The sequence below is a fragment of the Musca vetustissima genome, unplaced genomic scaffold (genome assembly GCF_032173495.1).
Source record: "Musca vetustissima isolate MV318-11 ecotype Yass unplaced genomic scaffold, APGP_CSIRO_Mvet_v1 utg561, whole genome shotgun sequence".
NCBI classification, from domain to species: domain Eukaryota; kingdom Metazoa; phylum Arthropoda; class Insecta; order Diptera; family Muscidae; genus Musca; species Musca vetustissima.
The window spans coordinates 142,270-214,358 of record NW_026886958.1 but is presented as its reverse complement, the minus strand read 5'-3'; the positions used below and the strand labels follow the sequence as shown (position 1 = coordinate 214,358).

Below are 72,089 nucleotides of genomic sequence, written 5' to 3'. Positions count from 1 at the left end.
TCTGATTTTTAGCTGGCCTATGTGAGACGCCCTGAACTTCAAAATAGTCCGTTTGACCACGCATTGCATTTATTTGGTCTATGAATGGCACATGGCCCTGATCTTCAGTTCGTCTACTAAAGAGTTCATGGTCTTAACCCTTTATGGCCCAATGTTGCCCACAAGCAACAACATGTTTTAGAGTTTATATTTAATATGCAGCTATTAGATTTCAAGACCGGATTATGGACGACACATATCAAAAGAAAAATCTAAAAAAAATCAAGTTTTTGGTAAAGTTATGAGCTTTTAAATATAGAGAAAAAGTGCAAATATGTGTACAGTAATAATTTGTGTCTACAGTTAATTTTTATAAATCGCTTCGTATTCGAATTGCACGAATTCTGTCATCAGAATTATTTTTGATTCTGATAAAAAAGAATATAGAGAATAATTTAAAACGATTTTCCCGTCGATTTTGCATTTGTTTTTCTTGATATTGGATTATTATTTTTCAGAAAGAATGTACTTTACCTCCCGAATGCAAGGATGTAGGGATGCCAAATTATGTGCATATCCTATTTAAGGTAGTTGCATTGAATCTGTGAACAGAAAATTGTTCTAGGATTACGGGAAAAAAATCGGGGCACAAAGGATTAAAGGCTGCCTGCAACCCATCTTTAAAGACTCCCTTCCGCTCGCCTATAAATACTTGCTGTCCAAAATACTCCAGACACAATAGTCCAACGGATTGTTATCTGGAGATTTTGGAGTCTGAAAACTCCGTTCAGTTCAGATTCTCTATAAATACACCCTTCAGCTCGTCAGGGAATCTCTGTTCCCTTCAACTCAGCCCAGCAGCCCATAGAGACCCAGTTTAGGCCATATATAGATTCTACATTCACCAATCTCTGTTCCCTTCAACTCAGCCCAGCAGCCCATAGAGACCCAGTTTAGGCCATATATAGATTCTTAATTCACCAAGCCTGTAGCATGTCTATAGATGCTGCTTTTCGATCGTCTATAGGGATTCCCTTCAGCTTAAAAATTAAAAAAAATATTATAAAATTATTAAAAATTATACTCGCAGGATGATGTTTATAGTAACAGTAGCATCAGGACCGAGTGAAATGAAACAAGTGAAAAAGCTTTAAGTTCGGCCGGGTCGAACTTTGGATACCCTCCAGCATAGATATATCCTGACAGGTACTTGAAACGAAATATAGGGAAAGTACCAAAAAGTGAACTCATACCGACATTTCTACAAACCATGATACAAACTTCAGAAATTTTTATGGACGGTAAAAATGAGCCTCAACGAAATATTGGTTCTAGACTCCATGTTTCTTTGGACCAAATTTGTTACAGAACATTTGATTTCATTCAATTTTTGCCCATCTTATTATTTCTTCCAAACTTAGTTCAAGTTCGAAGATGGGGAATATCGGTCCACTCCATCTGGTACCTCCTACAGAGGGGTTAGGCCTACAGAGGGGTTATAGGCCATATATAGTTCATTATCGAACCTTACGTTCTAGTTTTTTTTTATCTCGATATCGGATATGTGGAGATTTGGTACCTATTAAGAACACAAAAAAATTCAATTACAGCCAATTCGGTGGAAAAATACGATCAAAATCCCCAAATTACTAAAAATTCGGAGGTACCGTTATATGGGGGCTACCAGAAAAAGTGGACCTATATTTATAATTTTTTGTGGAAACATTTAGTACCCAATAAGAATCCAATGTACCAAATTTCAGCGTATTCGGTTGAAAACCGCGCTTAAAAACCCCTAAATACTGAAAATGGAGGGGTACCGTTATATGGGAGCTATGCCTAAACCTGGACCGATATATCCCATCTTCGAACTTGGCCTGCCTGCAGACAAAAGACAAACCTATGCAAAATTTCAGCAACCTATCTCAAATCCTTCAGAAGATAGCGTGATTACAACAGACGGACAGAAAGATAGACGGACGGACATGGCTAAATCGTCTTAGAATTTCACCCCGATCAAGAATATATATACTTTATAGGGTCGGAAATGAGTATTTCGATGAGATACAAACGGAATGACAAAATTAATATACCCTCCATACTATGGTGGAGGGTATAAAAAAGGGGGTTATATGGGGACTATCCCTAAAAGGGGGCGAATATTAATAATTTTTGGGAGGGAGGTTTGTTACCATATACGACTACAAAAAACCAAAATACAAAGAATTTGGTGGAAAAACGCGTCAAGAACCCCAAGATACCGAAAAATGGTGGTACCCTTATATGGGGTCTACCCGAAAAATGGACATATATTTATAATTTATAGTGGAGAGATTTGCTACCCAATAAGAACTACGAAGTACAATTTTTGCCCATCTTATTATTTCTTCCAAACTTAGTTCATGTTCGAAGATGGGGAATATCGGTCCACTCCATCTGGTACTTCTTACAGGGGGTTAGGCCTACAGAGGGATTATAGGCCATATATAGTTCCTTATCGAATCTTACGTTCTAGTGTTTTATCTCGATATCGGATATGTGGAGATTTGGTACCTATTAAGAACTCCAAAAAATTCAATTACAGTCAATTCGGTCGAAAAATACGATCAGAACCCCCAAAATACCGAAAATTTGGGGGTGCCGTTATATGGGAACTACTTATACTTATAATTTTTAGTGGAGTAATTTGGTACCCAATAAGAACCCAATGTACAAAATTTCAGCGAATTCAAGTATAAAACGCGCCCAAAAACCCCAAAATACCGAAAATTTGGGATACCCTTATATAGGGGCTATCTGAAAAAATTTACCTAAATTTATAATTTTTAGTAGGGAGATTTGCTACCCAATAAGAACTCAAAGTACTAAATTTCAGCGAATTCAGTTGAAAACGCGCTGAAGAACCTCAAACTACCGAAAATTGGAGGGATGCGTTACAAACGGAAAACCAAAACTAATGTACCCTCCATACTATGGAGGAGGGTATAAAAATGGGGGTACCCATAAATGGGGGCTACCGGAAAAAAGTGAACCCTCCATACTATGGTGGAGGGTATAAAAAGGGGGTTATATGGGGATTACCACTAAAAGGGGCCGAATTTTGGTAGGGATTAAGGATTAATTTTATTAAATGGTCATTGACCCCGGATTAAGGGTCATTGACCCCGGATTAAGGGCCATTGACCCCAGATTAAGGCTTAATCCAGATAAGGGTCATTGACACCAGATTAAGGTTTAATCTGGATAAAGAGTCATTTATCCCGAATTAAGGCTTAATCCGGATTAATGGTCATTGACCCCGGATTAAGGGGCATCGACCCCGGATTGAGGCTTAATCCGGATTAAGGGTCATTGAACCCTGATTAAGGTTTAATATGAATTAAGGGTTATTGATCCCGGATTAAAGTTTAAAGCGGATTAAGGGTCATTTATTCCAGATTAAGGCTTAATCCGAATTAAAGGTCATTGATCCCAGATAAAGGCTTAATCCGGATTAAGGGTCATTGGCCCCGGGATTAAGGCTTAATCCGGATTAAGGGTCATTGACCCCAGATTAAGAGACACTGATCCCTGATTAAGGCCAAACCCGAATTTACTAAGCCGGGGTCATTGAGGCTTAATCCGGATTAAGCCTCAATCCGGGGCCGGTGACCCTTAATCCGGGGTCAATGACCTTTAATCCGGATTAAGCCTTTATCCGGGATCAATTTAATTTAATATTTTAATACGGATTAAGGGTCATAGACCCCGCATCAAGGACCCCGCATTAATGGTCATAGACCCCAGATTAAGGGTCATAGACATCGGATTAAGGCTTAATCTGGATGAAGGGTTATTGACCCCAGATTAAGGCTTAATCTGGATTAATGGTCAATGACCCCGGATTAAGGATCATTGAACCCTGATTATGGCTTAATATGCATTAAGGGTCATTTACCCCGGATTAAGGTTTAATTCGGATTAACATTTATTTATCTCGGATTAAGAGTTATTGATCCCGGATTAAGGCTTAATCCGGATTCATTTATCACGGATTAAGAGTCATTTATCCCGGATTAAGGCTTAATCCGGATTAAGTGTCATTGACCCCGGATTAAGCCTTAATCCGGATTAATGGTCATTGACCCCGGATTAAAGGTAACTGACCACGGATTAGAGTTTAATCCGGATTAGGGGCATTGACCCCGGATTAAGGATCATTGAACCCTGATTAAGGCTTAATACGGATTAAGGTAATTGACCCCGGTCATTTATCCCGGATTAAGAGGCATTTATCCTTTATCCCGGATTAAGGCTTAATATGGATTAAGAGCCATTGACCCCAGATTAAGGGCCACTGACTCCTATTAAGGCCTAATCCGAATTTACGGCCATATTTAAGTACACACTACTCCTAAATGGTTCAACTGCGAATCGGAACAGTTCGATGTGATTCTCAGCGAACATTGCTGGAGTGAAATGCATTTTTCCCACATCGTAATAAATTAAATCGAAAATGCCGTATAAAATCTTAATATATAAATGAGCTTAGTGATAAGTGAGTGAGTGAAGCTAGAAGATTGAAATTATGAGTGTAGGTTGTTGTTGGTGTGTAGGCGTGGGTTTCGGAAATATGAACTTTAACGGTACGAAAAGTATAGGAAAATAGTGCACCAAAGACCAAAATTTAAGCCGATTGGTTTTATATAGGGACTATGCCCAAAAGCGGGCCGATATAGTCATTCTCGAACAATGGACGAATGATTACAACAGATGGATGGCTTAATATGGATTAAGGGTCATTGACCCCGGATTAAGGTTTACTCCGGATTAAGATTCATTTATTTTATCATTGATCCCGGATTAAGGCTTAATCCGGATTAAGAGTCATTGACCCCAGATTAAGGCTTAATCCGGATTAAGAGTCATTGACCCCAGATTAAGGCTTAATTCGGATTATGGCATACTCCGGATTAAGAGTCATTGACCCCGAATTAAGGTTTAATCCGGATTGAGGGTCATTGACCCCGGATAAAGCCTTAATCCGGATTAGTGGTCATTGAACCGTGATTAGGGCTTAATATGGATTAAGGTTCATTGACCCCGGATTAAGGTTTAATCCGGATTAAGAGTCGTTTATCCCGGATTAAAGAGTCATTTATGGACGGTGGAGGGTATAAAAAAGGGGATTATATGGGGACTACCCCTAAAAAGGGGTGAATATTATAATTATTGGTGGGGAGATTTGTTACGATATACGACTACAAAATACCAGCGAATTCGGTTAAAAAACGCGCTCTAGAACCTCAAAATATCGAAAATTGGGGGTACCCTTATATGGGGACTACCCGAAAAATCAACCTATATTTATAATTTTTTGTGGAGAGATTTGCTACCCAATAATAACTGAAATTACTAAATTACAGCCAATTCGGTGAAAAAATCCGGTCAAAACCCCCCAAAAACTGGAAATTGGGAGGTACCCTTATATGGGGGCTACCAGAAAAAGTGGACCTATATTTATAATTTTTAGTGGGGAAATTTGGCACCCAATAAGAACCCAATGTACCAAATTTCAGCAAATTCGGTTGAAAACCGCGCTCATGAACCCTAAAATACCGAAAATTGGGGGGTATCCTTATATGGGAGCTATGCCTAAACGTGGACCGATAAAGCCCATCTTCGAACTTGACCTGCCTGCAGACGCTAGAGTGATTACAACAGACAAACAGACAGACGGACATGGCTTTACGCTGATCAAGAATATGTATACTTTATAGGGTCGGAAATGATTATTTCGATGCGTTACAAACGGAAAAACAAAATTAATATACCCTCGATACTATGGTGAAGGGTATAAAAATAAAGAGAATTCATTGTAACCTTATTCCTAAAAATGTATAAATAAAATTTCTGAGGTAAAGAACAAAGAAAGAACCTCAGGTAATAATCATTTTTATATCGCATTATTTCGGTGGGATTCATGAAAATTATAAGAGGATTAAAAACCCTGATTACCTTGATTAATAACTTTAATCCATCCAATGAAAATAAAATTCAAAAGGGGTTCTGACAGGCTTACTTTTTTAGACAATATTAAAATTGAAAGCTATGAGGGTCATGAGGATAACCCACATATAATTTGTAACAAACCTTAATGGGTGTAAAATAGTAAATCATAGGTCTCCACATCGGTGTTTATTTCCCTTTACAGAAGCAAGCATTTTCACATTTATAAACCAAAACTAATTTCAAAATATCCCAGAAGATTCTGGAACAAAAATATATTGTTTTTATTACTTCTATCAAACATTAAGCGCTTTGAGATTTGTGTGAGAAATTTTGTAACACAATTTGATAAAAATATGTATTTCTTTATTCAATTTCAAAATATTGTTCTTACACCGAAAATTCTGATAAGAGCACCACTTCAAAATTTTGTTTCCCTACATTTTTAAAATACATTTTCTATAATAATCATTTTCTTAGACATTTTCACACGCCCAACGATTTTGAATGCCCCTTTTTAAGGCTTCATTAAATTTTTATTTCAAAAATTTTCCATATTTTCAGAATTTTATTTCGATGTTGTTGTGTTTATTTTTATATTTGTATCTAAAACCCATCAACAAATTGAATTATGAGCTTTGTTCTGGGAATGTTGTTGCTGCTGTTGTTGTAACCCCCATATTTATTTACATAGGGGCTCGTTAAATTCTTTAGATTTTTTAGGGGGTGGTTTCAGACCCTCCACACCACCTCTACATCATTATCGCATTGTCGTCAATAAATGAGTCATGTTGCAGTCAGTCAGTCTGTGTGTCTGTCATTCGGTTAGTCGTCTTCATCAGAATCGTCTTTGCCATTCACGTTTGTTTGCCTCAATCATTGTCACTTCACAGTTGTTGTTGTTGTTGTTGTTGGGTTTTTTATTTTCATTTCTTCTTCTAAACGAATTTAATTCACTTTAAAGATCACGTGATTGAATAGCACACAGTGTGAGCGTTTATTTTATTATCACTTGTATTTGCTGTTGTTGCTTCTGATGTTGTTGTTGCTGTTGTGGTTGTAATGCTTTTGATATTACAAAATTAAAAATATATAATGTATGTAAAATAAAATAGTACAGTGGGCTCGAGTTAAAATATCTAACCTTATAATTCACTCGTCTACAGCGACCATATTCACTTCGACAATGAAGATGACTGGTACTTTAAATAGTAAATGAACGATTTTCAAGCCTTACATTTTTTATAGGGCCTCCCGGGCCTTCAGCTTGACTACAGAAATTCTTAGGCTTCAGATCATTCATTTATGATTTCTTCAGTTCCTTCCTGAAGAATCCTATCACTTCGCATATTAAGACTACCTTACAGTATTCCAATTAAAATTTTTGCAGCACACCTACAAATTTCCTCAGGTTTGTCTATAGAGACTCCCTCAAAGTTGTCTTCAGCTCACCTACAATTATTATCTCATCTATAAATGCCTCTTCATCTCGTTCTGAAATTCTTCCTCACCCTTCCGCTCGTCTATAGATACGCCGTCCAGCTCGTTTATAGAGAAAGACTCCCTTCAGCTCGTCGTCTATGAAAAACTCCCTTCAGCTCGTCGTCTATGAAATACTCCCTTCAGCTCGTCTATAGATACGCCGTCCAGCTCGTTTATAGAGAAAGACTCCCTTCGTCTATGAAAGAATCCCTTCAGCTCCTCTATAAGAGACTCCTTTCAGCTCCTCTATAAGAGACTCCCTGCAGCTCGTCTATGAAAGACTCCCTTCAGTTCGTCTATGAGAGACTCCCTTCAGCTCGTCTATGAAAGACTCCCTTCAGCTAGTCGTCTATGAAAGACTCCCTACAGCTCGTCTATGAAAGACTCGGTTCAGTTCGTCTATGAGAGACTCCCTTCAGCTCGTCTATGAAAGACTCCGTTCAGCTCGTCGTCTATGAACGACTCCTTTCAGCTCGACGTCTATGAAAGACTCCCTTCAGTTCGTCGTCTATGAAAGACTCCCGTTAGCTCGTCTATGAAAGACTCTCGTTACCTCGTCTATGAAAGACTCCCTTCAGCTCGTCTAGGAAGGACTCCCTTCAGCTCGTCGTTCATGAAAGACTCCCTTCAGCTCGTCGTCTATGAAAGACTCCCTTCAGATCGTCGCCTATGAAAGACTCCCTTCAGCTCGTTGCCTATGAAAGACTCCTTTCAACTCGTCGTCTATGAAAGACCCCCTTCAGCTCATCGTCTATGAAAGACTCCCTTCAGCTCGTAGTCTATGAAAGACTCTCTTCAGCTCGTAGTCTATGAAAGACTCCCTTCAGCTCGTCTATGAAAGACTCCCTTCAGCTCGTCTATGAGAGACTCCCTTCAGCTCGTCTATGAAAGACTCCCTTCAGCTCGTCGTCTGTGAAAGACTCCCTTCAGCTAGTCTATGAAAGACTCCCTTCAGCTCGTCGTCCCTTCAGCTCGTCTATGAAAGACTCCCTTCAGCTCGTCTATGAAAGACTCCCTTCAGCTCGTCTATGAAAGACTGCCTGCTTCAGCTCGTCTATGAAAGACTGCCTGCTTCAGCTCGTCTATGAAAGACTGCCTGCTTCAGCTCGTCTATGAAAGACTGCCTGCTTCAGCTCGTCTATGAAAGACTGCCTGCTTCAGCTCGTCTATGAAAGACTCCCTGCTTCAGCTCGTCTATGAAAGACTCCCTGCTTCAGCTCGTCTATGAAAGACTCCCTGCTTCAGCTCGTCTATGAAAGACTCCCTGCTTCAGCTCGTCTATGAAAGACTCCCTGCTTCAGCTCGTCTATGAAAGACTCCCTGCTTCAGCTCGTCTTTGAAAGACTCGCTTCAGCTCGTCTGTGAAAGACTCCCTTCAGCTCGTCGTCCTTGTAAGACTCCCTTCAGTTCGTCTATAAAGACTCCGTTCAGCTCGTCTATGAAAGACTCCGTTCAGCTCGTCTATATGGACTACCTATAACTAGCTTCTTTTCCTCGTTTTTTCGCCTAAGGTCGTTCCACTGTATTACATTGCGGAAAACTAGATTTCTTGATTTAATTCACCAATACCACGATACAGCCCTGTATAATAAGATGAATTACAAAACTAAAATAACCACGCTGGTCATGATGATGTTCCTCCTCATCTTCATCACGATGATGACGGTGATAACTTTTTGCGGTTTAAAACACTTTTATAGAATGAATCAGTTTGCAGCGGTTTCCAGCGATTCGATTATATCGATTAACTGGTTGTTCAGGAATACAATTTGATACGATCTGGGAAATGTCATGTTTAGATTAAATTACAAACATATGTACATACAGACATACGTATGTCTATATGTATGTATGCTTTATTATTTATTTGCAATTTTCATTAGCATTTATTATCAAAAGGTGTAGAAAATATTATTTTTCAATACAGATTCAGAATTGTTTGTATTACTAATTGTAGAATAATTCGAATTTATTTCAACAACTGTTAATTGCTTATCATCTTCTATGAGCTGTCATGAAAATTAAAAAGAAAAGAAAATGGAAATTTGTGGAAAATTTTCAAATATGTATGTATATTGTTTATCTGTATGGAAACGTTTGTCGATGTCTTATAATTGAAATATTCTCACGTTTCGCGGGTGAAATGCTTTCACATCATATGTCATAATAATAATTATAATAGTGTTTTGGAATTTGCTAACAAATAAATAAGGCGCCAATATTAGTTGTGGGAACAAACAAAAGGCATGTTCTGCAAATTATAAACATATACAGAAACGTTATACATACATATATAATATTCAAAAAAATATTCATTAAATAATATCAACCTTATTATGAAATAGCCTTATTTTAACCCATGCCTTTAATTCGCCTGTAAGATACTTCATAGGCTTATAGAGACTTCCTGGACCAATCATAAGACCCACCAAATCTTCTTCAAAGTTAGTCTTCATCTCGTCTATCTGAAGATAGACGTCTATAAAATCTTCCTGGTTGTCAGCTGGTTTTCGTTTACAGAAAAAAATTCCTTAAAAAATTCACCCTTAATAGAATTTCTTTAAAAATATTCTTTAAAAAGGACGAACTTTGTTGTCTATTTGATAAAATTAAATACTTAATTACACAATTTCTAGTGTAACGTACTGGAAATTAAGGTGGACCTTTGTATATGGAACCTTTTTTTTGGCAAGTTTATTTTATTCACAAGGAATCCGCAATGCTAAACTACAGCCAACTTCAAACCAGTGAGCAGAACAGTATAGTCGGACGGTGCCGATCATATGATACCCTACACAACTACCACGAACATCTAACATTCTACATTTGAGCCTGGGCAATATTTGCACCCTCTTGACCGACTAGAGGACAACAAAAATTACTAATATTCAGTGCAGTACTTCTAAATATTTGTCGAGATTCCCTTCACCGTGGGTTGTGTTGTGCTGTTCGGCTTTCAACTGTGGCCTATAGATCGACTCTAAAAAACACCACCGAAAATTATAGGCGTTGTCCTTTACCATACCTGGATCCTCATCGAAAATTTCCAAGCTATCAGCGCTATGTTTCCGCCCTCTAGTGTAGTTATGGGTTACTAAATAATATCTGAATACGTAAGCACCTGTAAATATTTCAGTGTAACTCCCACATCGGAGTGCATACGACAATAAAATTAGTATATTTGGGTTAGTTTAGACTTACGTTTGTTTACCCAATCAAATAAAATCAAAATAACGCGAGTTTCAATTAATATAAAAAACTTATATTTAAATTAACTTTGACAAAATATGAAATAAGAAAATTATCGAGATGAGTTGTGTAGGTGTGAACTGCATCGCTGCCGACAGGAAAGAGGGCGAGAAAATTCCCGTTTTTATGCAAATGCAAAAATGCATGTGCTTGCGCAATACCGGTTATCTGTCTTGGGTAATCTGTATTTGGTAGCTGAAGGTTGCCACATCACTCCCCTCGGTGGAAAAGGCTACCGGAATCTTACCGGGAGCTTTATTCGCCTTCCACTTGATGTAGCTTTGGTCGCAGGTTGAACGGTCGGTGTGGTTGATGGCTCAGATGAATGTGTGGTATAGGCAGGACAATCTTGAAACGGCGAATCTGCACTGCAAGTGATGTCTTCTGGTAAATTTGGAATGCTAGGCACGAGATCATTTGGTGATGGATGAATTGTTGTCTGCTCATGTGAGCTTGCAGATTCTGTTGCAGGAAGAAAACATGGCTTTAAACGATCGATGCTAATATTGGTTTTTCGACCACGTACAAGTAATGTGAAATATTTGGGAAAACGTTTTAAAACAATATACGGGCCATCGTAAGGATGAGTCAGAGAAGGAACAAAACAAAAACGTGGGTAGTTGACCGGAGATCTTTTGAAACAAATGTTGTCTTTGTAGAGTGGTGTGATGTCTGAGTGGGTTGAATGCTTTTCATCGAATTTTGAAATTCCACTACAAAGTCGCTAGATTTTCTTGAAGAGTTGTTTTTGAGGAAGAATTCTCCTGGGACACTTAAGGTAGTACCGTACACTAGCTCTGCCGGTGATGCTTTGATGTCAGCTTTATACACAACACGGAGGCCAAGTAAGATTGTTGGAAGGTGATACATCCACTTTGATGAATCATGGCATAGAATGGCAGATTTAAATGTCCTGTGCCATCTTTCTATTAAGCCGTTTGCCTGAGGGTGATATGGTGTAGTTCGTAAATGAGTAGTTCCAATCGTTTGCATTAGTTCAGCGAAAACCGCGGACTCGAATTGTCGGCCTCTGTCGGTAGTTATTCGATGTGGAACTCCAAATCGTGAAATCCAATGGGTTACCAGTCCTTTTGCTACGGATTCGGCAGACATGTCGGGTAATGGAACGGCTTCAGGCCAACGCGTGAATCTGTCGATTATGGTGAGACAATATCGCTGCCCTTCACATAGTGGAAAGGGGCCAACGATGTCAACATTTATGTGTGAAAAACGCTCAGTAGGTGGCTCGTACATGTCTGGTGTTGATCTCGTGTGACGCTGCGTTTTTGATCGCTGGCATGGAATACATGTTTTGACAAAGCTCGCAATTTCTTTTTTCATCCCAGTCCAAACAAACCTCGAAGTAACTAATAAGGTTGTAGCACGAATTCCAGGATGAGCTAAGTTGTGTAATGAATTAAGTATCTGTTTCCGAAAACTTTTTGGGACGTATGGTCGAACTCGAGAAGTTGAAGTATCGCACGCAATTTGTTCATCACATCCTTGATTTTTTATTAAATCATGCAGTTCATTGTCCTCTCTTTGCGCTGCTGCTAACTCCTTCAAATTGACGATTGCTTGATTTTGGTTGTTATGTATGGTATTTATGCGAGACAGGGCATCAGCAGTCGAATTATCCCGTCCAGGCGTATGTCTAAAATCAGTTGTAAACTGGCTAATAAAATCGAGCTGGCGCAACCTACGGGGAGATGCTTTTTCCATCTTCTGCTTGTAGGCGAATATTAGTGGGCGATGATCGGTAACTACGTAGCAAGGGCGTCCTTCAATTGCGTAGCGAAAGTGACAAACAGCCTGGTAGATGGCAGCTAACTCTCGGTCGTATGTTGAATATTTCTGCTGCGTCTCCGTTAGCTTTTTGGAATAAAACGCTAATGGTTGCATGTTGCCATTAACCTTTTGGTGCAATGCTGCTCCAACGGCTGTGTCTGATGCGTCAACGTAGACTGCTAATTCTGCGCCGGGTACGGGATGAGCAAGTAGCGTTGCGTTACATAATTCGGTTTTGCAGTGCTCAAACGCTTTTTCGGTGGCGGGAGACCATACCAGTGGTGTTGTGTCATTTTTTTGTTACCCGATATCATGCCTTGTAAAACTCCTTGATAAGCGATGGTATGCGGCAAAAACTTTCTGTAAAAGTTGATCATTCCCATGAACCTTTTAAGCTCTTGCGCTGTCATCGGCTTTGGGTATTCTTTTATTACAACGACTTTTTCGGGGGATGGTCGAATTCCATCTGGAGTAACAAGGTGGCCAAGAAATGTAATCTCTGACTTTCCGAATTCACATTTTTTTAGATTAATGGCGAGTCGATTTTCCCGAAGACACTGAAATACCAAGCGAAGATCGTGACGATGCTGCTCTAAGGTGGCGGAGAAAACAAATATGTCGTCGACATACGGGAACACACAATCGATGCCTCTAAACACTTCATTGATTAGTCTTTGAAAGGTCTGTGCGGCGTTTCGCAGGCCGAATGTCATGCAGTTGAACTCGTACAATCCAAATGGAGTACTAATGGCTGTTTTCGGAACATCATCCGGATGAATAGGAATTTGATGATATGCTTTTTGCAAATCGATTTTTGAAAAAAACTTGTTGCCTTTTAAATTATTTTGGAAGTCAGTCAAATACGGTAGAGGATACCTGTCGGGCAAAGTTTGAGCATTCAGAGCGCGGTAGTCTCCACACGGTCTCCACGACCCATCTTTTTTTTTAACCATATGTAATGGGCTGCTCCAATTACTTTTAGACGGTTGACAAATTCCTGCTTCGGTGAGAAAATTGAACTCTTTTTTTGCTGCTTCAAGTATTTCAACGGACAATCTGCGAGGACGACAAAAAGTGGGCTGGCCAGTCGTTTCAATTCGATGAAAAATGGTGGATTTTGTTTTGGTACCGTAAGTCGAGAGTTTCGTGATATCGCTGAATTCGTGCAAGAGATCTGCAAACGGGTTGTTTGTGCAAAACAGTTTAACACAGGCGATTTTTGAGGTCGATGGTAGCTGTAGCTGGGAGTTGTGACCGGTGATGTTGTCTATGAGACGATTACGGCGCAAATCGATCAACAAATCGTGATATTTGATGAAGTCTGATCCTATTATTGGCGTCGTCACATCGGCAATGACAAATGACCAATAAAACTTTCGCTTTAAACCAAGGTCTAACTTTAAGCGCGTTTCACCAATAACTTTAATCGGGGAGCCGTTGGCAGCATACAATGTGACAGCCGTTGGGGACATGTTAGATGATTTAGAAGAAAGAGGAAGCACAGATACGTCAGCACCACTGTCAACTAAAAAAATTTTTTGGGACCATCTGTCGGTAACTTGTAGGCGAAAAATATGGCATTTAGTGGGGGATTTTTCGCTGGAATCCACCACTGGCCTAAAAAGTCAATCTGAAGGGTGCGCTGTGACAGCGTGCGCTTGCCGCTGCTTATGCTTGCACGGGCTGCGGCATCTCCTTGCATTACGTCCGTATTTTTTATGATACCAGCACTCGTCTAAATTTGAGGTTTCGCCGTCGGGTGAAGCTTGTCGATGCTGGGAACGGTGACGAGCAGTGTTATGTGTTCGAGATCGTGAACGTGACCGCATGGTAAATTGCTGGAACTTTCTACTTAAATCCATTATAGCTGTGCGTAGCTCGCTTATGTCACTGGCGTGGTCTTTGGACACTTTACATACCTGTGATGGTGACACGGCATCTACAATTGAGTCAGCTATTTTGGTAAATTCCGTTGCTGCACCATTTGACGCTGCTACCACAGGTTGCGCAAAAGTTGGCAATCTTTTGATCCAAAGTCCTTTGAGTGCTGTTTCTCCTATCGAGTTGCCGGCTACTCTTTTCATTTCGAAAAAAAGCTCGGAAGGTTTTTTGTCGCCTAATGGCATTTCAGACAGGAGTCGGTTGAGTCGTCTCTGTTCGCTGTCGGCAAGATGGTCAATAATTTTCCGCTTGATGTATTCGAATCGGTCGGATGCTGGCATAGATGTGATAACCTCGACCAACTGCGCTATAATTTCAGGTTTAAGTGCGGCAAGCACGGTGGCGGCCTTTTGTTTGTCAGAGGTTATGCCAGAAGCACTGAACCAAAATTCCATTGAAACGAACCAGGCTTCGACATTCGTGTAACACATTTCTGGGAATGGCAAACGGGCATAAATGGCGGATACATTACTGGCGTTGCTTCTTGGCATTTGGCCTTGATCATCGTCATCGGTCTGCATAGCCACGGTGGATGCCGTTGATAAATTGTTGGTTGTCATTTCTTTTTTGTGTTGTCTCGGGGTCACCAATTTGGGTTAGTTTAGACTTACGTTTGTTTACCCAATCAAATAAAATCAAAATAACGCGAGTTTCAATTAATATAAAAAACTTATATTTAAATTAACTTTGACAAAATATGAAATAAGAAAATTATCGAGATGAGTTGTGTAGGTGTGAACTGCATCGCTGCCGACAGGAAAGAGGGCGAGAAAATTCCCGTTTTTATGCAAATGCAAAAATGCATGTGCTTGCGCAATACCGGTTATCTGTCTTGGGTAATCTGTATTTGGTAGCTGAAGGTTGCCACATATAATTTTAAAGGTCAACCATTTCATCCCCTAAATATTAACCGATCTTTACCAAAAAAATGGGGGACTTTTTTGGCCAGAACCCATCCGACATGCAAAATTTCGTGAAGATTGGTCCATAACTGTGGCCTTTATCGTGTTTACAAATTATAATGGACAGGCGGATAGACCGGCGGACACACATGTCTAGTTCGACTCAGCTCGTCGAGATATGACGGTATACTTAAAGGCGTGTCTAGGACCAATATTTCGCGGCGTTACAAACTCTTGGGACTGCACAAAGCTATAATACATTGACAACATTGTTGTGTGGGGTATTAAACCAAAAATTAGGTCGATCCTTCTTTATATGAGGGTTATGGGAAAACATGAGCCTACATCGAAAATTGTCTACATATATGTTTTTTTTTTACCATACATTAAATTGAGTGACGTACGGGATGTTATATACCAAGTAACGGCTCTGATTGGCTTTAACATGACAATGCCTAGGCTTATCTTGGTCTCTCTCTTCTACTCCATTGTGGACACTGACCTACCCGCGGTGTCAACTGGGGTAGCTACTTTCATCAACCGTTGAAATAGTGAGCTGATATGTGCCGCGAGTTCACCTTTAAGAACTATAAAAAATGGGTTGAGTCGTCGGGTTACCTTCCCACATTCGGAAAACGAAAAATAAAAATACCTCGTCCCCGCGGTGTCAACTTGGTTAGCTACTTTCATCAACCGTTGAAATAGTGAGCTGATATGTGCCGCGAGTTCTCCTTTAAGAACTATAAAAACTGGGTTGAGTCGTCAGGTTACTTTCCCACATTCGGAAAACGAAAAAGAAAAATTCCTCGTCTGGCACAAGGTCAGCAGTTAAAATCGGAAAGGATCATTCAGAGCCCTTCGATACATAACGTGGATTAAGGCAAGGTGACAGTCTTAACAGTCGAACATTGCGGTACCGTCATAAACAAAACTAATAACATCAGCTTTGAAATCCGGAGAAGAATAGTGTTGGCCAATAGATGCTACTACCACGCCTCTTCTCGCCAGACCAAACTCACACTCTACAAGAAGCTGATATCACCCGTGCTGTTTTATGGATCTGAAGCATGTGTACTTACGCAAACAGATGAGACAGCTCTTAGAGTGTTTGAGAGAAAAATTCTCCGGAAGATCTATGGGCCAATCTGGGTCGACGATGAATATCGCCGTCGAATGAACCATATATTCTCGAACATAGACATAGTCAGACGTATCGTGCTACAGCGACTACGTTGGCCAGGTCATGTTGTGAGAATGAATGATAATGCCCCAGCGCTTTCAAATTTGGTGAGCTGCGCCCAAGACCGACGCGCCTGGAAATATTTTTTAAGCTCGGCTTATGGTAAAAACTTTCTGTCACAAGCCGGCTAAATAAAGTAATTGAGAATAACCCAGAATTCCAAATTAAAGACATTTCGTTGAGGAAATTCGTCTCAAATATGAGAAATACCGAAAATCAGATGGAAATCGTAATATGGGGTCTATATCCAAATATGAGCCTATATCAAAATAGTTCTGCAAACATGTTTCTTACCCTCAAAAAAGTCAGGAATGTCAAATTAAAGACGCTTCAGAAATAATGTCTTAAAAATACGGAATATGTGCGAAGTCTTTATATGTGGATTGTGCCAAAATTGGGACCTACATCGGGAATTTGTTCCCAAGATTTTTCACCATATAGGAAAAAATTAGGCGGAAATATTTTTTTTCTGTTTTTCAGCCTAATTGGTTGCAAATTGATATTTCGGATTTTTATACCCTACACAACTGTTGTCAGGGTATTAATGGCATACATTGGAACCTTTTGCCGTCTAACCTACATCATGAGGATTTATTTGACATACATACAATGGAATTGGCAATTTGGAATACTATTATAGCTTTGTGTAGCCCCAAGAGTTTATAGCCGCGCGAAATAGCCCCACCTTTAAGTATTCCGATCGTCAAATCTCGACAAGCTGAGTCGATCTAGACATGTGTGTTTATTTTGTATCTGTTTTTCACTGTAGAGACCGCAATTATAGGGGGTCTGACCAAAGATTAAGCATGACTCTTTTGATGAAGATCGGTAAATATTTAGCGGGTCAAATACACCCTAACTTTTGTGTGAAAAATTACAAAATTTGTGTTCTATGGCGTATATATTTACCGCTGATGGACATAGACCCGCGAAGTTTATAATATATCCTAGAGGAGTTGTTGACCTTTAAATTGATAACAATTATATTTTCGTATGTACTCGGATGTGGGAGTTACACTTAAATATTTACTGGTGCTTACGTATTCAGATATTATTTAGTAAGTCATTACCACACTAGAGGTTGGAAATATAGCACTGAGGTTTCAGGTTGTGGTCAAGGACAACGCCTATAATTTCTTGTGATGAGCAATTTATAAGCTTTGGGGATGAAGTGAACCGAAAAATTAATTTTTTTTTTTGTGTTTTTCGATTCGATCTATAGGCTACAATTATAAACCGAACATCACAACACAACCCACTGTGAAGGGAATCTGGACAAGTAATAAGAAGGACTGTACTGAATATTAGTAATATTCGGAAAATATGTCAGTGAAAATAAGTGGTGATATTGTCTCTATCGGGCAATAGGGTGCAAATATCACGAAATATTGCCCAGGCTCGGAATAAACATCTGCAGAAAGTTAGAGTGTCATAATACTTGCGTAGGGTATCGTACGCTCGGCCCCGTCCGACTATACTGCTTCGTTCACTGGGTTATACCAAAAACCAGTAAGGAAAGCAGTAAAGTCGGACTGGGCCGACTATATGATACCCTTCACCACTTTGGGTATATTTTACATATGAATCCTAACAGACGACGCGTTTTGTTATCAATCTATATCTGAACCGATTTCAGGGAAACTTGCCAGAGACAAATGTATATAACATCAGTACGTTGTGTCAATCGGCCTAGCTACGGATCTTTTCACGAAGCTTAGCAACATCATTCTAGACTTAATTCAGTACCCTTTACCAAAATGCACCAATTACCTTTAATCGGATGAAAAAACACATGGGAGCTATATCTAAACCTGAACTGATTTTCACGAAACTTGGCAGACATCATTCTCGATCTTATTCATAAGCTAGCTAAGCGAAGCTATATATGGGAGCTATATCTAAATCATCATTCTATACTTAATTTAGTACGCTGTGCCAAATTTCGTGCAAATCGAAAGATATATAGGTACTTTGGTACACAATTAATCTTAAATCGGACGAAGATATATATGGGAGCTATATCTAAATCTAAACCGATTTTCATGCACACATCATTCTCGACCTTATTCATTACGCTGTGTCAAATTTCGTGCAAGTCAAAATACTTCCAAGGACTTTAGTGGACTATTTACCTAAAATCGGGCGAAGTTATATATTATATCGCATATCATTCTAGACTGTTTAGTCAAATTTCGTGCAAATCGAAAGATATATAGGTACTTTGGGGCACCATTTACCTCAAATCGGATGAAGATATACATGGGAGCTATATCTAAATCTAAACCGATTCAATAGGATTCGTCCTTGGGCCAAACAAATGAGCTGTGCCAAATTTCATTCAATTCGGATCATAAATGCGACCTGTACTTTGTTTACAATTTAACATGGACAGGCGTACGGACAGACGGACGGACATGCATAAATCGACTTAGAAAGTGATTCTATGCATATTCTCAAAAGGAACCATGGGTCTATCTCGATTAGTTTTGCCTGTTACAAACATATGCACAAAGAAGGGTGAAGGGTATAATAATCAACATTGAAAAACTTTTTTCGCTACAACGATATTTTCAGAATTTTGGGCACGCTTTTCAATCAAATTGGCTGTATCTTTTTATTTTCAATTCTCAATTGGGAGAAAATCTTCTAATCTCCAAAGTAGCAATATTTACTACATTTCTCCGTTGCCCCATATAACGATACCTTCTATAATTCTATAATTTTCAACCGAATAAGCTCCAATAGAATATTTTATATTGCATTTTGATGGTCCTAGGCTAATTTTCCAATCGAAGTGACTATATTTTAGCATTACACAATGGCTGTAAGTTGGTTTTCGTCGATCTTTGTGAGTGAACAATTTCATTTTTAACATAAGGCAATTTTTTTACATAGCGTAGGTTACGCGTAATTTTTTGTATCTTCAAAGTCCTAGCCCAAATGTCCCAACCTAAGTAAATGTAGTTTGGTATTTCGTTTTCTATTGGCAGCAGTTTACAATGGCACCCTATAAAAGTTTGGTCGATTTTAGGTATTTTAAATGTTCTCCTCTTGGTAAAGGGGTTATAAAAAGTTCGACCCAGCCGAACGTCTAGATGTCCGAACTTAACGACGTTTTTACTGTTTGATTTTAGGGGTACTCCTCTGTGGGGATTAATGCCCTAAAGGTTGGGTGGTGGCTGCTACCTTTAGGATTAACTGGTTTAACAGATTAATATCAGGAAACAGCCTAGTTGGGTGCTGACAACTACCTCAGGACAGCCAGTTACAAATCCACACTTAAATATTGTTTAGAAGGTGTAGAGGATTGTTATTATTACATAAAATAAATACGCAATAGTTTATATTTATTTTATTTTTGGGTAGTAAATGGCATTTATCACTCTCTTCATAAATGGTATAAATAATCCCTTATTGATTTACAATTCCCCTCGCAACTTAACTACTTTTTACTGCAATAATTTCTGTTTTTTTCATGAAGGTCAATGACACTGTGTACTTGAATAAAAACAAAAAAAATTAAGTAAATATATATCTACATTGTCATCGTTATATGCAAGTGTTTCTTTTTTACAGAATTATACAATGCACTCACGTTCCCATCATAAATGAATATTTTTTTTATTCATTGTGCCTTCCATTTGAAACTTGCAATCGGAATACTCTTATGATAACGCTCGCCGAAAAAAAGAGTTGTTGTGTAAAAAATGTAGTTTGCGGACGAACAAGCTGTAAAAACTGGAAATCATACACCTTTACACTGTGTCATAGCAAAACGTTTGAAGTATCACATACTTTGATAAGATTCAGTGTTGAAGTGTTTTTCTTGTTGTGGTTGTAATTTTACTTAATGATTCCGCGAATCCGAATCGAATTGTGGCGCGAATAATTTGTCATGATAACACTGCGCTATAAATTGTGACACAGGTGTCACTTTCCTACGGGGATTTTGTTTGTCATTGTTACACCCAAATCAACTGGGTGGAAGGGGTATTACATGAAAATATTTTCAACATTTCGAAATTTTGGTCCTAAAACAAGCTGATGACCCATTAAATACACTCTTTGGCCGGTCACAAAAGTCAAAGATATGTGAAAGCTCTTCTTGTGTTCGTTTTTCGAATTAATTCGAATAATGGACTGAAGCCTCCGGTTTTTTCTTGTATACGAAAAAATACCTCATTAACTGAGGCTTCTGATTTTCTTCCATAAAAAATGGTCCATTTCATGGATCATGTCTGGCCTGTGATTTTTTCCTATACGAAAACATGCCTCATGATCTTAGGTCTCCTATATTTTTCTATACGAAAAAAATTCCTCATGACCTTAGACCTCCGATTTTTTCCATGCAAAGAAATGCCCAATGAACTGAGACATCAAATTTTTCTCCATACGAAAAAAATGCCTCGGGAACTGAGGCCATCGATTTTTTTTCTATACGAAAAAAAATGCCTCAGGAACTGAGGCCATCGATTTTTTTTCTATACGAAAAAAAAATGCCTCATGAACTGAGGCCATCGATTTTTTTTCTATACGAAAAAAAATGCCTCAGGAACTGAGGCCATCGATTTTTTTTCTATACGAAAAAAAATGCCTCAGGAACTGAGGCCATCGATTTTTTTTCTATACGAAAAAAAATGCCTCAGGAACTGAGGCCATCGATTTTTTTTCTATACGAAAAAAAATGCCTCAGGAACTGAGGCCATCGATTTTTTTTTCTATACGAAAAAAATGCCTGAGGAACTGAGGCCATCGATTTTTTTTCTATACGAAAAAAAATGCCTGAGGAACTGAGGCCATCGATTTTTTTTCTATACGAAAAAAATGCCTGAGGAACTGAGGCCATCGATTTTTTTTCTATACGAAAAAAAATGCCTCAGGAACTGAGGCCATCGATTTTTTTTCTATACGAACCGAATGCCTCAAATATATTTCTATACGAAAAAATACCTTATGAACTGAGTCCTCCAATTTATTTGTATAAAAAATGTCAGATTTTTTTTTTCTCTGCGAAAAATGTCTCATGAACTGAGACCTACTTTTTTATCCATACGAAAATGCCTCAGAAACTGAGGCCATCGATTTTTTTCTATACGAAAAAAATGCCTCAGAAACTGAGGCCATCGATTTTTTTCTATACGAAAAAAATGCCTCAGAAACTGAGGCCATCGATTTTTTTCTATACGAAAAAAAATGCCTCAGGAACTGAGGCCATCGATTTTTTTTCTATACGAAAAAAATGCCTCAGGAACTGAGGCCATCGATTTTTTTTTCTATACGAAAAAAATGCCTCAGGAACTGAGGCCATCGATTTTTTTCTATACGAAAAAAATGCCTCAGGAACTGAGGCCATCGATTTTTTTCTATACGAAAAAAATGCCTCAGGAACTGAGGCCATCGATTTTTTTCTATACGAAAAAAATGCCTCAGGAACTGAGGCCATCGATTTTTTTTTCTATACGAAAAAAATGCCTCAGGAACTGAGGCCATCGATTTTTTTTTCTATACGAAAAAAAAATGCCTCAGGAACTGAGGCCATCGATTTTTTTTCTATACGAAAAAAAATGCCTCAGGAACTGAGGCCATCGATTTTTTTTTCTATACGAAAAAAAATGCCTCAGGAACTGAGGCCATCGATTTTTTTTTCTATACGAAAAAAAATGCCTCAGGAACTGAGGCCATCGATTTTTTTTTTTCCAAAAAAAAAAAATTCCTCAGGAACTGAGGCCATCGATTTTTTTTCTATACGAAAAAAAAATGCCTCAGGAACTGAGGCCATCGATTTTTTTTCTATACGAAAAAAATGCCTCAGGAACTGAGGCCATCGATTTTTTTTTCTATACGAAAAAAATGCCTCAGGAACTGAGGCCATCGATTTTTTTTCTATACGAAAAAAAATGCCTCAGGAACTGAGGCCATCGATTTATTTCTATACGAAAAAAATGCCTCAGGAACTGAGGCCATCGATTTATTTCTATACAAAAAAAAAAAATGCCTCAGGAACTGAGGCCATCGATTTATTTCTATACGAAAAAAATGCCTCAGGAACTGAGGCCATCGATTTATTTCTATACGAAAAAAATGCCTCAGGAACTGAGGCCATCGATTTTTTTCTATACGAAAAAAATTTTTCTATACAAAAAAATGTCAGATTTTTTTTCTCTGCGAAAAAATGTCTCATGAACTGAGACCTCCTTTTTTTATCCATAGGAAAAAAATGACTAAGGAACTGAGTCCTCCGATTTTTACTACATAAACGGAGACCTCAGACTTTTCTCTATACGACAAAAATCCTCATTAACTGCGACCTCCGATTTTTCTTTTTCTGTACGGCAACAACCCTCATGAACTGAAGCTCCGATTTTCTTCTATACGAAAAACATGTCAGAGGCCTTCGATTTTTTCTATACGAAAAAGGCTCTTGAATTTAATCTGTTATTTTTAATGTCTTTGACACAATTTGACACCGAAGTGCCTGCAATTTGACAATTGGGGTCTTTGTAGGTTAAAAACAGTGAGTGGAGCAGTATAGTCGGACGGGACTGACCATACGATACCCTACACAACTACCACGGAATTCTAACTTTCTGCGAATGTTTATTCCGAGCCGGGGCAATATTTCGTGATATTTGCGCCCTCTTGCCGGATTAGAGGTCAACAGCACCTCTTCCTTACACTGACATATTTTCCGAATATTAATAATATTCAGTACAGTCCTTCTATTTGCTTGTTTAGATTTCTTTCACCGTGGGTTGTATGGTTTATAATTGTGACCTATAGATCGAATCGAAAAAATACAAATAAATAAGTTTTCGGCCCACTTCATCCCAAAATTATTATCTGATCATCACAAAAAATTTAGGCGTTGGCCTTGACCATAACTGGAACCTCATGGAAAATTTCAAAGCGATCAGCGCTATATTTGTACCCTCTAGTGTGGTAATATACGCCATAGAATACAAATTTTGTATTTTTTCACACCAAAGTCAGGTTCCTTTTGATCTGCTAAATATGTCCTGATCCCCTTTCTCCATGTAAAATTTCACGATGTTCGGGCAATAATTGCGGCCTCTGGAGCGACCAGAAAAATCGACAAAAAATTAGTATTTGGTCCATTTCATCCCCTAAATAATAACCAATCTTTAACGGAACCCATCCTACATGCAAAAATTCGTGAAGATTAGTCCATAACTGGGCCCTGCATAGTGTTCACAAATTATAAGGGACAGACCGACGGACGGACGGGCACACATGTCTAGAATGACTCAGCTAGTCGAGATATGACGATCGATATACTTAAAGGTGGATCTAGGACCAATATTTCGCGGTGTTATAAACTCTTGGGGCTGCACAAAGCTGTAATACCCTGACAACATAGCTGTATAGGGCATAAAAATGCCTTTGTGGGAATTTTTTTTTTTACAGATCCATGTTTTGACATATCACATTTTTAAAGGTCCCGTCCGACATTCGGCATTTTGCAGATATCATCTGCATTTTCCAACCAAAGTTGATGAACTTTTGTATTCCAGTATTCCTGGCGAATTAAATAAGTTGAAGGCAGTATTTATGGACGAATTGGAGGTAGTCTTAATATGCGATTTCGAGGGATTCTCAATGCATGAGGTGGAGGTTGTTTGTGTAGACAAGCTGAAAGAAGTCTATATAGACGTGCTGAAGGAAGTCTATATAGACGTTATGAAGGACCTACAGATCCATGTTTTGACATATCACATTTTTAAAGGACCTGTCCGATATTCGGTATTTAGCCGATTTAACCTGCATTTTCCAAACGAAGTGGCTGACATTCTTAGTGAATAAAATAAGTTGAAGACAGTATTTAAGGATGAACTGAAGGTAGTCCTAATAGGCGATTTCGAGGGATTCTCAATGCATGAGCTAGAGGGAGTTTCTGTAGGCGAGCTGAAGGATGTCTATATAGACGTGCTGATAGGAGCCTTAATAGACGAGCTGAGGGGTCTAGGGAAGTTCAACAGTGTTCATAGACAAGCTTAAGGACCGAGATGCAGGGTTGTGCTGAAGTACCAGGAAGCTAATATAGTGATTATCTGAAGGCAGTGTTTATAGTCGAACTTATTTACGGCCCTTCAGACATGTAATATCGTAAGTATTTTATTGATGAGCCGAAGGGAGTCATTATAAACTCCAAAAAGGACTGATCCTTAAAAAAAACAAATAAAAAAGTGTCAGTCGGTGTTGGCGACAGATATATCTGGGGGAATATATGTTTTGCGGAGGTTTCGAATTTAATGTTGATAAAATCTGTATTCAATTCGCTTTAAATTAAATTTATACATATTGCCAATTTGTGAGGGAGGTACCTTGACGACTTGTGAGAAGGTACCAGAAGAAGTGAACCAATGGGTCTGATCTTCGGAAGGATTGGACCAATGGGTCCCATATTCCTACTTGATCTAGGCTTGGTAAAGAGAATAGAATTGCCTTTTTATTGAAATACTGAAGGGTTTGAAAGTCCTATTCTATAGACTGATGGGTAAGGCCATATATAGCATCTTCTGGGCATTCGCATCTTTCATGGAGAAGAAGAACATCGTCTTTACATGTAGCTGGCAGAAAAAAACTGTAGAGCTTCTTTGTGGAGGGTTAAAAATTTTATTCTACATAAATACAACCTGACCCGACAATAAAAGCTACCTTCAATAACTATCCGATTTGATTTGTTGTGCAAAGTTTTATTCAAATCGGATAGTTATTGAAGGTAGCTTTTATTGTCGAGTCAGGTTGTATTTATATAGTATAAAATTGTTTACCCTCCACAAAGAAGGTCTTCAGTTTTTTTACTGCCGACTACATGTAAAGACGATCTTCATCTTCTCCATGAAAGAGACGAATTCCCAGGAAGATTATATAGATGGCGTTACAAATCAGTCTTTAGATTAGGCCCTTCAATTTTGCATTACAAACCCTTAGTTCTTTAATAAATAGGCAATGCCATACAAAAGGCATTCAGCTCTTCTATAAGGAAGAAATAACTTCAGTTATTATATAGGAAAGATCTGCTGCTCATCTACAAAGATAAAGACCTTCAGCAATTGCGAAAAATAGGAGAGACAGAGAACATCCTTGGTGCGCAACGGTTGACTTATATTAACGTTGTTAATAACTGATACTACTGTACACCCGTACATCGCTCTTATTATTCGAACTTTTCCTAAAAATATCCATCTAAAAAAATTTCAAAAACATTTTCTTAAAAAAACTCAAATCAAAATCTACCATGAAAAAGGTTTAATAAATAATTCAATAAATTACCCTACCTTACCCCCTTGTCTTCTTGTTTAAAAATTTCCTTGAACAAACATACGCTTACTAAAAAATGTTCTTGAAAAAATCCACGCTTAATTAAAAAATATTCTTGAAAAAATCCACGCCTCTGGATTATACTGGAAAACGGTTCTATATAAAATCCACACTTCAGGGTGATTCTTGAAATGTTTTTCTTTTAAAATATCGCGCTTCTATAGAATCATTGTAAAATTACATTTTAAAAATCCACCCGGGGTCCATAACTGTAAGCGGTTCTTGAAAAATTTATATATATAAAAGAGCTTAGTGTTAAGTGAGTGAGTGACTGACTGACAGATCATCGCCCAGACGAAACGGCTGAAGCTAGAATCTTGAAATTTTGAGTGTGGATTGTTGTTGGTGTGTAGGCTTGAGATAAGGCTGGGTTTTTGGAAATTCGAACTAGAAGGGTACGAAATGTACCAAATACCCTTTGTATTAGGCGAACGCGAAGTGCTAGAATTCTGAAATTTGGAATGTGGGTCACTGGTGGAAAGTTAGAAAGCTGTACAAAAGGGTTTTTGGAAATTCGACCTATAAGTGTACTAAAAGTACTAAATTTAGTTCTAATTGTATATATATTGAACATATATAGCTAAAATATTGAAATTTTATATGGAATACAGTTTGGAAAGTGGTGTTGATGTATTGTAATGGTTTAAGATTTTCGTACTCATGTTTTTAAAAAGTACTAAATGGTACTAAATTTGGTACTATTTGCATTTAGTTGAGTGTATATAGATGGAATCCTGAAAATCGGAATTAGGACTACCGTTGGAATAGCTTTAAAAAATCGTACTTTTGTGTTCGAAAAGTACTTAACGGTACTAAATTTGGTGCAAGTTGGATTTCGATTCACAGATACCGCTGGAGACTTGAAATTGGGAACTAAAATGACTGTTGCAGTGTAGAATTGAGTTAGTTTTAGAAATTCGTACTTATGGGTACGAAAAGTACTAAATGGTACCAAATATAGTACAATTTGGATTTTGCTTAAACGGATGAGCTTAAACCCTGAAATTTGGAATTCTGATTACTGTTGAAGATTGAGCTATAGAGATAGAGACATCTTTGGAAATTCGTATATGTGTGTACGAAAAGTACTAAACGGCACTAGATATGGTACAATTTGAATTTGGGTGAACGGAGAGAGCTGGAAACCTAAAATTTGGAATAATGGTTGCTTTTGGAATATAGAATTAAGATATGGAAGCATAGTACTTATGTGTACTAAATGGTACATTGGCACATGGTATATTGGGTACAACTTTATTAAATGTGAATGGATAGAGTTAGACTCCAGAATTTTGGAATTAAAATTACTTTTGGTGTGTAGGATTGACGTAGTTTAGGAAATTCTTAATTATAGAAACAAAAAAGTACTAAATGGTACCAATGGATAGGGTTGAGATCCTAAAATTTTGAATTAATATTACTGTTGAAGTGCAGGATTGAAATATGTCGGTAATTTTGAAAATTTGTCATTTGGTGTACTAAATGGTACTAAATTTGGTACAGTTTCGATCAAAGTGAATGGATAGAGATGGAAAATTTAAATTTGGAATGCAAATCATAGGATTAAGGTACTATTGGAATTTCGTACTTTTGGATACGAGAAGCACTAAATGGTACTCAATAGGGTACAATTCGTTTTGTGTGAGCGGTAATCCTAAAATTTGGAATCAAAATTAAGGGTGGAGTGTAGGATTGAGATATGGAGGAAGTTTTGAAAATGAATGATTATATGTACTAAATAGTACTAAGTTTAGTACAATTTGGATTTAAATGAAAGGATAGAGATAGAAATAGAAAGCTTATATTTGAAAATAAAATTACTGTTAGAGTACAGGATTGAAAATTCAAACTTTAAGTACGAAAAGTACTAAATGGTACTAAATATGCTACAATTTGGTTTTATGTGAACGGATAGGACTGGGATCCTGAAATTTGTGATTAAAATTACTGTTGGAGTGTGGAATTGAGGAAGTTGTATAAAATCGTACTTACTTCTACGAAAAGTAATAAATGGTACTAAATTTGGTTGTTGGTGAACGGTTAGAGCTGGAATCATTAAATGTGGACTAAAGGTTATTATTGGAGAACATACCTGGGATAGTTTGGAAATTCTTACTTATGGGTACGAAAAGCACAAAATTTGGTACAATTTGGACTTAGGTGAACGGGTAGAATTCGAATCCCGAAAGTTGCAACTTAGGTTACTGAGGGAGTGTAGATTTTATATAGTTTGGAATATGGGTACGAAAAGTACAGAATGGTACGAAATCTGGTACAATTTGGTTTTTGATGAACAGACAGAGCTGGAATTCTTAAATTTTGACTTACGATTACTATTTGAAATCAGGATTGAGGTATGTTTGGAAATTCGTACTTATGATTACGAAAAGTACTAAATTTGGACTTTGGTGGAATTAAGATTACAGTTGGAGAGTAAGATTGATGTAGTTTTAGAAATTCTTACTTATGAGTATGATCGTAATAAATTTGGAACAATTTGGATTTGGTTGGATCCTGAGATTTGGAATTTAGATTACTGTTGAAGTGCAGTATTTAGCTATGGAGACAACTTTGGAAACTCGAATTGATGTGTACGAATAGTAAATAGAATAGCAAATGCACTAAATTTCGATTTCGGCAACGGAGAGAGCTGGAAACCTAAAGTTTATAATGTGGGTCACTTACGGAGAAGTACCAAAGGGTTTTTATATAAACTGGTACTAAATTTAGTGGTGGTATGGAGGTAGTCTTGAAAATGTGTAATTATGTGTTCGAAAAGTACTAAATGGAAGTAAATGCGGAACCTGTACGTATTTGCTAAAATATATAATTGGAATTCTGATCTATTTATACCCTTCACCACACTGTGGCACAGAAACTATGTCTTTGTGCATATGTTTGCAACAGGCAAAAGGAAACTAGATGGACCCATGGTTCCTTTTGAGAATATGCATAGAATCATATTCTACGTCGATTTATGCATGCCCGTCTGTCCGCCTTTCTGTCCATGTTAAATTTTAAACAAAGTACAGGTCGCATTTATCATCCGAATAGGGTGAAAATTGGCATACGTCACTTATTTGGCCCAAGGACGAACCCTATTGAAATTGGGAAAAATCGGTTCAGATTTAGATATAGTTCCCATATATATTTTAAGCCGATTTTAGATAAATAGTGCACCAAACTCCCTATATATCCTTCGATTTACACGAAGTTAGGTACAGCGAGCTGAATTAAGTCTAGAACGATGTGTGTTAAATTTCTTAAAAATAGGTTCAGATTTAAATATAGCTCCCATATATAACTTCGTCTGATTAAATGTAAATGGTGTACCAAAGTCCCTATATATCTTTCGACTTGCACGAAATTTTGCGGGGTACTTTACTACTTTCCTTACAGGTTTTAATCTCTTTTATGGAAGAAAGAGAGATTTCGGAAAATAGTGCTTATGTGTTTGAAGAGTACTAAATCGCAAACAATATACCACAAATTTACAGTATTCACGATTCCATATGAAATATTTTTTGTATTCCCTTTCCGCATACGAAGTAGCGGGCACTTTGCTAGTATACAATAAAATATCCTGGCCTTTTGCGATCCTTAAAAAATATTCTTTAAAAATCCCCGCGAAGACAATTAACGTTGTATTCTATAAAAGTTCTTCCATAGCTCTCCAAGGAAGTGAAATATAGTTTTCCAAATACCAAAATACTGGAACCCATTAATTCAACATCTTATGGAAACTCCCATATAAACTATTGAACTTTTTACAATAACAATAACAATACAAAAGAAAAAAAATCAAATCAAATGAAGTATAGAAAATTAACCTACATTCATAATCACTTTACACAGCCTGCACCCTGACAAGTAAGGCAGTATTACAGAAAAGACTTATGGGCTTAGGGCTAGCTGGCAAATTGAAATATCATGTGAGTTACATACCGCTACGCTATTGATATTAGCACGAATCGCTCGTTCAGACTTATCTGCTGCTGATAAGGCAGCAGGTATGAACGAACGAATGGCAGCGCAACAAAATTTTCTAAAGAAGGCATATCAGGCGAGCTGCTCGGCGCTCAAGGTATTCTCCGATAATGTGACAAATAAAATGACACTTGAATATTTCAAGAAAATAAAAAAAAATAACAATTCATTCAATCCACACGGCAAATGTCTTATCAGCAGCAACAGCAAATCGCCCACTATTTAAATAAAAATGAAGAATGAAAAAGAAGAAGAAAGAAACAACTGAGTAAAGACAAATTGAAGAGCTGTAATAAAATAACAATAACACTCAAAAAAGAAAAACAAATAACAGCAACAAGCAAAAATTACGAAATGCACCTGTTGAGCAATAAATTTGTTACGCTACAGTACGACACAAACGAATATGGAATAGTTATGGCCAACAAGTGATTGTAATGTACTTACAAAGTGGAGGTCCATATCAGGCAATGGCGAATACATACATTTTGGGAAATATTTTTGTTTATGGGCTTAATAACCCTCCAGAAATATTTTTTTTAACCTCGACTTCTGTTAGGCCTTAGTAGGTTTAAATAATTCAAAAAAGTTTATGGTCCTAAAAACTTTTAAAATAAGGTACGCTTATGGTTCGGAAATGATTTTAAAAATCCCTTCAAAATTAGTGTTTATAGAGTTGAAAAGTGTATACTAAAAAAAAAACTAATTTTTTTGTTTAATTGTTCTAGAAAAATATTTCTTATATGTAAACCAATGAAAATAGTAATCGAAGTTAGGTCCGGCTGATTTTTTATACCTTCCATCATGATGTGAACATTCAATTTAGCTAAAATCTATCGAGATTTTTAAAATGGGGATATGTAATGGTATTTTGGTGCCAAAATAAAGATTTATCCTTTCGTGGTTTCAAAAGTGATCGACTTAATCAAGTTCGTCTGTCCGTCTGTTGTAATCACTATAGACTTCCCAATGATTAAGATACTTTTATAATGTTTCGTATAGCTTTTGGTATAGCTCCCAACAACACCAAAATAGCGAATATTGGGAATTTTGCTGTAATTTGTTATTTCGGATTCCGAATGTATAGTAAATTTGTATACTAAAAGTTAAAATTAAAAAGTAAAAAAAGTTAAAAAGTTATATTCAGGATTTTTTTGCTGATTTTTCATCGGAATTGGCTGTAATTTGGTATTTTGATTTGTCCATGCATAGTCAACCTAAAAAGATCCGATCGATTTTAGGCGTTTTCTTAATGTACACCTCATGATGGAGGATATAAAAAGTTCGGCCGGTTGAACTTAATGAGTTTTTATACCCTCCACTTCCGTTTGTAACTCATCTAAATATTCATTTCTGACACTATAAAGTATATATATATTCTTGAGCAGGTAAGACGATCTAGCCATGTCCGTCTGTCCGTCCGTTCGTCTATTGTAATCACGCTTCTGAAGGAATTGAGATAGATCGCCAAAATTCAGAACATAGAGTGTTTTTTTGTCTGCAGGCAGGTCAAGTTCGCAGATGAGCTATATTGGCTTACGTTTAGGCATATCCCCCATATAACGGTACCCCAATTTTCTGTATTTTGGTGTTCTAGCGCGCGTTTTCAACCGAATTCGCTGACATTGCGTTCTTATTAGGTACCAAATGTTCCCACTAAAAATTGGTTCATTTTTCTGGAACCCATATAATGGAACGGAATGGTATTTTTCGGCTCTTAAACGCATTTTTCAATCAAATGCGTTTAAATTTGGTACATTGGGTTCTTATTGGGTACCAAATCTTTCCACCAAAATTATAAATATAGGTCCACTTTTTCCGGTAAAAAATGGCAAACGGACTATCCGATTTTAACGAACATTTGTACAACCTATTATCTTTACCAAGCCTAGAACAATTGGGAAGATGGCACCCATTGGTCAACTCCTTTTGGTACCTCCCCCACGAAGGGTCAAAATTGTTAATATTTATGAATCCAATATCAGGCGAATGGAATGTCCGATTTCCACAAACCTATTATCTTTGGTTCACTCCTTCTGGTATTACCCACACAAATGGTCAACATCCTCCACAAACCATAGGGTGAGGGTATATATCTGTCGACAACAACGACTGACACTTTTTTACTTGTTTATATTAAAATAGTTAACTGATTTGTACCGCGTTTTGGCTTGTCTCCGTATTGCCGCATTCCACCATAGTATTGAATTTAGCCATCTGTTGTAATCATGCTACTTTCGGAGGATATCGAGATAAAAATCTAAAACGTCAGGTTGTAGAATAACATATATCGGCCCGCATTTAGGCCTAGACCCTAATAAAAATACCTACATGTTTAATAATTAGGGTGAAGGAAGATATTGTGATACAAACTTTGTCCTGTAAAATGCAGTATTTCGTGGATTTATACACATTTTCCACCCCAAAAATGCGTTTTGCGGTTTTGAAATTTTATGAAAAATCATCATTTAAAATTGTCGTTATATGTCCACATTTTGATATGTTCCCTATATTTTCATTTCACGTCAGTTTTAGTCCTATTTTCCAAACGAAACGGCTGTAGTTTTCGCAGATGATTAATATAGGTCCATGTTTCTAGTAATTGATATTAAAAAAAAAAAAACATTATTTAAAAACCATTATCTGATACATTTTCAAAAATTATATATTTTTTATAAATCCACACTGGGAAATATTTCGGGGTAAAAATACTAAACAATATCAGAATATGTATACTCCTTTAAGGGGACCCCCCATTCTCGGTGTCAAATTTTTTTTTTGATATAATTCGAATCTACACTAATTCTAGAATGTCTCTACAAAATTTCAAGTGAAAATCTCAAGAACTCTTGAAGATATAGCCGATTTATTGTGTCAGCATCAAGTGACGGCTGAAGGGCTTCTCAAACTTTAAACGCGTTTTTCTCTTTTGCGAATGGCGGGCACGATAACTCAAAAACTAATAACCCAATCAATTTCAAATTTTTACACGTTTCTCTGTGAGTGTATAGCTGTCGTATGAACTAGGATAAAGTCAATCGGTGAAGATCTTCCTTATTTTTTAACATGGTTTTTGGTAAAAAATCGGCGATTTTCCCAAAATATTTTTTCAAAGATCCGCCATTTTGTTAATTTTAGAGCGAAGTCAATAATCCTAGTTCATACGAGAGCCAGACATGTACTCTTTCTAACACCGTTGTACTCTTTCTAACACCGGATTCCGATGTTCCAGTGAGGAGTTATCATGCCCGCCATCAAAAATAAGGACTTTTCTTTAATTACAAAAAACAACAACAAAACAATAACAAAAATTTGTTGTAAATTATTTGTCTTCTCTTTTAAATCTTCAATTATATATGTGCAAAGTTACAAACCTTAACAAGCATTGGTATTGATTTACCAGCCGATTGAAAATCTTGAAAAAAATAAATCGATTATGGGGGGGGGGGGGGTGTTCCCTTAAGAAAAGTCCCACATCTGAGAACATACAACGATATATTGGTATCAATTTAAAGGCCAACCACTCCTCTTGGGTATAGTATCCTTCAGGAGTAAATATATACCAAGGAATACAAATATTGTAATTGTTCACACGAAAGTCTGGGTCCATTTGGCTCGATAAATATTAACCAATCTTCGACAAAAAAAAAAACATTCTTATTCTTTGGCCACATTCACTTCCTCTTGGAAAATTTCGTGGTGTTCGGTCATAATTGTAGCCAGAAATTAAGGCAAAAATATATTTTTTGGTCCATTTCATCCCCTAAATATAAATTGAAAATAATAGGGATCTTCGTTAAATTCGGTAAATTTTACAGTTTTCTTTTGACAAAGGCGAAAATGCAAGCCAAGCGGCTAAAATTGTGAATGGTGTTTATGGTTCCGATACTGTTACATCGCCCAGGAGCTAAAAATCGTCCATAACCATTTACACAAAAATAATAATAATAATGGGTTTCTTTTCCCCCAACCTAATACATTTACAAACCAGTGAGCGGAGCAGTATAGTCGGACGGGGCCGACCATATGATACCCTACACAACTTCCATGAACATCAAACTTTCTGTGGTACCACATTCTTACTAACATTTTTGCCCACTAATAAAATATTGATTAGTCATGTGTTTGTTAAAAAACACATGCGTCATTGTATACGATAGTTATATTATAATCTAAATCTCAAAACTAATTTAAAACTACAAAAATTTAAAACAAATATTTGAAGAATGACGTATTTTTCATTATAACCTTAAAAATAATTTCACAAAAATATGTTTTTGTTGATAAAAGCAAATAATCGAAATTTATGACATTTTGTTGTTAATTATATCTAGAAAAGAATATAATTATGTATGTATGCAGGCGTACAAATACAAACATATTCCATGTTTATGTGTGTACTAACATTGTTCCGACCGCAAATGTTTTTTTTTATTTTTTTTAGGAGAATACACTTTTTAGAAAACTAATATTCAAACATTTTATCCGAGGAGCGAATATCGATTCGGACCATTACCTTGTAGCAGCCAAGGTACGCACCCGTCTTAATGTAGCAGCAAAGGTGCGATCTAAGACAACACGGAAACTCGACGTTGAAAAGCTGCAAACACAACAGGTAGCCGAGGCCTACTCCGCTCAACTTACCCAACTGCTTGAAGAAAGCACTTCTTGTCCCGATAATAGAATAGAAGCACAATGGCAAAGAATTGCCCACTCCCTACAAACTGCAGCAAAGGCAACATTTGGGTACAAAAACCACCACCAAGAAACCCATGGTACGATCAGGAGTATCGTAATGCTACTGATGTGAAAAACGCAGCGTATAGGGCAATCCTGCAGACAGTAGCAACACGTAACGTGATGGAGAATTATAGGGGGAAATGAGAGAGGAGAAACATGTTTTCAGAAAAAAGAACAAGAAAAACGTGAGCGTAAGCAAATCGAGATGTACAGGAGTCAGAATGAAGTCCCAAAATTTTACCAACGAGTAAAACACCAAACCGAAGGCTTTGGTGCAGGCACATCCTCCTATATAGATGAAGAAGGATACCTGGTGACAGATACAGACATCGTGTTAAGGATCTGGAAGAAGCATTTGAAAAGCTTCTAGTATCAAATGGTGGCGTTGAAGAAGATACCCTAGAACCAATAAGAGATGATGGTATAGAGTGTATACCACCACCTAGCCAAGATGAGGTCATAAAAGCAATTAATCGGCTCAAGAACAACAAAGCAGCAGGAGCCGATGGGTTACCAGCCGAACTATTCAAGACTGGTGGCCAAATGCTGGTCAGGAGCATGCACCAGCTGATTAGTACAATTTGGCTACATGAATGTATGCCCAACGATTGGAACATCAGCATCCTGTGTCCCATGCCCAAAAAGGAGACAAGACGATATGTGCCAACTATAGAGGAATATGTCTCCTTCCCATCGCATATAAAGTGCTATCCAGTGTGCTGTGTGAATGATTGAAGCCAATGGTCAATGACATCATCGGACCATATCAATGCGGCTTCAGACCTGGCAAATCCACCATTGACCAGATCTTCACTCTGCGCCAAATCCTGGAAAAGACCCACGAAAAACACATCGACACATACCACCTATTTGTCGACTATAAAGCCGCACTCGACAGCCCTATCCGTTCAGAGGTGTTTAAAGCCATGTCTAGGTTCGGCATTCCTGCAAAATTAACACGGCTATGCAGGATAACTTTAAGTGGCACAAAGTCAGCAGTTAAAATAGGAAAGGACCGCTCGGAGCCCTTCAATACCGAACGAGGATTCAGACAAGGTGACAGTTTGTCGTGTGATCTTTTTAACATCCTGCTGGAAAAGGTCATACGAGACGCAAAGGTGAACAGAAATGGCACTCTGTACATCAAACAACACATGTTACTCGCCTACGCCGATGACATCGATATAATTTGTCTAACATTGCGAGCGGTAACAGCCACCTTTGAACAAATTGAAAAGGAGTCTGCCAAACTGGGTCTGGCAGTAAACGGCGAGAAGACCAAGCTGATGGTATCAACGCGCGTAGACTCGGACCAACTGTGGAACTTGAGAACTACAGCTTCGAGGTAGATAAAGATTTTATATACCTTGGTACCGCCATAAATAAAACGAATGACATCAGTTTTGAAATTCGGAGAAGGATTGTGATGGCCAACAGATGCTACTATGGTCTAAGTAAGCAGTTTAGAAACAAGGCCACCTCCTGCCAGACGAAACTCACACTTTACAAGACGCTGATACTACCCGTGCTTTTATATGGGTACTTGCGCAAGCAGATGAGGCAGAGAGAGAAAAATTCTCCGAAAGATCTATGGGCCGATCTGCGTCGAGGGTGAATATCAGCGTCGAATGAACCACGAGCTTTACCATTTATACACGGACATCGACATAGTCAGTCGTATTGAGCTGCAGCGACTACGGTGTCTAGGCCATGTTGTGCGGATGAATGAGAATGCCCCAGCTCAAAAGGCATATACAAACGAGCCTACTGATGGTTCCCGTAGAAGGGGAAGGCCACGAATTAGATGGAACGACTAAGTAGAAAACAACGTCTTGGAACGTGGTCTTCTAAATTGGTGGATTTGCGCACAAGACCGACGAGCTTGGAAATCTATTTTTAAGCTTGGCTTATGGAACAAGCCAGCTAAGTATGTAAATAACGTTCAAATACCTAAGATAATACAAAGTAACACGTTTTTGGTTCCGTTCGCCATAATATTTAATACAATTTTTTTTTACTATAATATAACTCCAATTAGTTCTATCATAACATCAACAAAACAACAGCTATATTTCATAATACCTATTGTTCTACTGCTACTGTTTAGAACACAACTGTTCAAATATGTATGACATTCGTGCATGCAAATATTTATCATTTTTAACTAAAATAAGAAAAAAAATAAAACTTGTTTTTGTTGGGTAATAATACGTAACATTCAGCGGCGTCAGTTAACAATAAAAAATAAAAACAGTTAAGTGGTATTAAAAAGCGGAGCACTCATACACTCACTCACCCTCCAAAACCTTGACATTGAAGAAGTTTCTTTGTTTGCAAATTTTGCGGATTCCTTGATAAAATGACGTCTCATTTTTTTCATACAATCAGACAAAATCGGACACGTGCCCACAAAAAAGTTGTTATTGATAACAATTGAGACGAAAAAATGTTTGTTGTTGTTAATTTTTTTTTAATTTACTGATAATAAGTTGGACAGTTTTTTGGGAATTTTTCCGATTTTGAACAATTAAAAACGTAGTAATAATCGGCAGAGACAAACTTTTAGATCCAGTAAAAACCGACAATATATACATATATATATATATATATATAATTTCTGTTCTAAATTTTAGTAAGAACATTTGTTCCACAAGCCGAGCTTAAAAGAGATTTCAGTGCACATCGGTCTGGTGCGCAGCTCTTGATGTGTTCCGAGATGTGGTCTTCCACTTGATATTTCCACCGAATTCGTGGCATTTACCTTCTGCGTGAACCATCACATGGCTCGCTTTCATATGCATTTTGATTCCCACAACATGGCCTATCCACCGTAGTCTCTGCAGCTCGATACGACTGACTATGTCGATGTCAGCGTATAGATGGTAAAGCTCGTGGTTCATTCGATGCCGATATTCAGCGTCGACGCACATCGGCCCATAGATCTTTCAGTGAAATTTTCTCTCAAACACTCCAAGAGCTGCCTCATCTGCTTGCGCAAGTACCCATGCTTCAGATCCATATACCAGCACGGGTAATATCGGCGTCCTGTGAAGTGTGAGTTTGGTCTGGCGAGAGGTGGCCTTGCTTTTGAGGTGCTTACTCAGGCCATAGTAATATCTATTGGACAATACTATTCTTCTCCGGATTTCAAAACTGATGTCATTCGTTTTATTAATGGCGGTTCCAAGGTATATACAATCGTTGACTACTTCGAAGCTGTAGTTCACAAGTTCAAGTCTTACTCCAAGTCTACTGGATGTCTTGCGCGTTGATATTATCAAGTTTTCTCGCCGTTTACTGCCAGACTTCTGCCACGTTGCCACTTTGGTAGACTTCTTCTCAATTTGTGCAAAAGTGAATGTTACCGCTCGTTCGATTCATTATACCGATGTCATAGATTTAAGCGAGTTGCATGTGTTGTTTGGTGTATAAAGTCCCATTTCTGTTCACATTTGCATCTCGTATGACCTATTCCAGCAGGATGTTAAACAGGTCACACGACAAACTGTCACAATGTCTGAATCCTCGGTTCGATATTAAAGGGCTTCGATAGGTCCTCTCAGACTGTAACTGATTATTTTGTGCCAGTTAAAGTTATTCTGCATAGACGTATTAATTTTGCAGGAATGCCGAACTCAGACATGACTTTAAACACCTCTGAACGGATAGGGCTGCCGAATGTGGCTTTATAGGTGGAATATGTCGATGTTTAATAGGTGGAATATGCCGATGTGGATTAGGTGGAATATGTCGATGTGTTTTTTGTGGGTCTTTTCCTGGATTTGGCGCAGAGTGAAAATCTGGTCAAGGGCGGATTTGTCAGGCTGAAGCCGCATTGGTATGGTCCAATAATGACATTGACCATTGGCTTCTGTCGTTCACACAATACGCTGGATAACACATTATATGCGATGGGAAGGAGGCTTATTACTCTATAGTTGGCACATATCGTCTTGTCTCCTTGTGCACTGGATACTGAGTTTCCAATCATTTGACATGCATTCCTCTAGCCAAATTGTACCAATCAGCTGGTTCATGCTCCTTACCAGCATCTAACCACCAGTCTAGAATAGTTCGGCTGGCAGTTCCATCGACAACTGTCGCTTTATTATTCTTCAGCCGATTAAATGTTATTCTGATCTCATTTTGGCTAGGTGGTATACAATCTATACCGTCATCTCTTATTGGTTCAGGGGTATCTTCCTCGCCGCCACTATTTTATACCAGAAGCTTTGCAAAATGCTCCTTCCAGATCCTTAACACGATGTCTGCATCTGTCACCAGGTTTCCATTGTCATCTCTACAGGAGATTGTGCCTGCACCAAAGCCTTCGGTTAGGTGTTTTACTCGTTGGTAAAATTTCCGGACTTCGTTCTGACTTCTGTGCATCTCGATTTGATCCCGTTTACGCTTTTCTTATTCCTTCTTTTTTTCTGAAAATACGTTTCTCGTCTCTCTCCTTTCTCCCGATAATTCTCTCTCGCATTACGCGTTGCTATTGTCTGCAGAGTTGTTGTTTTTGTATATGTTGCCCTATAGGCTGCATTTTTCGTATAAGTAGCATTACGACACTCCTGATCGTACGACGGGTTGCTTGATGGTAGTCTTTGGTACCCAAGTATTGCCTTTGCTGCAGTTTGTAGGGTCCGGGCAATTATTTGCCATTATGCTTCTATAGTATTATCGGGACGAGGAGTACTTTCGTCAAGCAGGTGGTTAAGTTGAGCGGAGTAGGCTTTTCCTACCTGGTGTGTTTGCAGCTTTTCGACGTCGAGTTTCCGTGTTGTGTTAGATCGCATCTTTGCTACTACATTAAGACGTGTGCGAACCTTGGCTGCTACAAGTTAATGGTTCGAACAGATATTCGCTCCTCGGATCGATCGAACGTCTAAAACACTGGATGAATGCCTTCCGTCTATCACAATCTGATCGATTTGATTTCTCGTTGTTTGATCGGGACAATTCCAGGTGGCCTTGTGTATATTGAGATTATTGAATCTGGTGCTGCTAACTACAATGTTTTTTGCTGACGCGAAGTCAATCAACATCATGCCGTAGTCGGAAGTTTCTTTGTGAAGACTAAATTTTCCGACGGTGGGACCTCTTCCAATTTTTGCATAAAAAACTCCTAGCAGAATTTTAATGTCATATGTTCATTGTTGTCTTACGTCGGAGCATGGACGCAAATAAGACTGATGTAGGAGAACATCGCTTTTATACAGATTTTAGCAATTCACTCATCTATTGGAGTGAATCTGGAAACGAGATTTTTTATTCTCCTGTTAACCATAAATCCGCAGCCAAATTCATGTCTCGTTTCATTGAATAACATTTCATATTTATTTAGCCTTAAATATAAAATGTTATTCTGATAAATATATTCATCGATGAATATTTCACGGCATTGCAAACAGAATGAGAAATATTATATGTTCTCCCCCTTATGCTGCAGGGTATTATGATCCACTTTTATGTCTCACATATCCCATCATCTTATTTTTTAATAGTCTAGTGCCAAAAATCGCATTCTAAAACCACTAAATATCCAAATAGCATAATTCTACCCCGCACAAGTCATTAAAATAATAATTATCCCCACACAAAAATTTTAATTGTTTTTTAAATACATCTTCCCCTTCAAAAATTAAATTGAATATTTTGAAACAAAATTTCAAATATTTCTTTCGTTTCTCCCAATTCTATTTCAATTGACAGCGAAACAATTTTGTTTTTTTTCGATTCTTTTTGTTAAATGTTGACCAAAACATTTCCGCAATGCACGTTTTCTTATTATTTAGTAGCTGTTTTTTAATTCTGTGGTGTCAATATCCCCCTCAGTCCTCTCACAGACTTCCGTGTTTAGAGTCATTTGTTTAGATTGCCGCCTGTCATAGCAGCAGTCGCATGCCGATTACAAAATGACCGGCCAATTTGCAACGAACACTAACCAACCGACGAACAACAATAACATGCTGTACACGATCTATAATTAGTTTTTGAACTGCAATTGATTGTAAATATGATAAAAAGATACAGTACTTAAATATGTATGTACATATGCACTTGAAGGGGAACAATAAGAGGATGCACTATTTAGAACAGTGTTCTGATAAGATCCGTCACGAGATTTTGTTATGAAATAGCTAGCATGTAAATATGAGGCCTACAATCGCCTTGAAGGTGATATGAATATAATCGTAGCTTTAAAAATTAGCTTTATTGTGGAAAAAAAAATAAGAAAAGAAATGTTGGGCGCCATTTTACGTGCATTAAAAAAAATATTCTGTAAAAAATCCACGCCTTGGAGATGCCTTAGCTTAGAAAAATATTCTTTGAAAAATCCACGCCTTGGAGATGCCTTAGCTTAGAAAAATATTCTTTGAAAAATCCACGCCTTGGAGATGCCTTAGCTTAGAAAAATATTATTTGAAAAATCCACGCCTTGGAGATGCCTTAGCTTAGAAAAATATTATTTGAAAAATCCACGCCTTGGAGATGCCTTAGCTTAGAAAAATATTCTTTAAAAAATCCACGCCTTGGAGATGCCTTAGCTTAGAAAAATATTCTTTAAAAAATCCACGCCTTGGAGATGCCTTAGCTTAGAAAAATATTCTTTAAAAAATCCACGCCTTGGAGATGCCTTAGCTTAGAAAAATATTCTTTAAAAAATCCACGCCTTGGAGATGCCTTAGCTTAGAAAAATATTCTTTAAAAAATCCACGCCTTGGAGATGCCTTAGCTTAGAAAAATATTCTTTAACAATCCTCGAAACTTTACTGGCGGGATAACACATTGTCCAACCAACTCAATCGATAGAGCATGAAACGTTGGGCGCCATTTTCGCCACTTCATAAATTGTTTTATGATCAAATTTCCTATATCCTGAACAAGAACGTACATAGTCTATATTGGGTCTAGAACAAAAATAAGTAAAAACGTCATTATGTTCGGCCGTGATGAACTTTTAATTCCATTCACCATAAGGTAAGCATTCAAAAAAAAAAAAAAAAAAAAAACTAAAATTGATCGGAACTTTTAAATGAGGTGTACGGAAAATGTTTGTGAAGAAGTTGTTCACACAACAAGATCCCGAGATGCCAAATTACAGCCACTTCGTAATGCCAATATATAGTCACTACGGTTTGAAAATTCAACTCGGACATATAAGTATAATTATTGGTGGGAAGAGTTATCAGCCACGGTTAAAATAAATATTTTGAATCTTGTATGTAGACCACACCGAATCGTGGACTGATATTTGTTATTTAAATCAAAATATTTTCCATAAAGCATATATATTCCTGATCGGAATAAAATTGTGTACCGATTTGGCAATGTCCGTCTGTCTTTTTCTCTCATATTGGGCGCCATTGAAAATATATCAAAATTTATCAATATTGGACCACGTTTCGCGTTCCATTAAAAATTACTATTCATATTGGGCCACTTTATACGATAGCCCCCATACAATATTGCCTCCGACATTTCGGTACTTTTTGGGAGATTGGGCACGTCTTTCAACCGAATTGGCTGAGTTCTCTTTGATTACTCAAATCTTTAAAACCATCAAAAATTATAAACATTGAGCCTTCAATATTCGATATTTTGTGAATTTTGGGCATTGGGACAGAGGGTATGTCTTGCGGTTTAAACCTCATGTTTCTGTATATGATTTACAAATATCCGTCCGTCTGTCTTATATAACTGTCGAAATGTCTTGGGAACCGACTAACCGATTTCAACCAAACTTTGCATAACATATTATCAATACCAAGCCTAGATCAAGTCCGAAGATGGGACCCAATGGTCCACTCCTTCTGCTACCACCCCCAGAAATGGTCAAAATTTTCAATATTTTTAATGGAACGGAATGTCCGATTTAAAATAAACTTTGCACGATCCTTTATCTGTACAAAGCCTAGAAAATGGGACCGATTGGCCCACCTCTTTTGGTATCTCCCCCGCAAATGGTCAAAATTTTCAATATATATAAATTCAATATTAGGCGAAAAGATTTGTCCGATTTGTACCAAACTTTGCACAACATTTTATCTTTACAAGGCCTAGATCAAGTTTGAAGGTGAGGCGCGTCGGTACTCTCATTCCTGCACCTACCCCATAAATGGTGAAAATGTTCAATATTTATAAATTCAATACTAGACAAAAGGAATGTCCGATTTGAACCAAAGTTGGCACAACCTATTATCTTTAACAACCCTAGATATAGTCCGAATTTGGGACTCATTGACCTTATCCTTATTCCCAACAAAGGGTCTATATTTGATAAGCTTTTAAATTTAATTTGAAGCGAATTGAGTAACCTATCAACCCGTGTTTAATATCGAAGGCTTTCGCAAACCATAGACTGAGGATATAGGAAAACTCTGAAACGAGTAAAATATCAAACCGAAGCCTTTAGTGCAGGCACATCCTCCGGTAGAGATAAAGATGGAAACCTGGTGACCGATACTGATAGTGACCGACATGACCAATAAGAAATGATGGTATAGATTGTATACCACCTCACCAGGATGAGATCAGAGTAGCAATTAATGGGCTGAAGAACAATAAAGCAGCAGGTGCCGATGGATTTCCAGCCGAAGGCTTTCGCCGAAGGCTTTCGCAAACCATAGACTGAGGATATAGGAAAACTCTGAAACGAGTAAAATATCAAACCGAAGCCTTTAGTGCAGGCACATCCTCCGGTAGAGATAAAGATGGAAACCTGGTGACCGATACTGATAGTGACCGACATGACCAATAAGAAATGATGGTATAGATTGTATACCACCTCACCAGGATGAGATCAGAGTAGCAATTAATGGGCTGAAGAACAATAAAGCAGCAGGTGCCGATGGATTTCCAGCCGAACTATTCAAGACCGGTGGTCAGATACAGGTAAGGAGCATGCACCAGCTGATTATTACAATGCATCCCAGGGGAATGCATCCCAATGATTGGAACCTCTACATCCCGTGTCCCGGGCACAATAATAGTCGCATTCCCATTGCATATAAAGTGCTATCCAGTGTGCTGTGTGAACGACTGAACGGTCGCAGTCCTGGCAAATCCACCATTGACCATATTACCAAAATCCTGGAAAAGATCCACAAACAACACATCGACGCATTCCCTATTCGTCGACTATAAAGCCACATTCAACAGTCCTATCCGTTTAGAGGTGGCCATGCCTGTGTTCGCCATTCTTGCAAAATTAATACGACTATGCAGAAAAACTTTAAGTGGCACAAAGTCAGCAGTTAAAGTCGGAAAGGACTTTCCGGAGCCTTTCAATACCGAACAAGGATTCAGACAAGGAGAGAGAGCTTGTCGTATGACCTGTTTAACATCCTGCTGGAAAAGGACATACGATATGCAAATGTGAAGAGAAATGACACTCTGTACACCAAACAGCATATGTTACTCGACTATGCCGACGACATCGACATAATGGGTCGAACAATGCGAGCGGTAACAGCCACCTTTGAACGAATTGAGAAAGAGTCTACCAAAGTGGGAGTTGGTGGTAAATGGCGAGAAGACCAAGCTGATGGTATCAATGCGCATGACGTCTAGTAAACTCGGACCAACTGTGGAACTACAGCTTTATATACGTCGGTACCGCCATAAACAAAACTAGTAAAATCAGCATTGGAATCCGGAAGATAATAGTGCTGGCCAACAGATGCTACTAAGTAAGCAACTCAAAAGCAAGGCCACCCCTCGCCAGAACAAACTTACACTCTAAAAGACGCTGATATTACCCGTGCTGTTGTATGGATCTGACGCATCATTACTTGCACAAACAGATGAGGCCGCTCTTGGAGTGTTTGAGAGAAAAATTTTCCGGAAGATCTATGGGCCGATCTGTGTAGGGATAAGTAAATCGACTTTCGACTAATCGATTAATCGACTTTTTGTATTGAAAAGTCTAAAAGACGAAGTCGACTTTTGATCGATGAGCAAATCGTAAAGTCGACGTTCTAAAGTCAAAAATCGATTTTGAACAGTTTTGACAAAATCGAAAGATCGAAAAATCCACTTTTTTGTCAAAGGCAAAAATCAAAACGTCTAAAAATCGACTTTTTGGTCAGAGGCAAAAATCGAAGAGTCTAAAAGTCGACTTTTGCACTCGACTACGTATCCCTATATCTGTGTTGCCAGTGAATATCGCCGTCAAATGAACCATGAGCTATACCATATATTCTCGGACATTGACATAGTCAGACGAATCCAGCTGCAGCGACTACGTTGACTAGGTCATGTTGTGAGAATGGTATACAAAAGGGAGCCAAGTGATAGTTTACGCAAAAGGAGAATGCCGCGAATCCGATGGAAAGGCATAGAACATGGTCTTTCAAATTGAATGAGATGCGCACAAAACATACGCTCTTGCAAATCCTTTTTAAGCTCGGCTTATGGAACAATCATTCTGTCACAAGCCAGCTAAGCAAGTAAGTACAAAGGTTTCGGGGTAGGCCCCATACAATGGTAGCCCTCGTTTTTCGCTTTTTTTGAAGATCTTGCTTATATTTGTCAACCGAATTGGCTCAAATTTTATATTTTAGTTTTTTTTTGCTACTTTCAAAATTTGGACATTTGGCCACATGTTCCAATTAAATTGTGTGGAATTTGGGATTTTAGTTTTTAATTGTCAGCCACTCCTCTGGAGAACATATTCCACGACATTAATATGATCATTGGTTAATTAAAGGTACCTAACCTAACTTTCAAAATTTCTGTAGGGGAAAAATAGAACAAAATCCAAAATTTGAAGATAACAACACCATTAATCATCATTTTCAAAATTAATGGTTTTCGAATTTTTAAATACTGTGGCATGAATAATTTCTCAGACACGCACTCACACACACATACACACACTGGCGTCATAAATTAGAAAGATGGGCAATAAAATAGACACAACAATCACAACAAGTGTAATAGAATACGACGATGGCACGCATCTTTTCATCAATAAGATCTCGGGGAGACATCCATTCATCCATTTCTAGACACTTCCAAGTCTCGACAATTGTTTGTTCTTGTTATTTATGTGTTGTAACCATTATTATCTCATACTCACACACAGTTTGAGTGGCAATTTCCATTCGGAGAATATTTTTCCGGGTTATACCGCAGATATCCATCCATCCATATTTAGAACGAAAAAACAACATTGGCGCTATGTATCGTGTGTTATGACGTACCTGGCCAAGATCATTTAGGTATTTATTTGGGCTCTTAGTTTACAAATTAGATATTCAAATGAATGCTGAAAAATATTTGTTGGTTGTTGTTGTCAACCACCAGAAAAATTTTGTTTTGGCCGGGCCCCAAAAAAACACCAAAACACAAAACAAAAACATAATTTAAAATTGTTGTTGTCGTGTTTTTGTTTTTTTTTTTCTCTTGAATTGTTTTTTATTTGTTTTATTAATATGTTTCTATTTTTTTCTACTTTTCATTAAAAAGAAAAAACAACAACACTCTCCCCCTGGCCATGTAACGAACGATGACAACAAATAGCCAAGATTTGTTGACTGGCTGGCTGACTGACGATAGACTGTTGCTACGTGCCGTTTGTCTCGAGTTTCGTGGGGAAGTCTATTCACGCACAGTCCGATTACCTCCGTGCGTCTGTCAGTTGCCTCTTCCGCCTGTGTGTTCCCTCATACGCACATGAGTTGTTTTCAATTTATTCTTGTAGTTGTAGTTGTTGTTATAGTCCGATTTATACGTTTATGAAATGTTGACCTTGTTGTTGTTTACATTTTACAGTTTTTATTATTTTTGTTTTATTTTTTTTTTCGATCGGATCGTTTGGGTCGCCTCTGTTATGTTTTCTTTTGGCCATCACTCTGAATTCTTTAAGAAAAAAAAACAAATTGGAAGAAAAATCGGAATTACGTGACACCTCCCCACAATGTGGTAAATTCTTTATCTTCCTGCTGTTAATGTTTTGGTAAATAACTCTAATGAAGCCATTATTATGATAACTGGTATGGTTACTGAATGGAATCACGTGGATTTTCTGTTCGGGAAAAAGAGCAGATGTGTCAATTTTCGAAGAAAGTTGGGATTATTACAAGGCAATTGATTTTCCAAGGAATTGTAAAGCTAGGCTAGGAATGATAACATGAAAAATAAATAATTCAATATTTTTTTAAGATTTTATTTTCTAAAGAATATTGACCCAGTTTTGAATAATATAGATATTTGGTCTATTCCCGTAATAACTGATTTGTTGTTTGTTCAATATTATAAAAGAAAATTGCTATCGTATTAAAAAAGTTACATTCTTGTAGGTTCTGAAACCGATATATTATTAGTTCTAATATTTAATTTTTGGTGAATCCACTTTACTTTTTTATTATTTTTTTTTTTTAATAAATAAGTCAGTAAAAATCTGACAATCTAATTATTAACGGCAAAAAAAAGAGAAAAGACAATGTAAATGTTGTTTTATTTAATAAAATATTCTACAGTTCCATTATTTTTCCAATATTTATTTATTATTTATTCTGGAGCCGATATATTATTATTTCTAATATTTAATTTTTAGTGAATCCACTTAAATTTTTTTAATAAATAAGAAAAATAAATATGACTATAATCTAAATATTGGCGGCATCGAAAATACAATGTAAACGTTGTTTTATCTAATAAAAATTCAGCAGTTCAATTACTTTTTTCAATATTATTTTAAATTAATATATTTTCAATTTGCCACACATTGTTTCAGTTAAACGCCAATTTCCGTTTCATTAGATATGTATGCAAAAGCTCATAGCTATGAAACCCACACATTTGTTAGTAAACACTATTCACCACTAGATGGCGCACATCGTAAACACTGCCCTTACTTCAAATGAAGCACCATCGCCTCGTCTTCAGTCGGCTCGTAAGAAGTTCGAATTTTAAGGCGTCAATTGCAGGGTGCGGAGAATGATTAAAATACACTTTTTCTCACGAATGCTCACGGCGAGGATTCGAATGTTTTTCAATTTATCACGAACGATAAAACTTCACTGCAAGCGTCATCGATTCATTCATTCGCGAGCATTGTTTATTTGAAAATCTCAAAAAAGAATCATTGGCGAATGCTCGCAAGCGCAGAAATAAACAAAAGGGTCATAACAATATTTATGATGGGTTATTTTCTTCTTATTTGGAAAAGTTTTGTGACGCTGTTTACAAAAATGATTTTTGTTTTGCTTGCATATCTGTTATTACTCGTTAGATGGGACCATAATTATTACTTTTTCTTTTTCCAATCGCCAAAGCCCAATAAAATACAACAGGTAACAAGAGAAAATGGACACATCACGTGTCTATGTAAATTTGATTATTTTTTTTTTTTACTTCAAACATTAAGATATTGATAAAATAAGTAATTCAAAGTAGAATATGGATGAAAAATAAATAAAAATGACTTCAAGCAAATAAAAAAATGTTATATAAAAAAGACATTACATTTAAGTTTTCTTAAATTCCTTATGAGATATCAATCAATTTTTCTTTCCTTCTTGTCATAGTGTAAATTAAATTGATTTTCATACAATCACCATTCCAACACAACACTTTAAACCTTTTAATGTTGCCTAATAGGTTTCCTTTTGGCCCAAAGGCATATCGAAATATTTGTGTCTTTATTAAATGAAACAAGCATTTTTTTATTACTTGTATTAGAACAAAAAATAAAAATACCGACGGAATGTTATTCTCTTTACATGTATCACAATAAACTAAACACAATGTGCATTAGCGAACATTTGCGATCATTCTTTGCCATTGGCGAATGAACGTCAGAAATGATTTCAACCAAATGAACGCAAACAAAAAATTGTATTTCTTATCATTTGCGAGCGAATTTTTGTGCAACCCTGCTTGAAAGGCTTCTATCACCTAAAAAAGGCATTTTAATTTTCTATCGCCCAAAAAAGGCATTTTAAGGCCTTTAAAGGCTCCTATCGCCTAAAGAAGGCATTTTAGTTTTATGTGATCTAAAAATGCATTTTAAGGCCTTTAAAGGCTTCTATCACCTAAAAAGGCATATTAAGGGCTTTAAAGGCTTCTATCGCCTAAAAAAGCCATTTTTGTTTTCTGAGGTCTAAAAAGGCATTTTAAGCCCTTTAAAGGCTTCTATCGCCTAAAAAGGCATTTTAAGGCCTTTAAAGGCTTCTATCGCCTAAAAAAGGCATTTTAATTTTCGGTGGTCTAAAAAGGCATTTTAAGGCCTTTAAAGGCTTCTATCGCCTAGAAAAGGCATTTTAAGGCCTTTAAGGGCTTCTCTCGCCTAAAAAAGATATTTTAAGGCCTTTATAGGTTCCTATCGCCTAAACAAGGCATTTTAATTTTCTATCGCCTAAAAAAGGCATATCAAGACCTTTAAATGCTTCTATCGCCTAAAATAGGCATTTTAAGCCATTTAAAGGCTTCTATCGCCTAAAAAAGGCATTTTGATTTTCCATCGCCTAAAAAAGGCTTTTTAAGGTCTTTAAAGGCTTCTATCGCCTAAAAAAGGCATTTTAATTTTCCATCGCCTAAAAAAAGCTTTTTAAGGTCTTTAAAGGCTTCTATCACCTAAAAAAGACATTTTTAGGCCTTTAAAGGCTTCTATCGCCTAAAAAAGGCATTTTAATTTTCCATAGCCTAAAAAAGTCATTTTAAGGTCTTTAAAAGCTTCTAACGCCTAAAAAGGTATTTTAAGGCCTTTAAAGGCTTCTTTCGCCTAAAAAATGCATTTAAGGCCTTTATTTTCATAGCAAAAACCATCCACACATTAATATCGACCATAAACTAAATTTGAGTACCATTTAGTACCAAATTTCATGATTCGAGCTCTAAAGGCTCACCCAAATCCAAATTTTCCATTTAGCACACATTATCCTCTTCAACCATCCAACAAAACTTTATGCATACCCCGATCCTACATCACCACAAATTTCAGGATTCCAACTCTATCGGTTCACCCACAATTTAAATTTAACCAAATTTAGTACACAGTAGTACGAATTTCCAAAACTTCCTACATATCCCAATCCTACACCCCGACAGTGATTCCAAATCGAAGTTTCAGGATTCCAACTCCATAGGTTCACCCACAATTTAAATTGTACCAAATTTAGTGCACAGTAGTACCAATAACAAAACATCCTATTTACCCCAATCCTACATCCCACAGTGATTCTAAATCCTAGTTTCAGGATTCTAACTCACAATTCAAATTCTAAAAAATTAAGTACACAGAAGTACTTATTTCCAAAACCTACTTCCTTCCCCAAATCTACACTCCAACTTTCAATATTCCAACTCCTTTGGTTCACCCACAATTTAAATTGTACCAAATTTAGTACACAGTAGTGCGAATTTCCAAAACTTCCTACATACCCCAATCCTACACCCCGATAGTGATTCTAAGTCCTAGTTTCAGGATTCTAACTCTATCGGTTCAACCACAATTCAAATTGTACCAAATTTAGTACACAATAGTACTTATTTCCAAAACCTCCTTCCTATCCCAAACCTACATTCCTACAGTCATCCTAAATCCAAGTTGAGGATTCCAACTCTATTGGTGCACCCGCAATTCAAATTGTACCAAATTTAGTACATAGTTGTACCAATTTCCAAAACTTTCTACATACCCCAATCCTACACAGCCACAGTCATCCTAAATCCAAATTTCAAGATTCCACCTTTTTCGGTTGACCCACAATTCAGATTGTAGCAAATATAGTACACAGTAGAACGAATTTCCAAAACTTCCTACTTAACCCAAAGCAACACTCCCACAGTGATTCTAAATCCAAGTTTCAGGATTCCAACGCAATTCAAATTCCAACTCCATAGGTTCACCCTCAATTTAAATTGTACCAAATTTAGTACACATTAGTACGAATTTCTAAAACTTCCTACATATTTCAAGTGATCCTGACTCCAATTTTAATGATTCTAGCTCTATTGGTTCACCTAAAATTCAAATTGTACCAAATTTAGTATCCATAAGTATTAATTTGTTAAACTGAATCCTGACCCTAATCCTACATCCCTACAATGATCCTTACTCCAAATGTCATTGTTCCAACTCTATCGGTTCACCCAAATCCAAATTGTAGGAATGATAGTACGATTTAGTACTTTTCGTACACTTAAGTAAAAAATTTAGTACTTTTCGTACCGTACTAGTACGAATTTCCAAAAACCGAGCCTTATCTGTCACCTTTGGAGTGTCCTCACCCAAAACTTCAATATTCTAGCTTCAGCCGTTTAGTATGGGCGATGATGAATCGTTAAATCAGTCAGTCAATCACTTTACTCATTTATTAGTATAGATTTTTTTGAGTTTTCGTTATTGTTTACTTTTTGGTGCCGGTGTTGCCTTATTTCCGATTTATTTTGCGAATGCGTTAGCGTTAGTGATACAGAGTACCAAATTGTACACTTAACGCATTTATTTATTTATTAATTTATTTTTCAAATTCATGATGCCTAGTCTTTCGACCTTAAGGCGGTAAACTACATTAAAATGTTAAGTAAAACAGTATAATAACAATTATAGTAAATTAAGTTTTAAGGGGGGTGGGGGTGTTGATAAATTACTCAAAGTAGCATTACTATGTACAATAAAACATTAAAATTATAAATGTAAATTAATGTAAAAAATACTAACAGTATAAAATTCATTCTGACAAATTCAATTAATATTGCTCAAAAAGGGATGTAAAACTGTTCAAATAATATTATAATATAAATATATATAAAATTAAAAACCATTATTTAAAAGGGAGGGATTGAAACTACTCAAACTTCTTAAATATTAACATTAATTGGGCAATATAAAATTTAATGTGAGGGGTCGGAACTACTAGGCTCACTTAACATATTTATAGTTAATTGAAAATATAAACAATTTAGAGATCGGAATTACTCAAAAATTTTAAAAATATTGATCGTAAATTGATAAATAAGGTGGCATATTTTTACATATATAGGAAACATTAAGAATTATTTTATACAAAATATTCTAAAAGTTTCATTCGGAAAGCGTATAATGAAAAATTAAAAGATCTTAAAGGCAATGGCAAACCATTGTACCGCCGGGCAACTCTGACGAGAAATGATCGTTCCAAAAAGGGTGTTAACATTGGAATGTGTATCTGTGGATTCCTTAGAGATCTGGAAAACCGAAATTCATTTACTAAAAACAACTGATCTTGCTTATTATAACATTTATAAAAAAGCAGCATGAACCGAAGTCTAATGAAATCAGCAAAAGTACTGCCGAGGAAGTCTATGACAAATGGGGTAACATGTTGTCAAAACTTTAATGAGTATATATACCTCATCACTCTATTAAAAGCGATCTGCAGCTTCCTGATAACATAACCAAATGTCCCTGAAAAAACTTCAATGCAGTATAATATTAGTGGCATAATTAACATTTTCACAATGCATTTCCTCATTTCAACAACAAGACAAAGCTCAGAACTATAAAGCTTCCTCAACATGTAATTTATCTTAGAAACCAACAAGTTAACATGACACTCAAACAACAATACCCTGTCCAGTACAACACCAAGACATCTAATGCTCTCCACAAATTCAATTTCAATGTTACCGAACTTGACTATTACTTCAACCCCACCACGGGGACCAAACTTTAATACTTTCGTTTTATACGGATTTACCGAATAAATTGTCGAGTGACATCCAATTATTCATTGTAGAGATAGCAAACGACACAGCACTTTGCATAACATCAGGGAATGCACCATCGCACTTAAACAGTAATTGAATATCATCAGCAAATGAAAAGGGCTGACAATTGTTGGAAATGACCAAATCAAAAAAATCATTTATAAACATTATAAATAGTAGTGGACCAAGCACTGACCCCTGAGGAACACCACTAGTAACAGTTAAAAGATTAGATTGTTTGCCACTAGCGACCACATATTGAAATCTTTCCTCTAGGTAGTATTTTATTAACAAACATGCTGTTTTAGAAAATCCGAAGTGACTACACAACTTAACAATCAACAATTCATGATCAAACCTATCAAAAGATTTTTCTAAATCAATTGAAAGAAGCATACAATATTCCTCGTTGCTGACAACTTGTCGAATGCTATCTGTAAGACCTACCAGGAGCGAAGTCGTATTTCTTTCACGCCTAAACCCATATTGGGCATCATGTAGCAAAAGGGGATATGATATATGCTCCATGATCTGCCTTTTCATTTTGGAAAGAATTGGTATAATTGATATTGGCCTGAAATCATTTTGCCTATTTTCCACTGGGATGGAAAACAAGAGGTCATAATCATAGTATTAACAACATTAACAAGAATATGGCTACCCACAAGAGGTAACATGATTTTTAGTAATTTAAGAGTCAAGCCATCATGCCTCACAGCTTTCGACTTTATTAGGGAGAATACATCAAACATTTCATCAATCGTGACAGCACGAAAAGAGAGTCCCCTATCATCCCCATAGAAAGAACAAGAAGGTTGCGAACCAGAGCTTTCGCAACGCATTACAGAGTAACACCCTAGGGTTGATTTTTATTATATAATTTTAGTACGATGCTGAAATTCTTGTTTACTTGGGAGTTCATATTTTCCAATTCCCCAAAATTTATAAAAGACGGGTGTCCTCTACTTGGTCCTTTTCTTGCTGGTTTTTAGTTAATAAAATAAAACAACATTTCACAAATAGATTTCATAATAAGCAAATCATTTTCATTTATTTTATATAATTTCACTTTTTCATTGTTGTTGTTGTTATAGTCTAATTAAATATATATAGATATATGTGTAATTTAATAAAAATACTTTTTATATTTAATGCCAGAAGAAAAATCTAAACAGAAAACTAAATACTTAAATACCTAATTTTTATAAAAAAAATACCCAAGAAGAATAAACATATTAATAATAATTTCAAATGATATGGATGATTTTGTGAATAAATGAAAATGAATATGGGCAAAATAAAATAAATTAAAAAACGAGTGCATTTTACTTTTTGTTTTTTGGTATAGAACAATTTAGTAACAGAAAACAGACTTTTAAAATCTTTTTTGTTTTTTTTTTTTTTTGGTGAAACCTATAAATTAAAACGGTAAATAATGTGAATAAAAATGGAATACTAAATCTAATAATGTTGCCTACCACTTTGTGTGTATTGTGTGTGATGATGATAATAAATCTTTTCGTTTCCATTTTATTAAGTAGTATTTTGTTGCTGTAATCAAATTTGTAATAATAACATTAATAATTAATTAATAAAAAAATTAAATTTTTTAAATACATTTGGCTGAAGTTTCAAAGAAATATCTTCCTATGTGACTTTATTGTTTTCAAGTTTATTTTATATTTTGTTTTAGTTCGTTTTTGTCGGTGTGGAAAGAAAATTGCCTCAAAAAACAGATCTAATTATTGAGGCGGTTATGTATATATAGTTCCACAATTTCTACATTTATATTATAAATCTACAAGTTACATATTTTGTTTTTTTTTTAATTATATTAATATAATACTTCTAAATTTGTTTATGTTAGGATTCCATGTTTTTCTCTGTTTCTAGCATTTTGTTAGGAGGACTTTACCAATCAAGTTTTGGTTTCTTTTGAATAGCAAATGTTTTTTTTTTTTTTTTGAAGGCCTTAATGGGTGGATTTATAGGGACTCAATAGATATATTTTGTTTTGATTTTGTTGTTGATAATATTTTTGTTTTATTTTGTTGTTGGTTAAAAAGTTTTATATTAGATCCTACCCTAGACTGCCTTAATTCTCTGTTTATATAGTGTTTCACATTAAACGTTTTTTTCTATATTTTTGTGTCTTTACTATATCCAAGTCTTTTCATTTTTGTTTTTGAGTTATAAATTTCTTGTTGTTGTTGTCATTTTAATAAAAATGTGCGTTGCATATAATATGTATGTTTTGTAGTTAGATATATAAATTTGTATATGTATTATGTGTTATATTCACACACACACATACTCTACTACCACACTCATTTAGTAACCATTTAAAGATTTTTATTTGTTTTTTGTTAATATTTTAACGGGAGGAATTATAGGGTAATTATTTGGTGGTCTTTCAATTTTCGATTGCACTAAGCAATGTCCAGGTGTATGTGCTGAGGGATCATGTGCCCCTTGAAATTTCACTTATGTCCGTAGTGAATTATTTTCGAAACAATATTTCATTATTTTTCTATGAAAAATTACATTGCAAGAACAGGTTTTGTAAAATGATAGTTCAGAATAGGATTTAGTTTCTATTGCCTTTGACGCAAACAAAGAGATACTCTTATATCTCGAAAAGTATTTAGAATTCTGCTTAATAGTTTTTGTCTTCAGATTTGGGTATATTTTTTGTAGAACCACTCTACTTCTATTATGATCATGGTCTTGATATTTTTGAAATGTAATCTGTGGTCGAATTGTGGTAATAGCTTTTGATAATCGCCCAACAAAGAAAAATTTCCAGTTTTTTTCCAGGTATCCTTACTTTCCGCATTCAAAATTTTCAATTTTAATTTGAATAATTAAAAAAAAAACATTGAAGTTATATGTGGGAAGTTGAATTTTTTATTAATCGCTAATATTTTTTAATCAGAATATTGCTTTAAATATTTCAGAAATCAGTTGAAGATTTTCTTTCAACTATCAAAATTAAGCAAATACTTAATTTTTTAATTTTTGATTTTAATTTTTTTTTTAATTGAGGTTATGTCTGGGAAGTTGGAACTTTTCTTTGTCCTTTTTGGCATCAATATTATTTAAATTTCCCCCGGTTATAAACTTCGAAATCCAAATTGTTACTCTTAAACCTTAGGCAGTATATTTTACCCTTTGAAAATTAATTAAACATTTCTATTTTGATTTTAATACATTGAGGTTATGTCTGGCATTTCTCTTTGTCATTTTTTTGTTATCTCCGTTTATATAAATTCTGAATATTTTCCAATTCAATTATTTACCTTAAAACCATAGTGGCTACATATATGAAATCAGTTGAATCTATACTTTCTATAATCAAAATTAATCAAAAAAGAAAAAAAATTGAAAACTTTGAGGTTATATCTGGGATTTTTTTAGAATATTTCACCGGTTATATAAATTCAGATTTTAATGCAATCAAAATATTTACTACAAAACCATGGAGGTTATATTATGGAAATCAGTTCCAAATTAATCCTACTTAAAAATTCATTAATGTATTCAAAACTGCTAATTTAGAATTTTCTATTTTCAATAAATTGAGATATATGAAATGTTTGGAATTTTTCTTTGCCGTCTTTGCCCACAATATTGTTTACATTTTTAGCGGTTATATCAATATTTTCTAATTCAAATGTTTTCTTTAAAAACTACGGAATAAAAATCTAAATTTCAAACAATGATATTTTTAATTTGGAAAACATTGAGGTTATATCTGGGAAGTCAGAATAATTATTTGAAGCGATTGCAATATTTTTCAACATGTCATGAATTCTCCTTTTGATAGTCCTTATAATTAGGCCAGGCAAATCCAAACAACGGAAAAATCAAAATATTTCGTTAAATGAATTTTCAATTTTCTTAGTGTTAAAAAAACAGTGACAATTAATATAAAATTTGCAAATTTTAATGTAGAAATCCTATCCAAATCCAATTTTTCGAAAAATGAATCATTTTTAGTGTTGAACACGATGATCGTTAAGAAAAAATCGGTATCTCCTATTCGTTAGCAGCAGTTATAATATTTTCCGTGGAATTGATTCTAATGTAGAACATTGTATATTTTATAAAAGTCTTATTATTACGTTTACAATTTGTTAAAAATTTTGGATAGTTAAAAATCTGAAAATTACAATTTAAAATGTTACAAATGAATATGTGTCCAATTTAATAATATTTGAAAACGGCATATAATGTAATTACTTTCGCACATAAAATACTTTTCGTTGTGACCACATGTTTGCAATGCAATCGTGATTAATATGAAATATTCGTTTAACAATAAATATTATAACAATTTGTGTTTCTTTCAATTAATCATCATTTGCTTATTACATTCAAACAAAGAAGTTGACATTATTATTATTGGCTTCCAGTCCAAATGCAAATACAGTTATTTCATATTTCACTCTATTGATTTTTAAAATACCAAAATTATCCCTATTTTTCTTTTGCCTTAGTTTTGAAATTATTTTCTTATACCCAATATTTGTCTTTGTGCCATGGCAATTTTTGTTGATGCCGATCCATTTGATTTCCCAGCAGCAGCAGCCGAACTTGCCACGCCAGCTTTGGGTTTTATTACCGTCAATGGTGGTGAATTATCAAATGTTGTACTACGTACCAACGTACCAGGTTGTGGTGTAGTCGTGTTTGTCGCGTTTGCTGTCTTTCCACTTAATTGAGATCCTTTGTTTGTTGCTTTTGTCGTTGTTGTTTGTTGTTTATTCTTTGCCTCATCCACCCTACGCCAAATCCCGGCAATACGCGATTGGGCTTGATTAATTTTTGCCGCAGCATTTTGTGCTGCAGTAACAGCCGCATTTGCCGAATTCAATGTTGAATTGCTACGCGATGGTGGAGTAGTGGTTGAAACCCTTGTCGACAATACGGCAATGCGTGCAGCATTGGTTGTTACCCTTATATTGACATTACTGTTTGCCCTTTGAGGTTTTGTTATGGAACCACCGAAAGTTCTGCGATTATTTGTTACAGATAAAGCGGAATTGGCTGATGTTGGGAGCTTTCGTGTACTGGCGGTTTTTTGCGGTGATGTATTGCTGCTGGGTGTAGACAATTGGCGTTTCATTGGCAGCTTTGAAAGTTTGGATTTTTTGGGACTAGTTTCAACTACTGGCACTGTGGAGGCATCCACGGATGGTTCATCTTTGACAAAGGTGCCTTGACGTTCCAGCGGGGCGGGCGGTGGTACTTCCTTTGCCACCTCGTTTGTGGTTTTCTCTTTAACTGCAGCATCCTTTAGAGGTTTCTTTTGGGCCAATTTGGTATTAGCAGCCACAACAGAAGTTCCATTGGGTTTTCTTAACTGCAAATTTGGTTTTGTTGCTGTAGCAGGTGTTGTCGCTTGTGCTTTCACCGGTTTACTTGGCTCACTGGTTTTTTGAAACTTCATACTATAGGGAGAGACATATTGTGGCTTCTTACCTCCCCGAATCGCCTTCACCGGCGAGGATTGTTCCTCTTCGCCATTTTCCGCATTAGCATCATTATGGCTCGCATTTTTTTCACCGGGTATAACAATCCTTGGTCTAATCACTTCTATTGTTTCCGTTTCTGGATCATCTGGCTCTTGTTCTTCTTCACAATCTGTCAAGACATGCGGTTTTGTATCATAGTTATGACATGATTCTGTTTCAGAATTCTGATCATATTCCAAACTTGTTAGATCTTGATCCAATTTAGTGTTCAATTCGGTCTGATCGGTTGACAACACAGTATCACTGGTTGTGTGTGTAAATCTATAATTTGAGGTTGAGGTTATATCTGTGGAATTGGCTTCTTGTTTTAAATGGGCCTGCAAATCAGAATAGCTTATAGTTTGAGTTCTATAACGTTCCTGACTAGATCTTCTTCGGCTGCGTGGTGTATTTTGTAAATCATTCTCTTGTTTTTGTTCATCATCACCATCACCGCCGTTGCACTTTCCATTCTCTAAGGTGTTGCTGTTGGTCTCATAGTTGGTTATCTCAATTTGTAGCGTCTCATCTTTTTGCGCCTCCTCAATTTTTCTTCTCAACTCTTCGCTCATTTCCCCATCAATGGTATAGGTACGATAACGATCTTTAACAACTTGTCGTTTCTGTTTTGGTGTTAGATTTCTTATTCCCAAGCCAGGAGACGATGTGTAGGATTTCTTTGGTGTACTTTCCGCTGAACTGAAATCATAATCGGATGGTAATGGTGTAATATTTCCATCGTTATAGGTATGTTGGTCATCATCGCGTGGCAATTGATCTTCACTGTAGCTCCGCAATGTTATGGTGTCACCATCCTCACCGCCCAATGTTACACCACCCCCATTAGCTGTTTCATAATTTGACACCGTCACGGTTGTGGCCATGCTGGCACAATCGTCGGCAATTTCAGATTGTATGCTGGAGACACTTATCATCGAGTCCAACAGTTCGTCCATTAAGCTGGGCGGTTTTATGTTATCCAGTAACAAGTTGCACGAAGAATTAACCGACTCCGCACTTCCGCTAAGATGTGGAGGCATTTGACCCAATGCTCTGCGTGCTACCAAACCAGCAGGTAATGTTTTGCGCGGGAATTTCGGAGACTTGAAATGCATTTGCGGAGAATTTTGCAGTGAATTCGGTTGTGTATGGGTATCTTGATAATAGCCAGAAATATTCAATGAATCCATTCCGGATGGTGGTCGAATATTGTCCAAATCCAGGCTATTAATGCTAAAGGTTAACTCTTCCTCACAATCAGTGTCTGCAGCCTGTAGGTTATTGGCCAGTTTTCTAGCCTCTTGGGCTATGAAGGTAGAATTTGTCATTGCACTGACATTGAAACACAACGAAGGAGCAGCGGCCGCAGTCTGCACAATACCACCCAATTTGAAATTCAGGCCACAGGAAGAATTTTCAGATGTTGCCGATTCGTGTTTATCTGTCTGTTTACCATCTATTTGGGTTTTATCCGATACATCCCCGCTCCTTTCATTTACCAAAGTTTTGTCGGTATAACAATCAATGGATGACGGCTGAGAATCATAGTTATAACCACCATTGCCATTTGCCTGTTGTACACCAATATTATCGAAATCTAAAGATAAATCCGGTGCCGGCAATTCATCAATATTCGGTGTATTCTCTGCAAAATCATTTAGCTCCTTGTAATCAGCCGTGGTGGCTTGATCTTCATCATCTTCGTCATAGGTGATGGAGACAATTTTGGGTACCGACATACTAACACTGGGAAAACTTACATCATTAGGGCAAGTGTCTTCATCCCAAGTGTCATTGGAAATTGATGCCGTTGTTGTGCAATCATTGCCGCCAGAACTATCCGTTGTCACTGTGGCTTGTACAAAATTGTGACTATGATGGGTAGGACCACTACTGTTGGTTCTCAACTGTTCAGCCGAAGAGACAAACTCAAGGGTTAATCTTTCGACCGATTTTAACATTAAATCGGGATCTTTGTGTTTTTCATTTTCCTGAGGTTTATCATTCACTCTTGATTCCAATGAGACTGTGGTCTCCATAATGAAAGATTGATTAGATTCATCACTTTGGACGTTATGGGCGTCCTCCAATTCCTCAGATTTACACCCAATACCGTTCATTATCCCGGGAACGTTCTCGTGATTTGGAAGATTTACGTCGTTGGGAACTACTGGATTCTGTTGTTCCGCCCCCACCACTGAGCTGAAGGGATTTCTTTGATCGTTTGTGTCTACGCCGGGACTGATGGTGATGCTGTTGTTGGTGATCTGTTGCTGCGGTAGTTGGTTCGAAATGTTGTCGGTCTTCTCTACGTCTGGAGCTGCTGTGATGGTGGTGGTGGTGTTGATGCTGGTAGATGTGGACAAACTGGAGTTGTCCATGGATTTGGCACTTTGTGGGCGAATTAGTTCCTCCATTTGAGCAGCTGCAGACGTAGCCTGCCCGTTTTTTGGCTGATTGTTGTGCAAAACGAGAGCCTCACGGGTCAATAACGAGGGAGGATTTTGTTGTTTGTTGTGGGATTCACCAATCTTTTTCATGATTCCGGTATTGATGCATTCCATCAAGAGTTTTTCATCCCTTCGATCACGTTCGCGGACATGACGATTTGGTGTCAATTGTTTTCCCTGGATTGGCAGAGAATCAAACTGCTTTAAATTGGGATTTGATTGGGTGGTGTTTTGATCGTTCTGACCATTCTTGTGAGTTCGATGAGAATGGGAACTGCGTGTGTGTTTTCGTGACGAAGAACTGCTACCACCACCCATATTGCTATCACGATTCTTATGCATTCCCGTGAGAATGCACAACTCAAATAGCGATTTCGATTGGTTGTCATTGGAGTCACTGGAATCTACGGAGCTATATGATTCATTTCCTGCCATTATGGGACCGTAATTTTGTTTTGCACCATTGTTGGACTGCTGAATTGGCTTTTCAAACTGGCGGGCAGTTGTTTGGGATGTCAGAGAGGATGCTGAGGTAGCTGCATTGATGGGTATGGGTTGTGAAGATGATAATGATGGGGTGGTCTTGTGATTACCCGTAGAAGTCAAATTTGTGGTAAAACCCAAATTCGATTTTGGTCTATTGCAACCAGCGGCAATAGCCTGTAAAGGAAGGGTTGAAATACAAGATTTTAGCAAAATAAAATCAATTTAAAGTGAATAGACAATCGAATTACCTGACTTAACAGATTGGTATCATCTTCAGATTCAATTGAGAGAGAACTCAAAGAATCATCTTGCCACTGTGGTTCCCTGCGAGCATCCTCTGCAACTGCACTTAGTAAGGGTTTGTTGTCGGCACGCATTTGGAAATTGTTGCTATTTGGTGCGACTCTCATAGGATTATTTTCATTGCTGTTATTTCCCATAGGGCTGTGCAGAATGAAAAACAGATTTTAAATGTCAGTTGCCCAAAAATATTATCCTTTTTCAAACTTACCTTGCACCAGCAGCTGTTCCACCTTGCAAAAGTAAGGCAGGTCCCACAAGACTAGATCCAACAGTTAGATTGGAGAGACCAGACATTACGGAGAAATTACATGGACTATCTTCAACGCGGTATTTACTCATTTCATCATTGCCCGTTAGATACGGTGGTAGGACATTGCCTCCTCGTCTCAGCATGGCAATGGGATCCATTACATTGGTGGTGGCATTTTGTGGTAATGATGGATGCCCATGATTACTGCCGACTGGTTGAGCTGATATTTTAGGTTTCTCTTTGGCTGAAGAGGATTTTTGCATACCCTCTCGGATACATTGCTGCAGAATATCAATACCAGCAGCAGCACCACTTTCCGAAGCATTCGATGACATATCATCGGATAAATTTAGGGATCGCCTATTTATTGCTTGCTGATGATTCCGCGAAACAGAGTTACTTATTGTCTCATAGACAGTGTCATCTTTAGCATCATTGTTGCTGGAACCCAACGATATGGCCGATAGATTTGTATTACTACCAACTTTGGACAGCAAGGCCGGTGTATCCTCCGTATAATATTGTTTGGGTTCATCTTGAGCCATCATCGAACTTACCGGATTATTGATCGAAGATCTATTGTCGTCATTGTGCTGGGAATACATTGAGGGTGCCGCAGCTCGGTTCATACCCATATTTATACACGAAGCCAACAACAAATCATCGTTGTTATTCGTGTTGCCGTCTTCCTCCTCTTCACCCTCCGATATGGTGTTGGTTGTTGTGGCAGCTGTTGGTTGAGCTTGGGGTGGTGATTGATTTGTGGATGACGCTTCGTCGTCCATCATTGAGAGGTTACTCAAACTGGTGGCAGTTGAGAATTGGGCAGGGGTGTTTTCAACATGAAATGTACTGATATCATCTTCGAAGACACTACGTAGACACCGTTTGCCATTGTCTCCCGAACGCATTTGTTGTGATGTTCTTGGGACATTGGGAGAAGCACCGCCAGAGAAACATGCTTGCATCTGGCTGTTACTGGTATTGGAGTTCCTACGTGGCGATTGCGGCATACTTTGTGTGGGTGAATCCGGTATCTCGGAGGGTGATATTACACCGCTAGCCAAACGACTAAAATCACTAACCACTGAACTTTTGTCATCCAACGGCCCAACATCTTCCTCCGCCAAGGAGTCCATTGATGAACGTCGTGAAAACATTAGCGGTGTTTCCAGGGCTGAATTAATTTGTGGTTGAGCTGGACCAACCAGAGTGGAAGATGTTGGTGGCTCAGGAGGAGAATTTGTTTTCACTTCCGGCTCGTTGTCTAGCTGTTGCTTTAAAACACATTCTGTGTCGTCTTCTTCTTCTTGACCTCGGTTTGTGGTCTTGGCATTGGATACTTCATGCCTGTCTTTGGCTTCGTTGTGTTCCGGTTGAGGTGGTGATTCATCTAAGCTGCTCAAGGATTCATAACGACTGAAATACCCCGGAGTACCTTCTTCACAATAATTTACCGGCTTTTCAGGTGTATACGATCCTGAACCATATGGATTTGAATTGTGAACAGATGGTTGTTGATGAGGACCTCTACTAAATTTACGAGAGGGAATATGACCCCCAACACCACCACCACCACTACCTCCGTTTGAAGCTGGTGTTTCTGAACTCTCTATGCCCGATGGCAAATCATTTTCTCCATTTTTATCTGAGGTTTGTACCGATCTCAGATCGGTTACGGAAGCTGCATTTGATATAACATAGGGTGTATCTTCGGTTTGATAACATTTGACACTATCCTCCAATATTAGTAAAATTTCACTGCCTTCTGTCTGAGTTTTGGGCCGAGTTGGACCATTAGACGAATTTGTTGGGTTCAGTTTCTCTTGTCCTTCATTATCATTTTGTCCGGAAGGTGGTGATAAATCTATATCGGATTCCAATTGATTTTCAGCATAGCGTAGACTAAAATCTGTTGGTTGATCCAAATCGGTTTCCTGATATGTAGCTGCATCATTTTCCGGGTCTTCTCTGGAGGTGCCATGTTTGCTAATGTGTTCGGTATATTTTTGTGAATAATCAATTGGTTGTTCCTCGGCCGGTTCAACATCCCGGGGTAGAGCATAAACTGCACTGGCCGATGGAGGTGGCCTCACCACAGATGAATGATGCAATTTACGATTGGCATCAGATGCCGAATGAGATCTCATTAGTTGATCGTAGACAACGCCATCCGATTTAGCAGAGAATACTGAATCGCGGCTTTCACTTTTGGTAAGCATTGCTGAGCGTGTTAGACGGCCAGATACCGATGCCCCAATGCCCCCACCCCCGCCCATTACCATGGATCCCAAGGCCCCGGCATGTAATGGAAAGCGATGTCTTTGCAAAACCGATGATGATCCACTTGAACCACTCGGTGCGGTGGCATCATATGTCGGTCGATCTTTTGGATTCACGGTATCCAAATTATCACAGGTTTCACTGTGTTTCTTGGAGGCTGCCCCCAATTCCTGCTCCAAAGCCTTCTGCTTGCGAACATTCAATGTTGGTAATTTTTTCAAATTTAAAGACCTTGCAATGGGATCCAAATGATTGGTATTCTGAGCAGATGGGCGAAAATTTAATAGGTTTTTCAAAGCACAGGCACTACCCTCAGAGATCATGGCATGTTTGGAGTGAATTAACGACCTCAGCATGGGCACTGCACCATTGTCCCAAAGAAATCGTTGATCCTCGGGACATCGAGCCGATAAATTCCAGAGAGTACCACACGAATTGCTTACCACCGTCAAACTTTCCGATTTGAGTTGCTGAAGCAAAATCGACAGGCAATTATGTTCCCTCAGTATCTGTCGATAATCCTCACGGACAGCTATGTGAGAGGAAACATTTCTTAAAATGCCACCAGCATTTTCAATAATTTTCAAGGTCTTACTGGGTCCTTCATATGTTAGCATACGCACAATAAACGACAGCGCACCTTCTACAGCACAAAATTCAGCCTTGTTGGTACTGCAATGGGCCGATAGATTCCACAGGGCGGATAATATGGCCTTCAGGGTATTTTCACATTTATTTTTCATGGCAGCCTTGGCCAATGCCGTCACAGTCCCAATTTCATTTAGGACCGCCTTCATCTGGGCATCAGCCCTCCACGAGAGGTTACGCAGAACACTAGCCGTCACCTGTAGCAAATCGTCGGGTGCACAATCCAATTGAGCGACCAGCGCTTCCATAAATAGCTTTTGACTGCAGAGCAGGGCCTTGTTGTTTTCATCGCCGAATGTGAGATTGGTTAAGGCCATCAAGGCAAAACGTCTCAGTGAATTGCAGCATTGATTTTCCGGCTTTGGACCATGCACAGCATGATCCAAATGCACTAAACTGGGAATGGCTTGTAGAGCACCCAATTCGCACATGGCATGGCGATGTTCTTCGTCAAAGCTCACCTTCATCAGCGAGGACATGGCTGCCAAGGGATGACGATCAGCATCATCGGCAATGGCTTCACCACCACTCTGCAGAAGGGTGCGCAGAAAATTACAGTAGTCCATAATTTGATCCAATAAACGGAGAACTTTGGCTTCCCTACGTCCGCACTTTTCATCTGGATGTGAGTGGACAACATTGTGCAGCGCCATGCCAGCCCATTTTCTAGGCTCATCGGGACCACCATCAGCATGTATTATTTGCACCAGCAATGGTATACAACCTGATCGACGTAAAGTATTACAAGTTTCGGGATTTTTGGAGAGTTCGTGAAATTTCTTGGCCATTTCTAGGGGATCATTGGAGCCCAACATCGAGAGTAGAGAATAGACACACTCAACTTTTGGTTCAAAATCATCCAGCTTGTTCGAGGAGGAGGCATTTCCACCCTCGTAACGACTATCAAAACTTTGTGTCCATGCCAAACCTTTGGGCAGGCGGGACATGGGTGGTATATCTTTGTAACGTTCTCGGGATGACCTAAATCCCGATAAATTACCATGCATATCCAATGCCGAACGTTGCTCATTGTGCCTTTCGAAATTTCGATCCAAACTGCGATGTTCACGCAATTGATGTTCGTTAATCATGTAATCGGGTGGTATTGGATTTTCATCCAAGAAATGTTTACGTGGTTTACCACCGCTTTGCATGGATATATTCAAATTGAGGGTGTTATCGTCTTGGGTAAACTCCTTCTTCGTGTAACCACTAGCTGCCAATTCGTAATCACTTATTTCGCCATCCTTTTCAAATTTTTTATCCATTTTTAATTGTTCCCCACTGCCGCTGCAATTATTTGTCTTTTGCGGAAGATTGGTGGACGTAGTGGTGGTGTTGTGGGCGGTGGCGGCGACGGCGGTTGTGCTATTGGAATTCTGACTGGCATTGCCAAAATTCATGGCCCTGTCAAAGTGTTCTATAAAATCGGGTGGTGGTATGGCATCATAATCTAAAAAATGTGGCTTTTTAGTAGCTACCGAATCAACATCGACATCAGCAACATCTACATCAGGATTAGCATCGTCCGAAAAACTAATGGAGTCATCTAAATCTGGTGTTGTCGCTTGGGACTGAGTCTTTTCGCCAGCCGATGAACGAAACATTTTGGCGAATATTTTTTTTTTTCTTTTTTCTGTTTCTGGTGATGTCTCAATAATTAATTGCAATGAAAAGCAACGTGAATGAGGTTGTGAGAGGGAGAATACGGTGAGATGTGGTGTTCTTTGTGTATGGAGGTCTCTGCTGTCTGCCTCTTGCCAGCAGTCCAAATTAAGCCACACTGCTACGCACGACAATGGATATATTCATATTTACGCTAGAATTCTGTAAGAAAAAAAAAAGAAAATTAGTAAAGAACTCATTATATATTGGAACAAAGAGATACATATAAGAGATGGGCAAGCACATACGATGTTAGAAGGCTTCAATATATATTTCCGTTATTTAACAAGTTATTAGGTTGAATATGTTCTCAAGGTTTACAAATAAATGCAGAATTTAAAAAAGAATTCAAATTTGAGTACATTTGGAGTTGCAATTTGTTTATCAAAGCATGAATTTAATGGACTATCAGATAATAGAACTAACTAGAATTACCTAAAAATTGTAAGCATGAATTTTCATACAATTTCCTGGGGACTATCAGAGTTGTAATCGAGGTATTTCATAGATTAAGGGTTTATATAGGGAAAAGACACAGGCGGAGACCCAAACTCAAATTGGAATACCGAATGAGCAAAATATGCTAGAAGTAGAATATATCCAAGGTCACGACCAAAAATGCTGCTAGATAGATTACGGAATCTCCATTTCGGTGTATTTCCGTTTTAATAACATTTGACCCTATCGTCCAATATTGATCCAAAGCAGTTTCCTGATATGTAGCTGTATCATTTTCAGGATCTTGTCTTGGAATGTCGGATAGAGTGTCAGACAAGATGGTAGAAGAAGTGAGAAAGAATATTGCTAAGGGGCATCTTACTCCGGCTCAAAGGCGAACATTAGATTAGCAGGAAAGAACCGCAGGCGAATGATAGTTGGTCAACTTCTTCGGATGCGAAGAAAAGTATTAATTCCAAAAAAAAAAAACTTCCTGATTTTTGTTTGCAACTCTAAGTCAAAAGAGGCTGTCTCACAAACCCATAACCAGAGAGTGACAAAGTTGCCTCTATTGCCAAAACGGAAAAAACGGGTATGGTGGATCCTATCATATACAAATGTTATACGATTCGTCAACGATAGTCAAGTTCTCACGAAGCTGATAAGAAGCATTATCTCCTATCGGGAACAAATTAAACTAATTGTAACGATGAAGAAACACCATCGCCGACTGAGGCCATCCAGAAGAGCCTCCTTCGGAAGAACAATCAAATGTTATATACTACATATCGGGATAATTCTATAATCTTAGTTTGATAAAATGAAGGTCTCCGGATAAAACCGTTAAAACTTATTTTTATTTTAGCATCGGACACAGAAGTACAGAAACTGGGAAATTAAAACATTTACCTGCCATCACTTCATCTTCCGTTCGACAATGAAATATCGGAAACAATTGTAGACAAATTCGAAGAGGGTCGAAGTCTTTGCAATGAATGAATGAAAAATTGATGGCTCAATGATATGAAATGTTAAGCAGCAGTGTCAAGATAAGGAACGGAAGCAGAGCCTAAATAACTCAGTATCTGTCCACGAGTCACGCCCTGTTGTCATCCCGCGATCGAGAGCAACAATCTCTTACAGATGAGGGTGTCTTGGCATCTGTAGTCGAATGTACGGCTACAAGCACTCAGCCATCGAGCAACACCGATTCGGAGTTGAGGAACCACAGGGGAAGAGCAATCTCGACCCAGCCTTCAGAGACAATAGGGAGAGAGAGAGACTCAACTTCAAATTCTGAAACTGAACATGATAATCAGACAAATATAACCGTCTGCAAGAGCCGCAAGAGAGAAGAGGCTGACATGATGATAGTAGAGGTGAGTAAGCTGAGTCAGTCAAACCAATGTCATAGGAGACTGCAACGAGAATCCACTGACGAAAGCAGACGAAGCTGGCTCTGCTGAGTCGGAATCTTCCGCAAAGACCGGGAATCCCAAAAGGACCAACCGGTATTTACGAAAGAGGGAGATGACAGCAACAGATGATAATGAGCCGCCGTCTTATGCCAAGGTTGCGAGGAAATGCTATCGAGACGAGCTCTGCTATGCCGCGGTCGACGGGGCGTCCGGTAAGCTAAATAAGGAGACCCATAAGGAGGTGTTAAATGCGGTCAACAGCAAGATTATGGAACACCTACAACAAGGAGGGGTCTCCATTGACCTGGATACCTGCGCATTCAAGTGGGACTATCTAATGCTGGAATTTGAAACACCAAAAAGCATAGAAGCCTTGAGGAAGCTAGTGGCAAACATTGGACCCATAGATGGAACAATGAAACTTAAGCTGTTGAGAAAAAAAGGCATTCCTCAACTACAAAAGGCTACAGTCTTTGGTTTGTGGCAGCGATTTCGACACGAAACGCATGATCAATGTCTTCAGCCTACAAAACAAGACGCTGCATATGAAGAAATGTAAAGTCTTCCACAGGGAGGAGAACGAGGAAGGGACTCTCCTTGTGTTAGGCGTGGACAGGTCTTCAATGGCAATGCAGGCTAAGACCAAGGGCAAGGCGCATTACGTGTCCAACGCCATGTACTTCAAAATCGGCAAGGCAAGGATTGGAGACGATGAAGCCAAAGCGAGAGAAAAACACCCAGCAACAAAGAGCCTACAAAACAAGACACTGCATGTGAAGTCTTCCACAGGGAGGAGAACGAGGAAGGGAGTCTCCTTGTGTTAGGCGTGGACAGGTCTTCAATGGCAAGTCTGGCTAAGACCAATGGCAAGGCGCATTACGTGTCCAACGCTATGTACTTCAAAATCGGCAAGGCAAGGATTGGAGTCGATGAAGCCAAAGATAACAGCGAGGGGAAAAGATCATGGACTCCCAAGAAAACCGGTTACAACTGATAGCAATAATCCAGATAAACCTCCATCGGAGCTAGACGGCAACCCTGGCCCAGATGTAAAAATAAGTCCTATCTAAATCAGGACTAATAATAAAAGGTAAAATACACATCGCACTGATCCAGAAACCTTGGACAATTAAAAATAAGGTCTCTGGATTAAGCCATATAAATTACGAACTCTTCTATGCAAATACGGGTTCTGGGCCGAGAACCTGTATAATATGTCACAAAAATGTATGCTTTCTCTTCTCCGCAGAGTTGTCAACATCGGACGCCACTGTACTAAAGCTGGGGAAGGGTAGCCTCACATTATTGGAATTATAAAATATTTTTGTTCAAGGAGTTTTTTTTCCCGAAGGTGCCTTCATTAAATTTAGATATTACTAGCATATGCCCGCTACGTCGTTAGCGGATTTTTTATAGTTAAAATAAAAAAGCGTTAATTTAGCTTTACTTTTGGACTAAATATAAATTTGAAATATTTCAAATAAAATATTAGATCCTACTCAGATTCTTTCGAACCGAAACGTTGATGCGTAAATCTACTTAACCTAATAAATCGAGTACAACTTTCTTATATTTATTTTTCTGAAAGTGTATGATTTTCTCGATCCTCCCGATGGACTAATGCAAATAGTACGTTTTTTAACTTTTTTGCTTCTTTCGGTAATTAAATGCTAATGGTAAAATGTGTGGTACGTTTTAGTACTTGTGTACCCTTATAGTACGAATTTCTAATATAATATTCAGCAAAGCGCATCATATTATGGAAAATTTTTGTATGTTACTTGTTACAAAATCCCCATTGGAAAAATTTTCGATATTTTTTTATATCCTCGACATAAAGATCCCGCCCATTATTCATAACATCGGAAGTCCAGTGTGGTTAGAAAACTCATTGAAATAAATATCTGTACTTTTAAGTAGAAGTTTTAAAAACATTTTTGTTTACACGTGCCAACAATTTAGTACTTGTGGTGTTTAGCGGCTTGTTTGCATAGTTTCACTTATTTGTATATGAAGTCTCGTCCGTTTTTCACTACATCGGACGTTTGAACCAAAATACATAATCATTCGTTGTAGTATAGATCCATGTCAAATTGGAAACTATATTTCATGTAACTCGCAGTAATTTTTAGTAAAAGTCTTCGAAAAATATTTCCATAAAACATTTTAATTGCCACAGTCAAAGATAAATACTAAAATTCAGATATCTTTTTCTAAACTTTCATATTTAGTAATTTTTAGTACGAATTTTCAAAAAAACAAAAAATACATTTTTTAATTTGTTATAGCTAAATATACATACACAATTTCTGGACTCTACCTCTACTACTTCTGTCGTATACAATATTTAGTTGTTTACATTATTTTTAATAGAAAAATCCTTGTACCAAATTCTATATCCACCCGTACCGCCGTATACAATATGTTGGGCTTTTTAGTACATTTTAATATTATAGTTCCAGATAAGTATTTAATAAGAGTTTCTATCTTTATCCGTTATACCGTACCCAATATTTAGTACTTGTATACTTTTATTTATTTATTTATTTTACCACTTCTAATCGCTCAATACCCATGTAAAATTTTTAGTAGTTTCCATACTAACATTTATTAGTTTGTAACAATGGTACAGAATTTTGTACTTATATGTGAAATAATTAAGTAACATACTATGTTTCAGTTGTCCTTTAATATTTAGTACCATTTTAGTACTAATTTCAAAAAATTATGCACAGCGAAGTATTTGTAATAGTCAAATCAACGTACCACGTTTCAGATTTCTATTTCTAACGGTTCCATTGTATTTTTTATTCAGTACTTTTTATCACCTCATAAGTACTAATTTGTAATAGTAAAAGCTAATTCCTATCTCTATCGGTTCTATTGTAATATAATATTCAAAACTTGTTAGTACATTAGTATTCATTTCCAAAAGATATTTTTGCCCATCGTTCTATTTGTAATAGCTTAAGTTACATACAATGGTTCAGATATCTACTCTTAATTGTTCCATTGTAATATAATACTTTTTAGTACATTAAGTACAAAATTTGTTCACGGATTCCCCTTCGCCTATCATTGACACAGCTGCATTCAAAATTTCAGAGTTCTACTTCCAACCGGTGTAATATATTTTTAGTACTTTTTAGTACCATTTCAATACTAATTTCCAAAAGATATTTTTGTACAGCATTTTATATGTAACGGCTTAAGCTTCATATTAATTTTCAGATAATTATCTCTACTGGTTCCATTCAAATATAATATTTAGTACCTCTTAGTACTAAATTCCAACTTTTTCACACATGCCCTTTGGATTATTATTGACAAAGCTGTCTACCAAATTTCAAAGTTCTACTTCCAACCGTTCCGGCGAAATAAAGTTTTAGTACTTTTTAGTACCATTTTAGTACTAATTTGCAACAAATATATGTGCACGTCGTTCTTGTTTTCATAGCTTCAGCAACATACAAAGTTGCAATATTTATCTCTACCGATTCCATTTAAATACAATGTTTAGTACTTTTTAGTACCTCATAGTACTAAATTCCAAATTTTTTCATAAATACCACTTCGCTCGTCATAGACAAAGCTACGTGACAAATTTCAAAGTTCTAATTCTAACCGTTCCGCTGTAAAGCAGTTTTTAGTACTTTTTAGTACCTTTTAGTACGAATTTCCAAAAACCCCGCCTTATCACACGCCTCCCCACCAAACCCAACCTACATGCCAAATTTCAAGTTTCTAGCTTTAGCCGTTTCGTCTGGGCGTTGATGATCAGTCAGTCACTTATAACGCAACTCTTATATATATAGATGAATGTCAACCTCGTAATGAAGGGTATAACCATATTTTGACTTGTTTTAATTTTTTTGGGGCCTATCAGAGCAATTAATATGTCTTTCGACATTTTCTTTGCATGTATGCAAATAGCTAGCTTGCCACCAAAAAATCCGACGGCCTACTCTTGCTACATGATTTGTAATTGTCTGGGTCATTGTCTGCTGATGTGCATAACCCGGGAAAGAAATTAACAATTCCACACTCTATTCTATGGATATATTTTTAGATTGAACTAATTTTTTTCATTTCTTTCTAATGGTGCAAACAATTGAAGAAAAAAAAACTACAGCAGCAAAATTAGAAAACATACGCACGCAGCACGAAGAAGCATTGATCGATGGTAGGAGGGGAGGGAACGAGAAGATATGATATGTGTTGCATGCGAACAAAAATACAATTATTTTCGAAGAAGAATTGCATTGCCACAGATAAAAAGAAGAAGAAATAA

The 72,089-nt window shown here is 37.3% G+C and overlaps 2 protein-coding genes across 2 annotated transcripts; both read right to left on the bottom strand.

Annotated features, from left to right (window-relative positions):
* Nucleotides 1-14,111: 14,111 nt before the first annotated feature.
* LOC133334449 (uncharacterized) lies at nt 14,112-14,987 on the bottom strand. Its single transcript, XM_061542745.1, has one exon. The coding sequence runs from the start codon at nt 14,985-14,987 to the stop codon at nt 14,112-14,114; it is 876 nt and encodes a 291-aa protein (XP_061398729.1).
* A 41,861-nt stretch (nt 14,988-56,848) lies between these two features.
* LOC133334447 (adenomatous polyposis coli protein-like) lies at nt 56,849-65,900 on the bottom strand. Its single transcript, XM_061542744.1, has 3 exons — nt 61,305-65,900; nt 61,042-61,237; nt 56,849-60,967 (listed from the first exon to the last, which is right to left on the bottom strand). Exons 1-3 carry the CDS (start codon nt 65,882-65,884, stop codon nt 56,849-56,851), a joined length of 8,895 nt encoding a protein of 2,964 aa, XP_061398728.1. The 5' UTR covers nt 65,885-65,900.
* Nucleotides 65,901-72,089: the final 6,189 nt, after the last annotated feature.

Excerpts from the sequence above, each read along its gene's own strand:
- LOC133334449 (XM_061542745.1), bottom strand. The coding sequence starts at position 14,987 with ATGACAACCAACAATTTATCAACGGCATCCACCGTGGCTATGCAGACC.
- LOC133334447 (XM_061542744.1), bottom strand. The coding sequence starts at position 65,884 with ATGTTTCGTTCATCGGCTGGCGAAAAGACTCAGTCCCAAGCGACAACA. Across the intron at positions 61,238-61,304 it reads GGAACAGCTGCTGGTGCAAG|CCCTATGGGAAATAACAGCA; the intron begins GTAAGTTTGAAA and ends CATTCTGCACAG. Across the intron at positions 60,968-61,041 it reads ATACCAATCTGTTAAGTCAG|GCTATTGCCGCTGGTTGCAA; the intron begins GTAATTCGATTG and ends CTTCCTTTACAG.